The sequence below is a fragment of the Coffea arabica genome, chromosome 1e (genome assembly GCF_036785885.1).
Source record: "Coffea arabica cultivar ET-39 chromosome 1e, Coffea Arabica ET-39 HiFi, whole genome shotgun sequence".
Classification (NCBI taxonomy): domain Eukaryota; kingdom Viridiplantae; phylum Streptophyta; class Magnoliopsida; order Gentianales; family Rubiaceae; genus Coffea; species Coffea arabica.
Window position 1 is genome coordinate 10,819,705 of NC_092311.1, and position 72,089 is coordinate 10,891,793.

The 72,089-nt window shown below is 32.8% G+C and overlaps 1 long non-coding RNA gene and 1 pseudogene across 1 annotated transcript; both read right to left on the minus strand.

The window, feature by feature from the left end:
• Window positions 1–33,123: 33,123 nt before the first annotated feature.
• LOC113691624 (heat shock protein 83-like) lies at window positions 33,124–34,625 on the minus strand (annotated as a pseudogene).
• A 20,165-nt stretch (window positions 34,626–54,790) lies between these two features.
• LOC140008558 (uncharacterized) lies at window positions 54,791–63,997 on the minus strand. Its single transcript, XR_011816023.1, has 3 exons — window positions 62,298–63,997; window positions 55,697–55,755; window positions 54,791–54,969 (listed from the first exon to the last, which is right to left on the minus strand). It is a non-coding gene; the product is annotated as an uncharacterized lncRNA (long non-coding RNA).
• Window positions 63,998–72,089: the final 8,092 nt, after the last annotated feature.

Below are 72,089 nucleotides of genomic sequence, written 5' to 3' on the forward strand. Positions count from 1 at the left end.
GAAGGGGCCTTTGGTGGATGTGACTTTGGAGGATTGGGAGCTTTGGGTGGAATAATGGTCTTGGGGGCTGGGCCCTTTGGGTGGACCTTTGGAGGGTGGCAGGGAGGAAGGTGTTTTGGTGCTTTTGGATGATGGGGGTGATGTTTGTGATGGGGATGAGGGGGATGGCCGTGATGCTGGTGGTGGGGATGATATGGATGGGCAGGATGATGTTTAGGTTTGGGTTTGTGTTCGCGCTTGGGAGGTGTAGCCTTGGCAGGCGGATGGGCTTTGGGATTAGCAGTCAAGTGCAAATCCTCGTCATGCTCAGCTGCTGGGTCTACGTCCAGGGGGAAATCGTGGACATTGTGGCGCTGAGGGTGGAAATGACTTTGTGGGAATCGGTCTTCGTCAGAAGCTGAGAACGGAGCCAATTTAGAAAATCCAGGCTGAAAGGAAATTGCACTCAGAATAATAATCCATGAAGCTGCGAGGATGAAGCCATCGTGAAGTTTTCCCATGTTGTAGCTTCGATGTTCAAATTAGTTTTAGGCTTTACCCTGAAGACAAATTGACATTGAGATGGTTCTATTTATAGGTTCCCAACTGCAAAATACCTCACCATCTCAGTTACCTTTGCACTAAATTCTGTTGTCTTCTCTTTAATAGTTACATTTAATTGATGTAATTAATTTGCTGCTTTATTGTCTCGTCTCTGGCACTTCAGTCATAACATTTCCAAGTAAAAGTGCAACGTATTTAGCCTTTCACAAAAATAATAACAATAAAATAGGAAAAAAAAAAAGAAAGTCGAGGTATTGAACTGTTTTGATCAGCAGTACTGGTGAACCATTTTATTTGACTTCAATGTGAATCCTTATGAGCCTAAAATAATAACAAAAGTTTTTGGATGATTCTTTTTTTTTCGTGCCTTAACGCTACACCAGATCACTTGGACTATACTCTTGGAAAGTAGAAACATGGAAATTTTATTGGTTCTGTGACGATGAGGTTTTTCTTGTTTTCCTACCGTGCATTTTTATAAAACGTAATTCCAATTTCAATTTTATTTACTGTCATGCAGAACCAAACACAGACGTCAAAACTTGATGTAGCTTTTACTTCGTGTTTTGTTCAGCCATTCAGGACCAAATTGCTATCCGCAAATGGAATCATATCTTCTTCTCTTTTGCTGACTGAGAAAATATTTGAACGCGTTTTCAGATGCTTTTTGATTCTAATAGTTGTTCAAGATTTCAAATAATGCTAATCATTATTATATGGCAGTGTGTTGACCTTTTACATGTCAAACCTGTTATTTTCCAGTCAGCCTCAAATTTCTGGATTATTTTGTTTTCTAAAGTGATAGCATACTGGTCATCAACAAGTCAAAACCTGGAAAATCATTAATTTAATTTCTGTCTCCACTAATTAAGTGAAGAATACAACGAAAGAGATGAACTAGTGGCGGACCAAATGTTTTTTTTTTTCATCTTATATACAATAATTAAACATAGACAACCAATTCATGAGAATTGGGAGAGAGGAGAGTTGAACTCCACCTTCTAGGCTTGATAGAGTCGACGTAGTTCTTCTAAGTGATGCTAGAGTCAAATGGTTATGTGTCGAGTGATTAAGTTATTGGAAAATTCTACCGTTCCTTTTGGATATCATATCCGTGATTATAATCTAATAAACTCTTACCACATCATTCAATTATTTAAATTCTTAAAACCATCTAAGAGCTATCCGAAAAGGTACTACAGAACTCTCCTACATTACTACCATAATATAACTAAAATTGTTGGACATTACAAAAGTATATTATAATCCACTATTTTCATGCAAAATACATTACGTGACCATAATAATAAGCTAAAACATAAATCTTAGGAAATAGAAAAGTATGATGTAATTTGCTAATCAGTCCTATTGTGTAGACTTAATTGGCCAATGTTACTATTAACTGAGCTTTTTGTTTAATGACAGCACATGCCATTGAACCGGAGCAGTTGGAATTAGGTTCTCAATCTAATCGGCCCATACACCTTCATAATCAATGTTCATCAGGACATTCAAATCAGATTGCTTTTATACAACTTCATAACTCAACTACATTCACTCTCCATTTGAAAATTTCTCATCCCTGTTATACGTAATTCATAGCATTACTGTTATAGCCAGCAGATCACTCTACACTAGCATTGACTTTGATATCAAAACTAATGATCAAGCTGCGACGAACAATGAATTCTATTTTGTGGCCTTCGAATTTTAACATATCTCCTTTAATTAACAATAAATAGGAGTCACAAAGTGCTTTCTTCTTTTAGTAAAAGTAAAATTAGGCATAGAAATGACTTAAACTGAGAGAAGTTAATATATGTGATTTATGCATTTTTTAAATGGTAGATCATGTGCATTAACGAACTATATATGTATTGTTTGGATAGTGAATTTTTTTTCAAAAGATTTTCGATCGAGTGTCTCAGGAGCATTCACTAAAACAATAAATTTATTATGTGAATACACGCACTCACAATTTTCTTGAAAAAGGGTTTGGCTAATATGTGCCCCACAACACTTTCAATGTTCAATTAATTTCACTCTTATATAAAAGAAAAAATAAACATATGAAAGTGTCTCGAGGAACTCATTAACTGAACCCTTTTTCAAAATATTTTTATGTTGCATCATAAATATATTTGTTAATTATTTTTTTATTATTGTATTACCTTTTTATTTCCCATATGTTATATCAAAAAGGGTGCTACAGTCTCATTTTAAAAAATTTCAGATATAATGTCATATAACTCCCTTAAAGTTTTTACAATTTCACTAAGTACTCTTAAGGTTTTAAATATTGCACTTAACTTTCTTACGCATTTACAATGACAGTGCTAGCCATAATATTTTAATAAAACTCCCTTATTTGGTGTGCTTATACCAATGATATTCTCCATCTAATAAAATACCATAAAATGTAACCCTTTGATCTAACTATTAATAATATGTCTAATGAATTGTGCGAATTCTTAGATCTAATAAAGTTAACGGTAAAATAAAACGAAATGGTCCAAAATTCACATTTTTTGATAATTTAATAGGTAAAATATATTATTAATAATTAAATAGCCAAATCTTGACTATTGAAAAAAGCTTAGTAGCTAACCGAATAATTTGTTCTTCTAAAATTAACCCCTTGTATGAAAGTGGTGTAGTCAGTAAGGTACTAAAAGCTAGATACTATCCTAAGGATTCAATCTTCAAGTGTAAGGTACCAGATAATGCTTCATGGATCTGGAAGGGGTTGATGGGGGCGAGAAACCTGGTGGAAAAAGGAGTCAGAAGAAGGATAGGGAATGGAAAAAGTACGCAGATATGGGAGGATAGCTGGATACCAGATAATCAACAAGGGAAAGTAACTTCATGCAAGCCACAGGGATGCATCATACAAAAGGTTGAGGACTTGATAAACCAAGGAAGGTGGAACAGACAACTAATCTTCAGGTATTTCAGCAGCAAGGAGGCAGAAAGGATACTGAGCATTCCCATAAGCTTAGCTGAGAGAGAAGATAGTAACTTTTGGATCTATGGCTCGGATGGTAACTACTCAGTCAATTCAGCATATAGGCTGCTATTACAAGAAAGGAAGGATTATAGGAAGGCAGATAAGGAGGATGCTAGCACAAGCTGGAGTAAACAATGCCAAAGGAATTGGGGACATCTGTGGAAGGTGAAGATTTTCTGGCACTACCAGTTAGACAACTTATCACTAACAGGACCAAGCAAGGTGATCCAATGTGCAGATTATGTGGAGAGGAGAGTGAGACAATTGAACATGCACTGCTTAACTGCTTTTATGTCAAACAAGTGTGGAGGATTGCCCCAATCCAATGGGAAGGAATGATGGACCAACAGGGATGCTTCAGGAAATGGTGGACCAATGTTGCAGAAGCAAAATCAAGAAGTGAAGGAAATGAGCACCTATCCTTAACTGCTAATATTCTCTAGCAAATCTGGAAGAGTAGGAATGAGAAAGAATTCAATGGAAAACAACATCCCTCAATTAGGACAGTACAGAAAGCTCAGGAGGAATGGCTAGAATTCGTGGAAGCTACAACAAAGGCATCAAGAATGAGCACAGAAGAAACAGGTACTCAGGAGACATTTTCACAGCAAGAGGAAATGACTGAAGACACACTGAGCTTGAGACTTGCTACAGAAAAGATGCAAAACAGCCCCCAGATAGGAATAGGGATAACAATATCCCTGAACAACCAGGAACCTGCGAGAGGCTGGGCACTGCACGAGAGAAGCACAGGCCACCAGCTCATAGATGATATAGCAGCTGTCAAACGCTTGATGAGTAAAGCTACAATGCAGGAGTGGAGGAAGATTGTGATCCAGACAGATAGTAAGCAAGTTCTCAAGCTTATTCTGAACAGCAAAGCTCAGGACATGCGTTTGGCCACCTTGCTGGAGGATATCCATCATTTAAAGTCTTTGTTTCGTATGTGCTCCTTTTGTTTAGTTAGTAAAGATTTTAATCATCTTAGTGACAGGATCAGTGTTTATGCGTTAAGCATATTGCAAGACGAGGAACTCTGGTTTCCTGAGTGCCATGGTGCACTGATTGTGTAGTACCTTTTGAGCCTTTGCTCGACATTGTAAAGCTAAAGTTCATCTATAAAACCACTTATCATTTCGGACAAAAAAAAAAAATGAAAGTTGTGTGGTACTGTAGTACTAAACAGTAGAGAAGGGCACGTGGTAGGCAAAGTGGCAATTGCGAGGAAAAGCTGCAAAAACATGCAGTGAGATTAGCACTGAATTAAGAGCACAACGAACGCCAAGAATTTCAATTTGGGCGATCTCATCTCGTCTGACCACGCCAAAGAAAAAAAAAAAAAAAATCTTGGGAAACGCAAATCGCAGCCTGCCCTATCACCTCATCCCCCAAAACACCCGATCTCAGGAGATTTGATTTTGTGTTCGTGGGAGATATTAAAATGGCAGCCAAAGTCCAACGCCCCTTAAATTAAAAAGGAGATTTGTCTGTGGCTGTGGCCCCGCCTCAAGATTTCCTTGCCCTCCCCAAGCCTCTTCTTTCTTTATTACCCCTCCTGGCCTTCTGTCCTCCTCCTCCACAGATATATCTCACTATTTAATAAATAAATTCACCCACCGATTCTAACTTCACATATACAAGTCCACTTGCTCCACGCCGCAGTTCTTTTTATTTTCCACACCCAGGTTTGCCATCATGGAGATCAAGCCAGCATTAACAATCAAACCTTGATCTTATATTAAAAAAATTGTCTTCTGCACGGATTGCTGTTTATGATTTTCTAGTTTTTTAGATATGGAAATGGCACTAATTTATGTTATAATAATAAAAAAAATCTTCTTTGAGCTTTCAATTCTCAAATCAGATTTAGACATTGTTTAATAATCTAATTCAGCAATTAATATTTTAATATGTTCAGACGCGTTTGATAATAAAAAAATAAAATATGTAAATTAATTAAATGATATTGAATTTTCTATACAAAACTTGTTCAAAACAATAAATGATAAGTTATCCACTTAATGTGATATATACTTAAATATATCATATTTACTACTTAACAATTCAATCAATTAACAGACTCAAACTTCATATTTCAATTTTATCAAATGCACATTTAGTATGTATGTAGTACTAATGTATCTAATGATAATAATGACCAATAATAATAATAATAAATCTTCTTTGACCTTTTAAAAAAAGATTTACTTCAACCTTGCCTAACGTGGACAAGTTTTTATGAGATAATGGCATGAGATGGAAACACGGAGTCCTTAATTTTGAGAGAGGTTAAAAAAAATGTTCACTATTTTATGCTATCAATTTAATTCTGACTTATAAGATCTTTGCATAACGAAACTATCCATATTATTTTTTTATGTCTAATTTTAAAGTTTGGCTGGAATTTTCTCAAATTATGATAAACTTAGGATAGAAAAATGTAACGTATGAGATGAAAAAAAAGGAGGTACAATAGTTTTGACAACTTTTTGAGGAATAAAAATGTGACATAATTTATCACATTTTTTGCTGCTCATTCTTACTGAACAGTAGACTAGTATTGTTTCATGGTTGCACCAATTTAAGTCAATTTTCTCAGTTAAATAAATGGACGGAAGCAATTTCTTGTGAATCGTAGTAAAGCGAGCGTGTAGAAGAAGACCACTACAGATCCGTCAGCAGGACGACTTCTGATGAATCGTTCCCTAGTTGACTTGAACCTCGTGCTTGTGCAACACGTTTTTAATATTCTAAACACTCAAGATACGAGAAATCTGAGTTGGATTGAAACATCAAAATCTTTTCTTCATCCAAGCAAGCAATTTTCTTTATTTCTTTTTTCATTTCTTATCATGGTTCAAAAATTACTTAATCAGAGGGCTACTGGAGAAACGAAACTCAAAATTTATAATTTTTTTTAAAACATTACTTAATTAATGATATGTGAACATTCTAGGACTAACCAATATTATGTGCCTAATTTTCATTGGATTGAACAAAGCAGTTATTTATAATAAAGTGACAGCTCTAATAATTATTGTTGACATTATTCAAAAGGTTCACTTCCAACCAGACAAGAGAAAGCAAAAACGAAGCATGAAACCTTCTTTTTTTTTTTTTTTGTCTTTTGTGGTGAGCAAAGCGTGAAACTTCTCATCTCAAGAGTCAAAACACGTGTTTTCTTTTTTTTTTTCCCCCTCACTTTTACACCTTCCTTTCTTTATTTTCTTTATTTTTTTTTCATTTCTGTGAAGCGCTTATCATACTAATACGAGTATTAAAAGATAATTGATGAATTTTAGGTCCATTAACGACAACTATAAATCAATCAGTATTGAACTTGATATTTTTGGTTGTTAAAAGGAAACTTTCAATTGTAGACATAAAGTTGACATTTGCCAGGATACAGAAATGTGAGTTGCAAATGGCGCTCATGAGTACGAATTGCACCAATCCATGCAGATACGGTTCTTTTTTTTTTTTTTTTTCAGACAACAAACGGAAAAATTTTATTACTGAGATTGCTGGAAATCGTCCGGCACGATTTGCTTGACAAAATTTGGAGGAGCACTCCAAAGAGATTCATAAAGGTTGGCATTCTTTGCTCGGTTGGTTAAGATATGCGCAACCTTATTTGCCTCCCTTGGTATCCATTTGACATCAATACAAAGTTGACCGAGTAAGGCTAAGCATATATCCTCAAGAATCAGGTCTAAGTCAGACAGGATGTCTTCGTTATCAAGAATGAGTTTATTAATTGAAGCTGCATCTCCCTCCAAAATAAAGCTTGGGATCATTATATTTCTTGCCAAATAGACCGCTTCCCTAATAGCATGGGCTTCCGCTATTTCTGCACTCACCGAACCAACGAATTTCTTTGCAAGGCCAGCTATAAAAGAGCCTTCATGGTCTCGGACCACTACCCCAATGCCAAAGATTCTTTGAGCTGTGGATATGGCAGCATCAAAATTAATTTTAAAATGGGGGGGAAGGCGGGGCTGACCATCTCAATGGAGCAGTCTGGGGTGGAGTCATAACAGGACGTGTATTGGCCTCATGAAATTCGCTAAGACTGTGTGTATTGGAGCAGATACGGTTCTTAGCTGCTGCTGGCAATTCAATTCATATTGACGCTAGGGGTGAGCAAACGGTACAAATTCGGTAATTCGGTTAGCTGAATTCGGTTATTTAATTTATAGAAATCTAAACCGCTTTCAATTTCGAATTGACTATAACCGAATTCATTTCGCAACCGATTTCGAATTCGGAAATGGTAATGAATTCGGTATTCATTTATTAAAAAAAAAAAAAACTGATGCCCTGTTATCAACTTAAGGTTCTCCCTTTACGTATTTTGCCTCTGAAGAGAAGTTTAGCTTCTTGGGGTCTTCCAGCTGTGGGATGCCTTCCTCATTCGCGGACATTGGTGCCTAATGGTCATTTTTTTTGCCCCTCAGCAGTAAATAAAGACCAAAAATCACAATAACTCCACCCACTATGCTGAAAATGACGAATATTAGGAGTTTTTAGAATATAAAATTGGAAGCTCGATTGTCATTAAGATTGTCGTTATGCAGATAATGGTGCATTAGGATGCTTTGCAGTGTGCAAAAGATTTGATTGGTCTTTAACTTACCTGCCTAGGTACAACTTTTCTCCAAGAGCAAAGTAGGCCAGAATTGCCACCAATAATGTCGAAAGTGGATTAAACATTGTCACGAAAACCGGTCCTTTTTGTTCAGTGCACCACAGCTGAATCAAGGTCACCATACCAGAAATGACTACCCCAAATTTATTATGCTCCTCAATGATTTAAAAATTATTACTGATTTGATCCCCAAATTTATTCATAATTTAACACATTACTTATGTTCTAATCATTTTATGGTTTAATTGGCATTTATTTGATCACTTATACCTAGAATCCTTAGTCTATGATTTAAGGAAATTAATTTAAACTAGAATAAACCTTAGACTGTACAATGATAAGTGATAATTTATGAATTTATAATTGACAATGATTAATAATAAGTAATATTAGTTATAATGAATTTATAATTGACAATGATTAATAATAAGTAATATTAGTTACAAACTTACAAATTACAATGATTAGTGATAAATTATATTAGTTACAAACTTATAATTTATTTCAAATCAAAATAAAACTTATTTACTTACATACGTTATTGTGAAAGTTAATACACTAATACATTGATTTGCAATTCATATGCATTCACTTACACTGCTAGTCTGCTTAGTTGTCTTGTCTATACTTAAAGTCTTAAGATTAGTGAATAGATAATATGAATTTTTATGTTAAATATGTAATGTAAATTTAGAGCACACTAATACTTGCAAGTTACAGGTTACGCATTCAAATATTCAATAATTCAAACATGAATGATGTATCAAATTACCAATATCTAAATTCTAATTACTAATTATGTTTATTGTTTAATATTTAGTAGTATACATATATGTATTAATTATTATCTAATTCTAGTCATGTTACTCGTGTATAAAATAATAAATATTATTGTTATCTTATATTGTTATGTATTGCTATATATTTGTATTATTATAGTCATATAACAATTAACAAATACTAAAATAATATATTGTACATTATTATATATTATTATTATTATAAGTACATGATAATACCATATACTAACTATTATTAATAGCATTTACCTATATAATATAATAATATATTAGTAGTATATACTAATACTAAATAGCATTTATCTATATATTATATAATTTTATAAACTAATATGGTATTCGAATGCGGTAACGCGGTACCCTATTTCTTTTTTTTTTTTTTTCCGAAATGGTAGATGATTGTATTACTAGACAAAAGCTGTACAAGTGCGAGCAAAGGCTCGATTGAACTTTACAAGTAGCAATGCTACCACTAAGGAAACCAATGTTCCTCATCAAAAATAATGCCCAAGGCATGAATGCTAAGCTTGGAGCTTAGTTGAGTCTTATCCTTTTTAATTAAACAAAAGGAGCACAAAGGAAACAGCTCTCTCAAATGAACAATGTCATCCACAACAGTAGCTAATCTAATGTCACCAACGCTGTTTGTGCGAATTTGGCTGAGAAGTTGTGGGTTTTGCACTTGGAACTGCACTTCCCTGATGTATATACTAATACTAAATAGCATTTATCTATATATTATATAATTTTATAAACTAATATGGTATTCGAATGCGGTAACGCGGTACCCTATTTCATTTTACCGAATTTGAATGCAAAATCGGTTATTACCAAATTCATAATCTCATTATTTATTTCATACGATATTAGAATTCGGTGAATTCGATACGTACCGAATTTGTAACAAATTACCAAATACCCGATTTCAAATTACCAAATTGAATTTGAATTCGGTTATGAATTCGGTATGAACCGAATTTGCTCTCCCCTAATTGAAGCCAATGGAAATCGTTTAGAAATTATGGGTCCGTTTGTTTCGAAGTAGAATTGTTTTCCATGAGAAAATATTTTCAGTGAAAAACATTTTCCATGAAAACTTTGAATTTCTGATGTTTGGTTTAACTTTTAAGATATCATTTTGACAGAATATCTGCAAGTACTCTACGTTGTTTATCATTCTTCAAAGTATAAACTGATTCTTTCCAAACTAAAAAGTAAGATCCCACAAGAATATGCATCAAATTTAAGTCGATTTAAAGATTTAAATAATTATGGAGATTCAAACTAGTGAAGCAAAACTCAGTAATCTCTCTGCCACTCATCCCCTCCTCCTCACCAAATCTCCTCAGATATAATTCTATCCTATCTGCAAATGCTTGTGATGCGTAAGAGAGAAGTGGAATCTATAATTAACGAGGAGGTCTAGAGTGTGGAGTTGGTGGTGAGGGTGGCGATGGGGTTGCCGGGGGAGGGTACATTCTCAGTGATGGTACAAATAGGCAATTTGGGATATTAGATTCATAACTCATGATATATAAGTGGGGAGAATAATTTCAAAAGATCTATTGTGTAAGTTATTTTCCACCAGAGGATGTAAATCATTTTCTAAAAGAAAAGGTTTTCAGTGATCTAATTGCATTCAAACACTGGACATTTTGAAAAATATTTTTTGAAAAATATTTTACTCCAAAACAAACAGACCCTATATGTTGCTACTTCAAAGCCATAGATATAAAGTCAAGATACCAATAATCTCTTTGCTTTATTTGGCAAGCAATTTATTCTTTATTCGCCATCGAAATTGACAAGGACGATTCGCAAGCTTATAGCGTGATTGTTTTTTACCATCACAGGACTCTTCCATGACGAAGAAGTACAAGCATCAATCTAACAATCTTTAAAAGCTTTCCCACTTCCTTGGTGATCGACTTTTTTGAACGACCCAATGCTTAAAAAGTTAAAAAGTGCATTTCCTCATTTTTAATTACTTATTAACCTTTCTTTATCGCGAGGGACGACGTTGTTTGATGGTAATTGGTCTGGTTCATATCATATCTACTGAAATACCATATGAAAGTAAGAAAAAAAGACAAATATTGGAATAAAATACCTGTGAATTTTGGCGTTGGACAAGCAATCATCATACACCAAAGTCGTTTCCGAATACAGCAAATGCATCTTTGCTGTGGGCAAACAGACGTTAGTATTGAAAATTCCAGTAGGGCTTAAAACAGATACTGCGTTAACCCCTTGAGCACATTCTCTACTGACCTTAATAAAATGATAGGAGTAGTAGCTGTTCCATCGAGACAAATAAATATTACATAAATAAACAAAACAGATTCAATCAACAAAGCAATAAAGACAAACCTAGGAATACAATATGGAGACAGTTAGAAATAATAGGCATCAACACAAAGTTCTTTTCTACAATAGGAAATTCGTCTTTTGTCGTGGAATCTCATTGATCAAATTATTCTGCGCAGAAAAATTTTTTTTTTTTTGGTGCATGGGTAATACATTATCTTATTTAAGAAAAATTTAATCCATTATCCTGCTTATAATTCGATTTATGCCGCTTTCATAGAAAGTATAAGATCAGCCTATTTTGAACACGTGCATTTGTAAACTAAAATCTACATAGTAAATGCATAACAAATATTTTTTTACTTGTAATTGTGGAAATTAGCATACTCAAGTGGAGGTGAACTATGGGTAACTAAATGGCATTTGTTGAGATCTGAATGTTGTTAAAATTTACGTGGGGATGCAAATGGTGCTGTTGAAAATATAAAATTGTAGTTAAAAAATATGTTTGTAATATAAACTAAATATTTTCTGTAAAACAAAAAAAACTGACTACACCTTTTTCTTTTTCTTTTTTTGGGCAATAGACTACAGTGCTTTCCAATTTTCACACGCCTGGACTTCGTTTTTTTTGTCAGACTTTTTCAAGTTAGCAATTAAATCTAATTCCAAAGTTAACCTCAAAAACCGGCAACTCTTGAGGCAACCTTGGGGATTTAACTACCCAACCTTCAAACCTCTTACACGCCTGGACTTCGTGAACGTGTTTATAACGGTAGTGTTTCTTGTGTGTTTTCTACTTTTCTCACATCTTGATTTGACGGTCCAATTCTTGAGGTTGACCCCAGGTCAAACCCTTTTTTTTTTTTTTTTTTTTGTGTGTGTGCGGTCAAACCCAATTCACTATAGAACTTTCAGTACGAATAGAGGTGACAATTTGTCCCAAATCCAATGGGTTACCCATACCCATGGGGACTTTGGGCGTGATGGGTACTGAATTTTGATATTGGGTTTAAAATGGGACAAATTCCAATTGTACCCATTAATTGATGGGAAATTTTGGAAAATACTTGGGTACCCATTGGGCTCAAATAGCAAGGGCTCCGTTTGGATTGGCTATTTTTGGGGGGTGTTTTTGAAATATTTTATTATAACAGTGTATATGAAAAATTTTTACTATAAATTTTTTTTTGAAATATCTGATATACTAATATGGATGGGATGTTTTTTGAGTTATTGTATATTACTATAATATTGTATTTGAAAAACTTATTTTTTTGAAAAAATAGCCAATCCAAACGGAGCCTTAGATTCAAAAATTATCTTTAACAATTTTTATAGTCATACCAGTGAATATAATTTAGTAGTCTTTCTAGTCATTATCTACAAGAATTTCTAGCATTTGAGTCAGTTTAGATCTGTCATCTTTGGACAATGATGAGGATAAATATTCAACACCCTAAGTACCTTGGCCATCTTGATATATGTTGGAATATGGCTGTATATCTATCTTTTCCTTTATTTATTAATCCAATTTTTTGTGGGAATCCTGAGTATAAAGCACTTGCATTTTTATTTAATAAAACTAAAAGAAATTTAATAAATAAAAAATATTAAAATTATATTAAAAAATAAAAAATGAATTAAAGGAAAAAAATATGTAGAAAATAGATTTGGGTATTGGGCGGGATCAATCTAAACCCATGCCAAAGTGATCCCGCCCAAGTTAGTCCCAAAACACATATGGATAAAGTTGGGACCAAACCCATATGACTCGGTTCCATTTCAAACCCAAGCAAATCCCGCCCATCCCGCCCATTTTGCCACCTCTAAGTACGAATACCAACTCGTCATAAAACAATTAAAATCAAGGGATAATATTAGAAACCTCCCCTGAGGTTTCTTGAAATATCACTAAGCTCCCCCCACATTTTAGAAATCTCTCTTACCACCCCTCAAGTGATTGTGGGGTCAGAAGTCACTAGTTAACTTCATCAGTTGCCAATAATACCCTTGTTTCCGCTGTTACCTTATTTAGCTGATAAAAGGAAAAAAAATTTAAAGTAAAGAAATTAAAACAATTAAATATTTTACTCTTAAAGCTTTTTGTGGACATTTACTCTCAAACATTCAATTTATAATAAATATATAAATGTTTTTAAGTAAAATTCAAACAGTGTTATAGTAATTTCTTACGAAAAAAAACTAGTAAGTTATCTATTTAACATAAATTAAATATTTTTTAAAAAAGAAATATCCCATAAAGTACCAACTCTTTATGGCTTTTTTCTATTACATGAACCAAGTATCAGGTTTGTATGGGCATTTTATTCTGAATCATTTAATTTATGTTAAATACATAAATATTTGCAAATAAAATTCAAAAGCCATTACACAAATATTTTTACAGAAATAGCAGTAACCTCCCTTAAATATAAATGAAGTATTTGAAAGTAAAAAAAAATTGTCCATAACATACGAGTTCTTTACGAGTTTCTTCCATTATATGAATAAAGTACTAGCTATTTATGACCACTTTACTTTGAATCATTTAATTTATATTAAATACATAAATGTTTATAAGTGAAATTCAAAAAGTGTTTCACTAATATTATTATGAAAGGGAAACTAGTAGGTTTTGTATTTAACATAAATTAAATACGTGAAAGTAAAAAAAGAAATTACCCACTTTTTACTAGCTCTTTACAGGTTTCTTCTATTATATGAATAAAGTACTAGCTATTTATAGGCATTTTACTCTGAATCATATAATTTATGTTAAATACATAAATGTTTGTAAGTAAAATTTAAAAAGTGATATACTAATATTTTTACGAAAGGAAAACTAGTAGGTTTTGTATTTAACATAAATTAAATACGTGAAAGTAAAAAAGAAAAAAGAAATTGCCCATAACATATCAGCTCTTTATGGGTTTCCTCTATTACACGAACAAAGTAATAGCTATTTATGAGCATTTTGCTCTGAATCATTTAATTTATATTTAATATACAAATGGTTGTAAGTAAAATTCAAAAAGTATTACACTCATATTTTTACGAAAGGGAAACTGGTAGGTTTTGTATTTAACATAAATTAATTATATGAAAGTAATACTCGCATGTAATTTAATTATTTTAATTAGTTACTTAATTAAATGCATTCATTTCATAAACCCTAAAGGATGAGTTTAATTAGTTTAATTGTATGAGTGTCCTAATTAAAGGATGAACTAGCCATTTCTTTGCCCAGTTACCTTTCCATCTGCGTAGCTATTTCAAGCGGTAGTTTCACCTTTTAAAGGAGAAACTGGAAGCACTCAAAGTAGCCGTTGCATGTCCAACGGTCATGCAACAGTGCTCATGCCAGAAAAATACTCTCCAATTCACATGTTCCACCTACTGCAACTTTCTTATGTCATTGTATCAGTCAACCTAAGGGTATTAAGGGAACTAAAATACTCTCCCCCCTCAAAAATGCATTTTTTATTGTTACTTTTGCTTAGAGGGGCTGACATTGTTAAGAAAATGTCAATTCAAAGGGTGGTAAGAGAGATTTCCAAAATGTGGGGGGAGCTTAGTGATATTTCAAGAAACCTCAGGGGAGGTTTCTGATATTATCCCTAAAATCAAATTAGGCTCTTGGTGTTCTCCTCTTTCTTTAAGATCTTCATGGGATATTGACAAATTCTTCCAGAATCTGATATGAATAAGGTAGGGGATCAAATTTTCTTCCATCCTAAAATCTTTTTTTGAAACCAAGGGTTTAACCCTTGCCTTCCATCTTGCCACTTAATTGTACTTGCCATTTTTAAGTGGCTTTCTCCTACGAGTCCGTTGATTTCCCTTCCCCTTAGATTAGACTAGAATAGGTTATACAAATGTTATCGTTGCGACAAAAAAAACTAAAATCTTTTTTGAAATTTGTAGTTGGTGTAAGTATTTCCAAGGAATGAAACAAATCAATAGTTTGAAATAAGTGTATTCGCGGTGATAATATATTTTATATCCTGCCAATTTACTCTTTATGATTGAGAATTTGAATTGTATGACAAATCTCATTTAAAAAAAAATAACAACGGCTGATAAAAGTAAAAAGGAGTCACCTAACATTTTGGGAGGTAGTATAATGTTTCATGCATTGTTGTTGTAAATTTTTTTCTTCATTGGCACAATTGGAAGCATGCATATGTGCGGCAACCCAATTTTAAATTTGAATAAATATTATATATCTTGCATTTAGACTTATTAGTATAAAAAAATGATTACTCTTATAGTTCATAGAATATGATAGTAATAAATATGATACTTTAAATGACACTGAGAGCGTTGCAATTTAAATATAAAGCAACTCAATTATGAAATATATACATAGAGTTTTCTACAAAGCGTTAATTGAGGAATTACCGGTCATACATTAATTCTGAAAAGTTGGCTGCAAACGGGTTGAAAGATCGACACGTGGAAGGTGGAGGCATTATAGTTGTAGTGAAAGAAGTTCAATGTTCTTAAGGTACCGATTGGAGCATTTACGCATCAGGTGGTGTGGGCAATTGGTGGTGGGATACGATGATCCACACAATAAAAGATGATTGCATGAAAAAGTGGCTGCAAAAAAAAAAAAAAGAAAAAACTATTGATTTCACACTAATGGGGCATAATTAGGCACAGCTAGGCGGGTATGGGCACGACGATCCTTACTGATTGTGACCCATTTGGTACATTGTAATTAAATTGTAATTTACCGCCAAATGATTAACACTCTAATATACTAAGTAATGTTGGTTGCTGACTACTTATCCAGTCAAATTATGTCATCAATTAATCATCGGTGATTAAATGTCTAATTTGTAAATTAGATGACTAATATGCATATGAAATGACTAATATGCAAATTGATCAATACTCATTAATCAATCATTAATAGTTATTCGTAATTGCAATTGGCCCCTATAACTCAACCATTTTTGGAAAGACTATTACATATACGCAAGCATTGATGGTGGATATAGTCTTCTGCATCGCTAATTGAGCACTAGTGGTGGATATATTGTACAATGCTCCGTAACTAATAACTAGTCCCGTGCGACAATAGATTAGCTCAACACTAATATGTGAGAAATGAGTAATCGATGATCACTTCAACACTAATTGGGAATTGAACTAGTAGTTAGGCCATGGTGATAGAAGATAGATTCATGAACGAGTAAGACCACATGGTACGAGTTCATCAATAAATCATTAATAGTTGTTCCTAATTACAGTTGGTCCCTATAATTCAACAATTTCTTGAAAGATTATGTATTAACCCTTGAAAATCTATGAGAATCCACTACTCGATCAATAATTGTACACTAGTGGGAAAAAATTAGGTTAGTTTTATTAAAATCAATAGAAATTATTAGAAGTTTGAAGGTTTTTTTTATTGAAATGAGGAAAACAATTAAGATATTTTTATTAAAATCAATAGAAATTATTAGAAGTTTGAAGTTTTTTAAAATTAAAACTAAGCTTTTTTAAATGAGTAAAGATAAAGTTATTTGCACTAAAATCAATATAAGTTATTAGAAGATTGAAGTTAAAATTACGGGTAGCATCCTCCCCAGTATATGGGGTTAGCAAAAAAAAAATGGAAAATTGAAGTTAGTTTTTTTATTAAAGTGAGGGTAAAAATTAACTTAGTAGTATTAACACCAATACAAATTATTAACGTTTGAAGCTATTTTTTCATTAGAATTAATTTTTGTTTTTAAATAAGGAAAAATTTTAAGTTATTTTTATTAAAATCATTATAAATTATTAGACATTTGAAATATTTTTTTAAAATTGAGAATTGGATATAATCAAAAGTTAAAACGAACACTATTTTAAGTTATTTTTTATTCTACTATTTTTTTCCCTTTTACCGGCTACTACGTTTCTCATTCGCACCCATACAAATTGGGGTTCCTACAATCATAGTTTTGACTGTAAGGTACAATAAGTGAATAAGTGAATGAGATTGATTGTAGGACATGATTTTCAAGAAGTGCTGAAATTTGTTGAATTTTTGCATGTTTTTGTATTAATATCAACATTTATTATAATTAGTATCCATCTTTATTGTGTTGGCGTCTGCATGGCATCATATGATTTGGGCTGGTAATTGTAGAAACCCCTGATCCAATCACGATAGACAGTCAGTCATAAAATAACCTTTTAGAAGTGTCATTGCTGGTTTTTTCTGTTCGATTTGAAGGTGTCTTGGTCAAGACAATTGTTTCACCATTAATGTTGAATACGAATTTGATCTCGTAGTCTAATCAATTTGTCTAACATATTTCTGTAGGAAAAATGTCTGGAATGGGGAAAGGGAAAGAGTGATCAAAGCCTGACACTTAATATAGTGCTTGACAACCAATAACCATTTGAGCTGTTGGCCACCATCATAATTTTTAAGATTTGGTGGGATGAGAGATTAAGGATTCAATCCTTACCTCCCACAAATTGTCACTATATATGACTTATCACTTTAAATTATTTAAATCCATATGAGCGTGCAATACATCCATCTGATCCGATTGTGAGCGAATGGATAAACCTATGATTACCTTTTCCAAATTTTAATTTTTTTAACCTCAAACTTTAAACACATATCTTCCACATTATACATCCAAATTAAACATATAATATGTCGTTGAAAAGGTTATTTAATGTACTTTCAAATGAGATCTATATTGACTTATTTTTGGATGACATATTTTCTTTGGTTTCAAAGTGTATACATTTTCTTTTGTCAAAACTATAATTTTCTTTGACTATACATCAAAAGTATACATAGTTGAGGTTTCGAAGTGTATACATATTATACATTATTCATACTACATAGGGATAATTTCAAAAACTTCTCCTGGGGTTTCTTAGGATATCGTTTAGGTTTCTTGAGTTTTTTAAAATCTTACTTACACTTTATGTCAATTTGACAAGACTAAATATTTTTTTATCAAATATCATAAATTGACAACATTGCCCTTACTCTTATAACTATTTAACCTAAAAGTCAAAACAAAATAAAATTTTTAAATAAAAATGCATATAAAAAATAAATTGTTATCTAATAATGATCCATATTTCTTTATATTGAGATTATGATGGGATAGCAATGGATGTGGGTAAATTAAATCTAGTTAAAATCAACTATTTAGGAGGATTTTAGTGAGTAATTAGTACCTTAAAAAATTTCATGGACAGTTATAAGGAAATCAATAAATTTTTTTAGGAAATATGTTTTAATACATGATGTCGTTTAAGTTATGCTGAAAACTAAAATAATCTCTTCCTACGTGTGAATTTTTCGAAGTGTGAATTTTGTTTTTGTTCCAATACAACTAAAAGAAATAGTTTAAATCAAGAAATTTACACCTTAAATATTTAATCTTATTTTATTTTTTATTGTTGTTGTAAACTTCATAAGTAGGATAACATAACGGTAGTATTTTATCTTTCTTGCATTTCCTCTAAAGGGGCTAAAATGTTACAAATAATGTCAATCTAGGGGAGGTAAGCTACATTTTAAAAATCTCAGGAAAGGTGAGTGATAATATGATAAATCTTAGGGGAAGTTTCTAAAATTATCCCTTGTACATAATTAAGAAGCTGTGCTAATCAATAAAAAAATTAATTTACAAGCATGAGAAAAAGATGTCTATTTATGCAATTGCAAGCATGTTATTTGGACTGATTGATGTACTTTGTAGAGTTAGAATGTCAAATTGTAGAGTTAAATGTCAAAGTTGCATGTTTTCTTACTCACTATGCAATTTACATACTTTGTGAGTAAGAAAAGTAACAGTTATTCTCAAATTTTGTGGTAGAATGCATAAAAATATAACAAAAAAAAAAGTTAAACATTGTAAATCACTATCAAAATGAGTAAAAAATGAGTCTTATACGACGAAAGAAAAATGTCCAAATTTTATAATAGGACAATGGCCCTAACTTACTTTGGTTCTTTTTGGCTTGCGTATGAGTTTCAGAAATATGGTGGACATTTGCCATGTAGATAGTGTATCTAATACCCTATTACAAGAAAGGAACTTTTTGTGCTATGGAAACACCTCAAGAGGTTGGATAAACAATACTCCCTCCGTCCCAAATTTAAAGACGTTTCTTGGGATTGCAACTTTTTATGTACAGTGAACTATGATTGTCAACCGATGCTTTACTTCCAAATTTACCCTGCTGGAAGTACATTAGTCAACTGAAGTTTGTGTTTTTAAAGAGTCATAATTCTGTGGGTCCCACCTCAATCAAATGCATCTTTTCATACGTAAAGGACACGCATCAATAGTGGCCTTATAAACTGGGAGTTGTCCTGCATACTCTTCGAACTTCTCTAAATGGGAATAAATGGTGGGTCCTATTAAATTTCTTGGGACTTTTTTACATGTGCACAACAAGGGTAAGAATGGAACCCTGGAAGGGAAAAATTTTAGCATGACTCTAATTTTGGGACAATGAAAAAGGTGAAACATGACATTAACAATGAGACGGAGGGAGTATGAGTTAAGGACCGAATCCAATAAGGTCCCTCTTGAAAAGTCGAATGTCAAACTTGCCAACATAAAGAGTCTTTCCAACTTACTTTGAGTTTTCTCTAGGGCTAAATGTACACATTTAAAAAGATTTGGTATAATTTAGCATACAGTACTTTGATAAAAGAAGATTGACATATTTTTCCTCAAAAATGAATGTCAAACAACTTTAGAATAGCAGATATTAGAGTAAATCGAGGACTAATCTCCTAAGGCTCCTCTAAGACAGAGGAAAGTTTACATTACACAGTTGGACAATTTCACTCGCTTTTGGTTCCATCTTGGGTCATGGCTTACGAGTTTAAATAATATGGTGTACATTGTGGAAACACATTTATCTGTATATGGGTAAATGTATATTTCTAAAATATGAATTGTGATAGCCAAATGTACTCTTAGTTCCTAAAATTTTCATTTTAAGCTATATTTTAAATGATTGAAGTGGAAAGCAAAGATTACCATAAGCAGTTGAGAGTACATAACTAAATAAGTTCGTTTCTACCATTTTTTATTGGAAAAGTGGAGAGAATTATTTAAATAAGTTATTTAAAATAGAGACAATTATTTAATAAGTTCGTTTAAAGCCATAAATAGCTACTAGTTCCTTCTTTCTTTATCATGTACTGTAACATCCACCCGTAGAAACAAATCTTTCTTGGAGTCATTCGAATATTAAAATTTAGTTATGTAAAAATGAAAAAAAGATGTGAAGTTCTTAATAAAATAGATGAAAGCTATAAATAGCTGATAGTTTCTTCTTTCTTTATCTTATACAATAACTATGAAGAGTAGACAAGACAAAAGAAAGCTATAACGAGTTGTGGTTTCTTTGTAAGATAAATAAACACAAAACTATCAGTAGTTTATGACTTTCCTCTATTTTATCTAAAACCAACTATCTATTGGAAATGTTATTATAACTTGCAATTTCTTGATTTTGTGACGACCCCACCTCCCCCTAGGGCGTACCCTAGGGTTTAACGAGTCACCTGCCTAACTCTCGTCAGGACTCACTCACGTTTAACTCGAGAAAAGAACTTACAACCATAGAAAAGAAATAAAACAACGATTCCAAGCTTAACATATACATTGATGCTCAAATCCAGCTACAAGGCTTATACATGCCCAAATATATCAAGGTGTTTACAATCCAGGTGCAACCAACCCTAGTCGAGCACTAGCGCGAGTACAGTTTTAAAATTCAAAAAAAACTAGACTACGGTAGCCTGTACAAGTCTCACGCCTCGCTCGCATCCCCTGTAAGGAAAACAAAACTAAAGGAATGAGCTAAAAGCCTAGTGAAGTTCCATACACATAATCGAGCAATTAGATCCAGGACATTAATCATTTAATAGCAAATAATCTAGAAAACATTTAACATATAAAAGTAATAATAACCCACTCATTAAAAGGATACATGCTCACGAGGAGCCATTCATTCGCCAACCATTTTCCTTATTCCTCCAACATTAGAAAACATTTGCAAGTGAAAACTCCTCCAATGTTCTTGACATTCATTCATTCATTTCATTTCCCGCCACTAGTCAATTCACTGGCTAGTCTCCACCAATTTTCGTGGTCATATTCGAGTATACAAATATTATCCTAGGGTCACCAGTCGCCCGACTGAGTCCGCTTCTGGCTCGAGTCGACTGGCGACGAAGGGCAAGGGCCTAGTTCAGCCAAAAGACTTACATTCATGCACAAGTAGCATTTAATCATTTAATCATTGAAAATTTCACGTTCATTTAGGTCGAGTGCGATAAAGTACACACTCACCTAGCAAAAATTCATTTTAGCAATCATTGAAAACATTTAACATTTAATCAAACATTTACAACAATCCAAATAGTCATTTGAAGCATAACCTACAAAGAACACTCACCAATTTAAGCAAAATAACGTCAAAAGTTTCCTTCCAGATTATGTCTTTGATTACCAACAAACCCTAAGAATAACCAATCCCAAATTGAAGTGAGCAAAGGTAATTCAAAGTTTTCGAGAGAAAACTAACACTTTTCATCTTAGTTGATACCAAATCTTGGCCAAAACAACTCATATACTAATATTGAAATGCATTCGAGGATACATATGTAACTTAAGATCCAACTAACCCTAAACTCAAGTCTTACATCTCACTAATATTCATAAAAGCAAGTAATAGAAATTTGGACAGCATGCCCTTTATATTTTGCTATTTTCCAGCCATTTATGGCTTCATTTTTTTCCTCAACTCAGCCCAAATTCACACATAAGCAATCTTAACACAATAGCCCTTCAACTAAGGTCAATGTCATCCAAATACAAGGCAATTCTAGCAATGCAACCATAAAAATCAAAGTTGGAAACCAGTTTTGAAGACGAATAGCTAAGTAGCAGGTTTGACATCTTCCGGCGTTTTGGGGTAAATTTTATGGCGTTTCGAAGCTAAAACATAGGTCTATATTTCCTATGAAGACATCAACACCCATTTTGTGCATTTTCAGGGTCAAAATGTGCAATCTTAGAGAAAACAGAAAGCTGCCTGTGAAATAGGGCTTTTGGCAGTCAGGGGTATTTTAGTCATTTCACACATTACAGTGCTTCGATTGGGTTGAAATTTTACAGACAGATAGTTAACTCCATTCCCTACAATTTTCATGTTTTGACCTAGACCTGATTCGGCCTCTAACATGGACGAATATGTAGGTCAGAAACAGGGCAGATTCATCATTAATGCTGAAAATTTGATGTTTCAATGCTTAAAACTAACACTCATGCCTTTAATCATTACCCCAAGTCCCTATCCAAGCTCATAAACATCATATACTAGATAAAAAACCTTAATCACAACTGAAAATTACAAACCCTAGCTGAAAATTATAAGCTAATAAGCAAGACCATGAAATCTTCCATAAAATTCATCACTATCAAGCCATGTATTGCTTCAATTGCAAAATAAGAAAGAAAAAGAGAGGTTTCTAATATAATGCCTCAAAACGCCCAAAATAAGGACTTTCTTCCTCGCAAAAGTTGCACCAAACTCACCTCCAAGCTTCTCCAAAGATTAATCGGAGTGGATTCAAGTTTCACTTTACTTTTCTCAAGAATCAAGCAAGCTATCAAGATGGAATTTTTGGAAGTTTTTCTCTCTTTTCTTTCCCTAGAATTTCGGCCAAGGTGAAGGAAATGGAGAAGAAATGAAGCCAAGAGAAAGATAAGAAGATAGGAAATTAATTTGGTCAAAGTTGGTTGGATCCTTGACACTTGTCAAGCTAAGATTTCCCTTCTTTGTTTTTTTTCTTTTCTTTTCTTTCCTTTCCTTTGGTCAAAATGGTGGCTTCTTTATAGGATATTTTAGGGGTGATTAACTGAAATAAAAGCAAGGTAATTAAGGTAATAAAGTAGTGTTCAATTGGTGTACTCACTCGGTAGCAAACGGTGCACGTCGGTTCGAGCCGTTTTTTCTTAACTCACATGTGCTTGTGTTTTTACTTATGGTTCACTAGCTTATTATTATCACTTCTAATCACACACTTTTCCTTACCTAATACTCATTCTTATCCACCAAATTTAGTACACACAACTCACCAAGTGATCACACGGCCAAAATACGCGAAAACCCTAATTTACGCTAACTATAAAACTAAAGGTACAACCCTTGATTCTATGATTTATTGTAACTATTGAGGGAGTAAATGAGTAGTAAAGATATTATAAAATAATTTAATCAAAATAAACGGGTATTTTAAGAAAATAAGAAGAATTTTGCGAGTCCTCACAAATTTTTTTTGGGAACCATATGTCATAATCAGAGGTGATGAATGGTCAACAATACCCACACATTTTGTATCTATTTTTTAGCTGCTAAAAATAAAAAATTATAGAATGATGTTAGCTTGCAGTATAAAAATGATGGGTAAGAGATAGAGATTTGTGTCATTTCACAAACCTATACATAGCAAAAGTGCCAAATTTTCTAATAAGAGCATCAAAGGCATGAAATCCTTGATAACATAGAGGAAAGCCACAAATAGCTGTTAGTTTCTTCTTTCTTTATCTTATACAGTAACTACCAACTGTTTATAGTGTTTCTTTATAGGCTAATCTAATGGGTTTGAATTGATGCCCAAATCAAACCCTTTTATAACCCATGAATAAGTGGATTGAAAGGGCAAGACCTATTTATTGCCCATTTAGAATTTAAATCATCCATTTATTATCCATAAACTACCAGCTATTTATGCCTTTTGTATCTTATATGAAAAAAATACCAACCATTTATGGGCATGATTTTTGGTTCCAACCTAAAATGGAATTTTTTATTATTTAGTTTATGTTAAATACACAAATTACTTATTCCTAGGTTCTCAATGCAACACCTTCATATTTCACAGCAATTCCATGTAATAGATATAAATGGTCAATTTGCAACTAGAAAAAGTGAAAATTCAGGCTAACAAATGGATCATTTTGAAGTAAAAAACCATAATTGCTCATAATTTAGAGTCGCACGAAATCACATTCATACTCCTTAACCATAAGGTGAGTTTGATAAAGCTAAAGTGTAAAAACTGAAATCTGAAATATGAAATTTGATGTCTGAATCCATTAACTTATTGAATTGCTAAATACTAAATCTAATACATTTGAGTGTATATCACATTCAGTGATAGGTGAATAAGTTATCACTTAATTTTGGAGGCAAGTTTTACCTAGAAAATTCAGTGTCGCTTAATTAATTCAGATATTCTATTTCTTATTATCAAACATGTCTGAACATATTAAGATTTGAATATATTAAATTTAAGTGTTGAATTGGGTCATCAAACGGGGCCTTAGTCTCTACATGAGAAATAAATGCATGGTAAAGCCAACTGAATCCATGAACTAAATCATTTTCGACCAAAACTAAGTTCTTCAAATGGTAAAACAAAATGAACCAAAATAGGCTTCACTTTTTTTTACTGTTAGGATCGAAGACAACTTAAGAGTGGGGTGAATTATGTTATTTAAAAACTAAACAAGTTATGAGCCACTTTTTTGTTCAATATGAAATTTGCCCTTTTTTCTAGATGACCACTCAATGAAACAATTAGTAAGAGAACAATATCACTTGAGAGTAGAAAAAATAAGCAATTAAGGTTCACAAGATAGTAAATAGAAAGGGAAGAATAGCAAATTAATTTGACTACCAAGCTCCTCTTGACCTTGAATATCACTTTATAGAACAAGTTTCTTCAAGTTGATGAAATACAATCAATCTTTGTATACAAAAGAAGACCCACTTCCTCCTTACCCCAAGTTACACTCGGTCAAATTAGGAAGTTTTATTATCACTCAAAATAACCCTCACAAAACTATACTATTGAAGTATTTTTCTCACACAAAAAAAGTTTACATTAATCTTACACCATAAAGAGTACAAATCTTCCTTGTAGAGTGTTTTCTCATTTAAACTACTCTTAATCTTTTGTATTCTCAGTGTGCAAAAGTCCTTTTGAAGTGGTTGACCATATACTATTTCTATGAGACCAAAAAGTGCCCTATTAATGCTTCCAACGAATAGAAGGCAGTTGAAGAGTCAACTAGCCGTTGGGAGTATCGAACGTCCAACACTTCCGATACTTGTGTCCGACAACAGGCAGTGAGTTTGAAAAATCTCTTTCAATTCTTTCGGACGTCCGATATCTCTGATGCTTGCGTCCGAAAGCAGATGGTGAGTTAGAGGGAATATCTTAATTCTTTCGAACGCCCGGTGATGGAGTTCTTCATACGTCCGAAGTGCTGCATTGTTTATCGGACGTCCGGTGTTGTAATCGCGAATGTCCAACAGTTTTCAACTTCCTTTATCTCTTTCAATTGCTCTTGTTCTTTAAATCAGGTTTGTTTCATAGTTGAAAGTATTTTTTGAAGAGATATTAGTATCATTCAATTATTTTGTAAACATTAAAAGATAGGAACCAAATTCAACATTCTCCCCCTTTTTGATGATGACAAAATAATGGATGGAAAGAAAAAATTGAGTATAAGCTCCCCCTCACTCATTGCATCCAAAATTTTTAAGTACTAATTCATAATATCATAAGATCTCCCTCTCAGAATAACTCCCCCTTACACATAGTATCCATTTCTCCCCCTTTTTGTCATTATAGAATTAGAGAGTAAAATCCAGCAACCAAAATCCATAATATATATCCATAACAGAGAATCCAAAATACCATAAAAAAAGAGAAATAATACTAGAATTCAACAATCACCAACATACCAAAATTCAGCAATCATCAGCAAAAAACAGAGAATTAATACCAAAAGAAGTACCAAACAGAGAAATATCAATCAAAATATATTAGCCATTCAATTAGAAATCATCAATATTAACCAAGATCCATTAGTACAAAATACTTGAAACATCAAAAGAGAAAGTGCAAAAGATTAAGTAAATGCATCCTAATATGAAGTGCACATGTCATTAAAGTGCCTAAATCATGGTCTTAGATGATCCAGATCTTCTTCTTACAAGACGAAACTGAGTAGGATCCAATTTATTTTCAGTTTCTTCATCACCCGCCTTACTGTCTTCATTAATTGGAGCTTTGCCTTTGTCTGATGTTGAGGGATCATGAGGCATAGGCTGAGAGCTCGAGGCATGGATTTTAGCAGTGGGAGGAGTGGACTCAGTTTGTGGTTCTTTCTCTTGTGAAACAGGAGTTGACTCAGTGTGTGGCTCCTTTTGATGCACATGTTTATCCTCTTGTGGGACAGGAGGCACAAGCAGATTTCTCTTGTCCAAGAATATAGTTTATTGCTCAGGTGTCATGGTTATCATTAGACCATCTTCAAGGGAAAGGATATGTTGCTTAAGTTCCTCTAGTAGGCAAATGACTTTATGATTGGATGATGTGGGTTGAGTAGAGGATCTTTTAGGATGAATGGAAAAGGGTGAAATGACATGAGGCTATTTGGAAGGTCTAGGAGTGACTGAGGTCTCATGACAACTCTTGGTTCTAAACTCCAAAACAAATTCCTTATAACACTAGTGACCATCAAAAAATCTAATACTTTTTCTCTCAAAATAAACTTTTGTGAAAATGGATAATGAAGATTCTTTTGGAGAGACTCCAGTGAAAGGAATTTTGAAATGAGCAAAATTGGAGTTAAAAACTTTCCATAGGAGAGTTTCTTACAGCTATCAGTGCTCAGTTTGAGCAAAAATTTACACATGACAAAGCCAAAATCAATTCTGATTTTCTCAACAAAACAGTAAAACAGATAAAGCTCCATTTTGTTGGCGTCAGTCCTATGACCGTCAGTAGGAACAAACAGGTTTGAAATGATTGTGAAAATGATCAAATTTTGAGGACTGAGATCTTCCAATTTGGCCTCAACAGGTGTGTTAAAGTGATTTTGAAAGTAAGCCATCAGTTTTTCAATATGAAAATGGTGATGAGTAGTCGGATATTCTTCATAAGACAAAAAGTTTATAATTTTACTCCTACAACCATCTTCAGTTTTAGTTTTCAGTAGATTGACAACATCAAGAGTAAGAACAATGTTAATGCAATTAACACGAGAGACAATTTCAGTATGGGAACTACCCTTCTTAAGATTAGCAAAGAACTGATAAAGTATTTCAGGGTAATATGTGTTGGGCATAAACAGAATTTGAGACCATTTTTTGGAATTCAAAAAGTTTGAGAACTGGCTCTAGATCAAGCTTACGGAATTCAGAGGGAATGATGGTTCTTTGAGTGATGAAACCTTTCTGTGAAATCCATTCAAACTTGTCTCTGGCATCATCATCGATAAACCTGGACAGTGTTGTTGGCTGTTCCTCAGTTTGACCCGTACGTTTTCTTTTTTCACTGCGTTTCTCAGTCCCTCGAGGTGATTTTCTAGTGGAAGGCACCACAGTTTCTTCATCCCTGAATCTAGTTGTGCGTCCGATCCCAGAAGGTCCTCTCAATCGAACCATGATAAAATGTGGGATGATTTTCTTGGAGAATGCAGATGAGATGGACTAATAAGGCTATTTAGACTAGAATTAATGCTCGAATCTGTCAAAAGTGGGAGAATTTTTTAAGTTAGGGTTTCTGAAGAAATTTGGGATCACTTGAGTTTTTGACAGTTAGAAAGGAGTTTAAAAGATTATCAGTTCGCAAAGGGGTAGTGACGGTATTGGTGAAGTCAATTTCGTGGAATTTGTTCCGAGAATAGGTGAATTTGAATTTTGAAAATGAAGGAAGGAGAAGAGGTACGTCCAAGACAACAGTTATTTTTGAACTAAATGAAGAAGAAAGCTTCTTTATAACACGCCTCTTTTGAGTGTCAGACGGCCAAACGAAGAGAAACGTCCGACACTATTGTCCGATACAAATTTTTTCTGAAAAATGGTTTAGAACACTGTCGGATGTCTATTCATCTGGTATCGGACGTCCGATAAAGTTTGACCAAACAATTTTTTAGAGATTCTTTTCCAAAATGCCCAACTTTGTTCTCAAGAATATAAACTGATCCAGAGGTAAGGCTTTTGTAAGAATATCAGCAATTTGATCTTTTGAAGAGACATATTGTAAACAAATTTTACCCTTTTGGATAAGATCACGAATGAAATGATACTTTATGTCTATATGTTTTGTTCTAGAATGTTGAATGAGATTTTTTATCAAATTTATGGCATTTGTATTATCACAATACATAGGCACATAGTCATACACTAATCCAAAATCATTTAAATTACTTTTCATCCATAACAATTGAGTACAACATACACCGGCGACAATATATTCCGCTTCGACCGTAGACAAGGATATAACATTTTGTTTCTTACTAAATCATGACACCTAGCAATTACCAAGAAAGTGACATGTACCACTAGTACTTTTTCTATCTATCTTACATCCACCAAAATCAGCATCCGAAAAATCACATAAGCCAAATTAATGACATTTTGGATATCAAAGACCATAATTCAAGGTTCCTTTCAAATATTTAAAGATTCATTTCACAGCAATTAAGTGAGATTCCTTTGGATAAGATCGGAAATGAGCACACAAGCAAACAACAAATATAATATCAGGTCTACTTGTGGTTAAATAAAGTAAACTACCAATCATACCTCTATATTTCTTCTCATCAATTTTCATACCTTCTTCATCTTTGTCGAGTTTGGCAGATGTACACATAAGTGTTCCAACTTGTTTTGAATTCTCCATTCCAAATCTTTTGAGAAGTTCTTTTGTATACTTAGTTTGATTAATGAATGTACCTTCTTGGATTTGAACCACTTGGAGCCCAAGGAAGAATTTCAACTCACCCATCATGCTTATCTCAAACTCATTTTGCATAATAGAGAAAAAATCTTTGCACAAACACTCATTAGTAGCACCAAAAATAATATCATCCATATATATTTGTACAATTAGAAGATAATTTGAATTTTATTTAGTGAAAAGAGTGGTATCCATAATACCTCTTTTAAAACCATTCTCAACTAAAAAATAACTTAAACCCTTGTACCATACTCTTGGAGTTTGTTTTAATCCATACAAAACTTTTAAAAGTTTAAACACATGATTTTGATATGTCTCATTTTCAAAACTGGGAGGTTGGTCAACATAAACCTCTTGATCAATAAAACCATTTAAGAAAACACTTTTAACATCCATTTGAAACATGTAAATATCAAAAATATTCTAATTGATTCTAGTCTAGTTACGGGCGTAAATGTTTCATCAAAATCTATTTTTTCTTCTTGAGTATACCCCTTAGCCACAAGTCTAGCCTTATTTCTCATAACTTCATATTTGTCATTCATTTTATTTTTAAAGACCCACTTTGTACAATAATAGGATGATTTTTAGGCCTTTCAACTAGTGTCCAAATCTTGTTCCTTTCAAATTGACTTAGTTCCTCTTGCATGGCTAAAATTCAGTTTTCATCTTAAAAGAATCAACAACATTTTTAAGTTCAAAATGCGAGACTAAGGCAAAATTATTCATCAATTGTTTAGATGAGAAACAAGTTCTTATCTTTTCGGATGGATCACCAATAATAAGCTCTCTGGGACGATTTTGAATAAACTTTTTCAAGGTTTTGGAAGATCCCCAAATGTACCAACATCCTTGTCATTTTCTTCTAATACTTGATTCTCTTGAAAATTATCTTAACTTTGAATTTTCTTCTAATTGAGCATTGTCTTGATCATGAATCGTGAGTTTTTTGAATCATTCTTTAACACCTACATCATCATCCTCACAACAACTCTTGAAAATATTATCATTAGATTCATCAAATGTAACATGTATAGTTTCTTCTATAACAAGAGTCCTTCTATTATAGACCCTAAATTCTCTTTTGTTTTTACAATAACCCAAGAAAATACATTAATCGAATTTCTTATCAAAATTTTCAAGATGTTCCTTGATATTTAAGATAAAATATTTGTAACAAAAAATTTTGAAATATCCAACAATTGGCTTTGTACCAAAAAATAACTCATAAGAGCTTTTGTTCAAAATTGGTCTCAAGAGAACTCTATTCATTGTATAGCAAGCGTATTTACGGTTTCGGACTAAAAATATTTTGGTAAGTTGCATTCACTTAACATGGTTCTTGCGGTTTCTTGAAGAGTTTTATTTTTTCTTTCAACAACACCATTTTATTAAGGAGTTTTTACAATTGAAAATTCATGTGTAATTCCATTGTGATCACAAAATTTTGAAAAGCCACAAAATTTAAATTCTGAATCATTGTCACTTCTAATTTTGACAATTTTCAACCCAATCAGATTTTGAACTTTAACAAATAGGGAAACAAAAATTTTGAAAGTATCATTCTTGTGAGCAAGAAACATCACCCAAGTGTATCTAGAATAATCATCAACAATGACTAAATAATATCTCTTACCACCCAAACTAGCAATTTGTGTATGACCAAATAAATCAAGATGTAAAAAGACCAATGGTCTTGAAATAGAAACACATTTTTTGGGTTTAAACGAAACTTTGACTTGTTTTCCAAATGACAAGCATTACAAATTTTATCTTTTTTAAACTTAATTTTTGACAAATTTCTCACAATATCCTTTTTGAAAATTTCTTTTAACAAGTTCATGTTGAAATGACAAAGTATTCTATGTCATAACCAAAGATCTTCATTTGAAATTTTGAGACATTTAAGGTTAGAGGAATCAATATTTTCAAGAACTACAACATAGATATCATTAAATCTTTTTCCTTTGAAAATGATGTTAAATTTTGAATCAAGAACTAGACACTCATGCTTCTTGAATAAAACAAACAAATCTCTATCACACAGTTGACTAACACTAAGCATGTTGTAACTCAAATTGTCAACCAAAAGGACATTATGAACAAAAGTCTGACCATTCTTACCAACATCTCCAACTCCAACTGTTTTATCCTTCATATCATCTCCAAATGTCACCTTGTCACTTGATTTTGGCTTGAGCTTGACGAATTGTGATGGATCACCGGTCATGTGTCTTGAAAACTCTATCTCCTTATTTTGTAATTCAACCAACCTCTTTTCAAGTTCAACCACCCTTTTGTATTCAAGCATCTTTTATATTCAATAAAGAAGATTCAAGGTTTCTACCATACAAGCTTCCGTTGTCTACTCAATATTCTTGTAAGTCCATTTACATTAAATCTATTATTTTTCTATGCAATCATCAATAGAAAGCAGCCTGGGTAGAAGTGGTATCAGAGCCACATTACGACTGCATATTTAGACTTTGAATTTATTACTTTATTTGAATTACATTTCTATTTCAAATTGGCTAATTTATGCATTTATGTTTATTTATTAAATTTTACTGAAATCGTTGGTAAGACTTGATGCCTTGTAAGCCCGTTGGTAAGTCCAGGATAGGATGTTCCAGGCATAGTGCTCGGTTGTTCCAGGTTAAGTAAAAATTTTAAAAAAATAAAACATGGCTGCATTTCTTAGACAATTTAAAATAGGATCTAATTCAAAGCAAGCTAATATAGTACAAAGTCATGAATATCATATGCCTATAAATAATTCAGATTGGACTATTCCAGAAGAAAAAATAGAACATATTTATAGAATAGGCCCTTTAGATTTCAAAACAGCTTTATCAGTTAAAACACATGAAGAAACAATATCTATTCAAGAAGAATATCAATCAATTCCATTATTAAATCATAGTACAATTCAAAAATATTTAAGTAAAGGATATCGCTACATTCATATAGGTTTAATACAAATTGCTGTAAAACCTTTATTCCATCTAGGAGTAGATGCTCCAATATATTTAGCATTAAGAGACACAAGACTCAAACGATATAAAACTTCTTTACTCTCTATGATTCAAACAAATGTTTGTAATGGACCCATATATTTTAATTGTGCTCCAAATTTTTCAATAGACCTAACTGACCCACATATTTTGAATTCTGTCATATTAGATATTCATCTACAAGGAAATGAATTTGAAAAACACACAAAGAATTTTGCAATAATATATAGAATATATTATAGACCTTTATCATCACATTTAAATCCTAAATTTATAATGACTCCAACTCTTAAGGAAGAAACAACTTTATTACAAGTAGATGCAGATAGACCTACAACTTATACACCAAAAAGATTAAAATGGAATGAAATAACAATACCAAGTGAATTTGAAATAAAAAATCCACAAATAGCAAGAAATATAGAACAAACTATTGCAGAAGATATTATAGAAAAACCTGATGGAAATACTTTAATAAGATTCGCTTCATTAAGAGAAAGACCTAGTTCAAGTTATTCATGGTTACCAGCTAGACATTCTAATTATGAATCAACTGAGATAAATTTTCCTTTAGAAAGTACTTCAACTTTTAAATATAAAACTCCTGTTCCAGAAGTCATAAATCAAAATCAATCAGAATATTCCCCAACTCAGTCACAAATGAAAGGAGAAATAAATGTTATAAATAAACCATATAAAATAAATCATAAATACTTACAAGAAGATTTTGATGATGAAGAAAATACTGAAAAAAGAATTTGGTTTTTTCAATTAAAATCAGAATATAAAGAAAAATTAATAGGGATAATCGCCATTTTCGTCCCTAAACTTTTACACTAAAACCAATTTCATCCTTTATGATTTTTTTTAGCCAATTTAGTCCTTCGACTATTTTGAAGTCGCTAATGTAGGACTTTTGCAGCGGCGACACCACATTTTATATATTCCGTACAACTGGTGATGGGTATATCTGTCCTTTTAAATTAGATCAACCTTTGACCATAGTTCTCCATGCTAAGCCCCAATTTCAACATCCTATGGATCCTTGAACCAGACTGGTTTGGATCATCAAGGCTGAAACCAGAGGTCAATAAAGCAGTCTCATAAAGCAGCCGCACCAAGTCTCTAACTAATTTGTCATTCTTATCTTCCTCGGCTCTCTTCCTAAGCTCCTTAATGATTCCATTGTCGAGGTTGATCTCCATTGTTTTCTTGCTTGACATGTAAGCGCTGATACTGGTGTCCCTTAATGCTTGAGCCTTCATAATCCTCTCCATGTTTGCGGTTCAGCCATACTCCCCAGTGACCAAGCAGCAAGGAGAATCAACCATCCTGTCAGAAACCACCACTTTCTCAACTCTTTCTCCAAGAATATCCTTCATTACTTTACAAAGATTCTCAAATGACTTTTTCCTCTTCTCCCTTGTTGCTTTCTCTTCCTCAGACTCATCGAGCTTTAACCTTCCTTTGTTGCAGAAACAAGTTTTTTACCATCATACTCTTTCAACTGTGCAACAGCATATTCATCAATGGCATCGACCATGAAAAGCACCTCGTATCCTTTCCTTTTAAGCTTTTCCAAGAATGGAGAGTTCTCAACAGCTTTCTTGCTCTCGCCGGTTATATAATATATGTCCTTCTGCCCTTCCTTCATCCTTGTAACATATTCCTTCAAGCTAGTCAACTCATCCCCACTCTTTGTGGAGTAATACCTGAGAAGATCAACAAGCTTTGTCCTGTTTTGGCTGTCTTCATCAACACCCAATTTGATATTTTTGGAGAAGGCGTCATAGAACTTAGCATAATCCTCTTTGTTCTCTGCAATTTCAAAGAACATCTCAATGCACTTCTTGACAATATTCTTCCAGATGACCTTCAAGATTTTGTTCTGTTGGAGCGTCTCACGAGATATATTTAGTGGGAGATCATCCGAATCCACCGCGCCTTTAACGAATCCAAGGTATTCAGGAATGAGCTCCTCACAATTATCCATGATGAGCACCCTCCTGACATAAAGCTTGATGTTGTTCAACTTCTTCCGTGTGTCAAAGAGATCAAAGGGTGCCCTCCTTGGAACAAATAGAATAGCTTTGAACTCTAGCTGTCCTTCAACAGAGAAGTGTTTCATAGCAAGATGATCCTCCCAATCATTTGTCACCTCCTTTATCTTCTTCTTTTCCTTTTATCCTTGTCTTTCTCGTCATCTACTTCTTCAACTTCTCCTTCCTCATCCTTCTTGGTTTCCTCATCTTCATCATCTTGCTCTCTTTCTCAGTTGTCTTCTCAACTTCATCCTAGTGGTTCTCCGCTAACATCCCTCGTCACAGTGAAGGATCCACCTGCTTGAGATTCCCATACATATTGTTCATCATTATTGTGCTTGGTCGTCACAACAACCTTCTCAGCAACGAGGTAGGCAGAGTAGAAACCCACACCAAACTGCCCAATCATGCTAACATCAGCTCCAGCCTGCAATGCCTCCATAAGCTCCAGCCCGTTTGGATCAGGATTTTGTTTCTTGATTTGAGTGTGTGAGAGAGAGTTTGTGCAAGTTTCCAATAAATCCAGATGAAATTTTCAGTGAAATTCATCAGAGAAGAAGAACTATGGTCAAAGGTCATCTAAATTAAAGAATTTAATTTAAAAGGATAAATATACCCATCACCGATTGTATGGAATATGTAAAATATGGTGTCGCCGCCGCAAAAGTCCTACATTGGAGACTTCAAAATAGTCGAAGGACTAAATTGGCTAAAAAAAATCATCAAGGAGGAAATTGGTTTTAGTGTAAAAGTTTAGGGACGAAAATGGCGATTTTCCCAAATTAATATTAGAATGGAAAGATGAATTAGAAATAAGAAAATTTGATTTTCCTTTCTTTACTTGGCTATCATTCTATATTACAAAAATAGGAATAAATGATGTCTACCATACACCACAAATAAATGTTCAAACTAATTTATATAAAAAATGGAAGTTAAAAGACGATCAAATTATAACATCCATACATCCTCCATTACAAGAAGTAAAAATAAACATAGGTCAAGGAGACATAATAGCCTTACCTTTTAAAAAGGGTAGAGAAGTAAAATCAAGCACAAATAATAATACAATAAATTTAGAAGATATTAAAAAAGTATACCAACAAAATAATTATACAAATCAAATTCTTCATACAATTTCTCAACATATGGAAATATTAAATACAAAAATAGATACATTAAAGAAACCAGATTTAAAGTTCCCAAATGATATTTCAGCAACGCATTTTCAACCTAGAAGTTTGACCAAAGAAAAGGAACAAGATTTAGTACAAAATATTAATAATCAAAAAATAAATACTACAGATAATATATTAAATAAAATATCTCAAGCATTACAAAACTTAACAGAAGTAGAAGGAGAAAATCAATTAAATAGAATAAGAAGAAGAAGGATAAATGATAATACCAATAAAAATTGGAAAATGGTAAGTACAAAAAATTATTATCCAAGACCTAGCCTTCCAGATATTCAATATGAAGAAAGATCAAAATTTCGTACCACTAAATATGATGGAGATTCAATTTATGAATGGAATATAGATGGTAAAGCTGAATATGAAGTATTAAATAATTTGCAAGAAATGGGAATGGCTAGACTTGCTTATAAAATTAAAAATATTCAAGAGAGAAATATTGCAACATTATTAGTTTCAGGATTCACTGGACTTAAATGTGATGATAAAGGTCTATAATATATTCTATATATTATTGCAAAATTCTTTGTGTGTTTTTCAAATTCATTTCCTTGTAGATGAATATCTAATATGACAGAATTCAAAATATGTGGGTCAGTTAGGTCTATTGAAAAATTTGGAGCACAATTAAAATATATGGGTCCATTACAAACATTTGTTTGAATCATAGAGAGTAAAGAAGTTTTATATCGTTTGAGTCTTGTGTCTCTTAATGCTAAATTTATAATGACTCCAACTCTTAAGGAAGAAACAACTTTATTACAAGTAGATGCAGATAGACCTACAACTTATACACCAAAAAGATTAAAATGGAATGAAATAACAATACCAAGTGAATTTGAAATAAAAAATCCACAAATAGCAAGAAATATAGAACAAACTATTGCAGAAGATATTATAGAAAAACCTGATGGAAATACTTTAATAAGATTCGCTTCATTAAGAGAAAGACCTAGTTCAAGTTATTCATGGTTACCAGCTAGACATTCTAATTATGAATCAACTGAGATAAATTTTCCTTTAGAAAGTACTTCAACTTTTAAATATAAAACTCCTGTTCCAGAAGTCATAAATCAAAATCAATCAGAATATTCCCCAACTCAGTCACAAATGAAAGGAGAAATAAATGTTATAAATAAACCATATAAAATAAATCATAAATACTTACAAGAAGATTTTGATGATGAAGAAAATACTGAAAAAAGAATTTGGTTTTTCCAATTAAAATCAGAATATAAAGAAAAATTAATATTAGAATGGAAAGATGAATTAGAAATAAGAAAATTTGATTTTCCTTTCTTTACTTGGCTATCATTCTATATTACAAAAATAGGAATAAATGATGTCTACCATACACCACAAATAAATGTTCAAACTAATTTATATAAAAAATGGAAGTTAAAAGACGATCAAATTATAACATCCATACATCCTCCATTACAAGAAGTAAAAATAAACATAGGTCAAGGAGACATAATAGCCTCACCTTTTAAAAAGGGTAGAGAAGTAGAATCAAGCACAAATAATAATACAATAAATTTAGAAGATATTAAAAAAGTATACCAACAAAATAATTATACAAATCAAATTCTTCATACAATTTCTCAACATATGGAAATATTAAATACAAAAATAGATACATTAAAGAAACCAGATTTAAAGTTCCCAAATGATATTTCAGCACCGCATTTTCAACCTAGAAGTTTGACCAAAGAAAAGGAACAAGATTTAGTACAAAATATTAATAATCAAAAAATAAATACTACAGATAATATATTAAATAAAATATCTCAAGCATTACAAAACTTAACAGAAGTAAAACCTTCAACACCCAAAATAAATGCTTTAGATCAAATTATAAGAGATAATTCAACTGAGGAATTCGAAAATTCAAGTGAAGAATCAATAAATTCAGATCTAGAAGAAAATATAATATTACCTATAGAAACTCAATTTGAAGAAGAAGGAGAAAATCAATTAAATAGAATAAGAAGAAGAAGGATAAATGATAATACCAATAAAAATTGGAAAATGGTAAGTACAAAAAATTATTATCCAAGACCTATCCCTCCAGATATTCAATATGAAGAAAGATCAAAATTTCGTACCACTAAATATGATGGGGATTCAATTTATGAATGGAATATAGATGGTAAAGCTGAATATGAAGTATTAAATAATTTGCAAGAAATGGGAATGGCTAGACTTGCTTATAAAATTAAAAATATTCAAGAGAGAAATATTGCAACATTATTAGTTTCAGGATTCACTGGACAATTAAAAAATTGGTGGGATAATGCTCTAACATTACAAGATAAATTATCAATATTAGAACATAACCAAGAAATTGAAGATGACCAAGGAAATATTCAGATACAATCAGATGCTGCAGAATTCTTAATAGTAACAATAGTAATGTATTTCATAGGAAATCCAAAAGAAGAATTAAATTCTAATAAAACATTTTTAACAAATTTAAGATGTCCTACATTATCAGACTTTAGATGGTATAAAGATATGTTTTTAACAAATGTATTAAGAAGACCAGATTGTAATACTTCATTTTGGAAAGAAAGATTCATAACAGGATTACCAAGTTTATTTTCACAAAGAATAATGGATAGTTTACAAAAAGAAATGGGAACATATGTAATTTCATTTAAAAATATTACTTTCGGACAATTATTTGCTTTTGTGAAAAAAGAAGGATTAATGTTATGTTCAGAATTAAGATTACAAATAAAATATGGTTCTAAAACCAAGGAAGTAGGATCATTTTGTGATTCATTTGGAATCAAAAGAATTAAATCACCATCAGCATACAAAAAGAAAGTTAAAAAATATAATAAAAAATTAAAATATGAAAGACCTAAAGAAGATAAACCAGAAAGAAAGAGAAAGTTTATCAAAAGAAAAATTGTTTGTTACAAATGTGGAAAAATAGGTCATAAAGCAAACAAATGTAAATTAAAAGAAAAAATTACAAAGATATGTGCAGATGAAGAAGAAATTAAAAATAAATTAATAAACTTATTAATAAATGAAAAAGATCAAAGTTCAGAAGATGATTTTTATAATGACTTAACTAGTTCAGAAAGTGAAAAAGATTGTAATTGTTCTAATACTCCAAAATACATAAATGTTATAACTAAAAAAGAAGATAAAGAATTTTTATTAGATATAATAGAAAAAATAGAAGATCCAATAGCTAAAAAGGAATATTTAGAAAGATTAAAAAGTTTAATCATTCAAGAAGATAAAATGCCAAAAATAATAGAACCTTTTAGTATTTCGAAATTAATAGATAAATATCCAAATATAAATATAATGAAAAAAGAAACTACAAAAGATCTTCAATCAGAAATTAATAATCTAAAAATACAAGTAAAACAATTACAACAAGAAATTATAGAATTAAAAACAAAAGATTTAGAAATAGAAGCAAAAATAACTTTAATAAATAATCAGCCCTCAACTTCTAATTCTAAAACCGAAGAAATATCCATATCAAAAAAACCTTTGAAACCTTTGAAACCGAAGAAATATCATTTCAAAGAAACCTTTGTAGCTCTAATAGATAGTGGAGCTGATGCAAGTTGCATTAAAGAAGGAATAATTCCTACTAAATATTGTGAAAGGACAAAAGAAACATTGATGGCAGCAAATGGAGAAAATTTACAAGTAAAATATAAATTTACAAAAGGATCAATATGTAACAATGAATATTGTATTAAACATAATTTCATAATTGTAAAAAATATAAATCATGATATAATATTAGGAACACCTTTTTTTAATACAGATTTATCCATTCTTAGTAAATAATGAAGGAATTTCAATAAACATAATGGGAAAATTTATTACTTTTAAGTTCTTGACTCCAATAAAACAGAGAGAATTACAGACTTTACAAACATCTTCTATTTATAAAACAATAAATTCTATTACCAAAGTACAACAACATATAAGCTATATTAAAGAAGAAAAGTCTCATTTAAAAATTGAAGAACAATTAAAAGATATTAAAATACAAAAAAGAATATCAGAACTAGAAGAGTTATTACAAAAAGAAATTTGTGCAGATATTCCTAATGCTTTTTGGGATAGAAAACAACATATGATAGAATTACCTTATGAAAAAAGATTTTAATGAAAAGAATATTCCCACTAAAGCTAGACCAATACAAATGAATTCTGATTTATTAGAATTTTGTAAAAAAGAGATAAAATATTAATAGATAAAAAATTAATAACCCCCTCTAAATCACCATGGAGTTGTGCTGCATTTTATGTTATGAATCAAGCAGAAAAAGAACGAGGAGTTCCAAGATTAGTAATAAATTATAAACCATTAAATAAAGTATTGCAATGGATTAGATATCCAATTCCCAATAAAAAATATTTGATTAATAGACTATTTAAAGCAAAGATATTTTCAAAATTTGATTTAAAATCAGGATATTGGCAAATATTAATAAATCCAAAAGATAGATACAAAACAGCATTCACAACACCCTTTGGACATTATGAGTGGAATGTAATGCCATTTGGATTAAAAAATGCACCATCAGAATTTCAAAATATAATGAATGGCATTTTCAATCCTTACAGTTCATTTAGTGTAGTATATATTGATGATGTATTAATATTTTCTGAATCATTAGAACAGCATTTTAAACATTTAAATATATTTTTAAAAATAGTCAGGAAAAATGGATTAGTGGTTTCTGCACCAAAAATGAAATTATTCCAAACAAAAATAAGATTTTTAGGACATGACATATACCAAGGAACAATAAAACCAATCAATAGAGCTTTAGAATTCACTACTAAATTTCCAGATGAAATAAAAGATAAAAATCAGTTACAAAGATTTTTAGGATGCTTAAATTATATAGCAGATTTCTTTCCTAAATTAAGACAAGAATGCTCTATATTATTTAATAGATTAAAAAAAAATCCAAAACCATGGACAGAAGAACATACTCAAAAAATAAAATTTTTAAAAGAAAAAGTTAAATCCTTGCCGTGTTTATGTTTACCACATCCTAAAGCATTCATGATAGTTGAAACAGATGCATCAGAATTAGGATATGGCGGAATACTAAAACAAAAATTAGAAGAGTCAAAAGAAGGGTTAGTTAGATTTCATTCAGGAACCTGGTCTGATCCTCAAAAGAATTATTCAACAATTAAAAAAGAAATTTTATCAATAGTTTTATGTATATCAAAGTTTCAAGATGATTTATACAATAAAAATTTTTAATTAGAATAGATTGTAAATCTGCAAAAGAGATTTTACAAAAAGATGTTCAAAATATAGTTTCAAAACAAATATTTGCTAGATGACAAGCTATTTTATCTGTTTTTGATTTTGATATAGAATTCATTAAAGGAGAAAATAATTCTTTACCATATTTTCTTACTAGAGAATTTTTACAAGGACATGGATCGTGAATTGATGGCTCAAAGAACAGATCGAGAATATACCAATTATTTGAGAGCTCAGAGAGATTCTCCCAAACTTCAAAACAAAGAAAAAGCTATCCAATCCCGAGGATATCAATATTTTGTTCAAACTAGCCATGGTAGGCAAAGTATTCCAGCCTATCAAATTCCTAAACATGATACCATATATATTCAAAAAAGCCCTTATGCTACCATTACTCCACAAGAAAGAGCTTTTATTATTCAAAGAGAGATTCAGCGAAATACTATCCGAATTCGAGTCCTGAGAAGCGTTGAAAGAAATGAAGAATTTATTCAGTTCTACAAAGAACAAAATAAGCAATTATCTGACCAGCTTAAAGATATTGTTTATTAATATTGCAGGAATATGGATTCAAAAGCAGGGAATTCCAGGCCAAAGACTCCTCAAGATTATGAGATGAGTCTAACTCCTGTAACCCAAAATAGATTCCAAATATTGCAGGATTTCCCAGCCTTGACATATAGTCAAGCTGCCTGTTTTATTTTTTTAAAATTTTTACTTAACCTGGAACAACCGAGCACTATGCCTGGAACATCCTATCCTGGACTTACCAACGGGCTTACAAGGCATCAAGTCTTACCAACGATTTCAGTAAAATTTAATAAATAAACATAAATTCATAAATTAGCCAATTTGAAATAGAAATGTAATTCAAATAAAGTAATAAATTCAAAGTCTAAATATGCAGTTGTAATGTGGCTCTGATACCACTTCTACCCAGGCTGCTTTCTATTGATGATTGCATAGAAAAATAATAGATTTAATGTAAATGGACTTACAAGAATATTGAGTAGACAACGGAAGCTTGTATGGTAGAAACCTTGAATCTTCTTTATTGAATATAAAAGATGCTTGAATACAAAAGAGTGGTTGAACTTGAAAAGAGGTTGGTTGAATTACAAAATAAGGAGACAGAGTTTTCACTGATCTAGTCTCGTAGTATTCGCCGATACCTTTCTTCTGAATTTTGATTCTATTTATAGAGGCTCGGGACTTCTCATTTCATCTTCATTTGAATTTCATTTATCTTTTGGGTCGACACTTTATTTGTGGCCGACATCTTTTTCAAAAGTCATTTGGATCTTGTCCGCATGGTCCTCCGAAAGGATCGAAAGTAGATTCGGATGATTCTGCTGACTCGTCAATTTTGTTGGTTTCTTCTTTCATATCCTGCTTTTGCAAATAGTTCAAATATTCTTTGAGTAGTCTTGGATCTTGAATCATCTTTTTCATCAGAAAGTCATTTGAACTTGCCTCGGATACCATATCGGTCTCTTTTTCTTTTTCTTTCTTTATTGGAGTAGTTGTTGGGGTAGGTGCCATAGTGGTTGGAGTAGGTGGAGAAGTTGTTGTAGTAGGTACCGTAGTGGTTGGAGTAGTTAGCTGTTTGGTCCACTTGAGTTTGTCTCCTGTTGTTAGGAATCTGATGACGTTTACTTGATCTCCAAATTCCTGATTGAATCCTGTCCACCATTTAATTTTGAATTCTCTGACCAATGACATTGGAAGTGGTTTTTCTAATTCTTGATGAATCTTAAAACTCCAGCAAAAGATCCATGGAACTTTGAACTCCATATGAAATAAAATTGGCCTTGCATATTCTTCCCCCTTTGCTCTTTTTAGGTATGTCTGAAATCCCATGAGCACGTTTGGAGGTAGAATTCCTGGTAAAGAATTATTTTCTCCTTTAATGAATTCTATATCAAAATCAAAAACAGATAAAATAGCTTGCCATCTAGCAAATATTTGTTTTGAAACTATATTTTGAACATCTTTTTGTAAAATCTCTTTTGCAGATTTACAATCTATTCTAATTAAAAATTTTTTATTGTATAAATCATCTTGAAACTTTGATATACATAAAACTATTGATAAAATTTCTTTTTTAATTGTTGAATAATTCTTTTGAGGATCAGACCAGGTTCCTGAATGAAATCTAACTAACTCTTCTTTTGACTCTTCTAATTTTTGTTTTAGTATTCCGCCATATCCTAATTCTGATGCATCTGTTTCAACTATCATGAATGCTTTAGGATGTGGTAAACATAAACACGGCAAGGATTTAACTTTTTCTTTTAAAAATTTTATTTTTTGAGTATGTTCTTCTGTCCATGGTTTTGGATTTTTTTTTTAATCTATTAAATAATATAGAGCATTCTTGTCTTAATTTAGGAAAGAAATCTGCTATATAATTTAAGCATCCTAAAAATCTTTGTAACTGATTTTTATCTTTTATTTCATTTGGAAATTTAGTAGTGAATTCTAAAGCTCTATTGATTGGTTTTATTGTTCCTTGGTATATGTCATGTCCTAAAAATCTTATTTTTGTTTGGAATAATTTCATTTTTGGTGCAGAAACCACTAATCCATTTTTCCTGACTATTTTTAAAAATATATTTAAATGTTTAAAATGTTGTTCTAATGATTCAGAAAATATTAATACATCATCAATATATACTATACTAAATGAACTGTAAGGATTGAAAATGTCATTCATTATATTTTGAAATTCTGATGGTGCATTTTTTAATCCAAATGGCATTACATTCCACTCATAATGTCCAAAGGGTGTTGTGAATGCTGTTTTGTATCTATCTTTTGGATTTATTAATATTTGCCAATATCCTGATTTTAAATCAAATTTTGAAAATATCTTTGCTTTAAATAGTCTATTAATCAAATATTTTTTATTGGGAATTGGATATCTAATCCATTGCAATACTTTATTTAATGGTTTATAATTTATTACTAATCTTGGAACTCCTCGTTCTTTTTCTGCTTGATTCATAACATAAAATGCAGCACAACTCCATGGTGATTTAGAGGGGGTTATTAATTTTTTATCTATTAATATTTTTATCTCTTTTTTACAAAATTCTAATAAATCAGAATTCATTTGTATTGGTCTAGCTTTAGTGGGAATATTCTTTTCATTAAAATCTTTTTCATAAGGTAATTCTATCATATGTTGTTTTCTATCCCAAAAAACATTAGGAATATCTGCACAAATTTCTTTTTGTAATAACTCTTCTAGTTCTGATATTCTTTTTTGTATTTTAATATCTTTTAATTGTTCTTCAATTTTTAAATGAGACTTTTCTTCTTTAATATAGCTTATATGTTGTTGTACTTTGGTAATAGAATTTATTGTTTTATAAATAGAAGATGTTTGTAAAGTCTGTAATTCTCTCTGTTTTATTGGAGTCAAGAACTTAAAAGTAATAAATTTTCCCATTATGTTTATTGAAATTCCTTCATTATTTACTAAGAATGGATAAATCTGTATTAAAAAAAGGTGTTCCTAATATTATATCATGATTTATATTTTTTACAATTATGAAATTATGTTTAATACAATATTCATTGTTACATATTGATCCTTTTGTAAATTTATATTTTACTTGTAAATTTTCTCCATTTGCTGCCATCAATGTTTCTTTTGTCCTTTCACAATATTTAGTAGGAATTATTCCTTCTTTAATGCAACTTGCATCAGCTCCACTATCTATTAGAGCTACAAAGGTTTCTTTGAAATCTTCTACTGTAATTGTTACTAAAGCAAACCATTTTTGAAATGTCATTTTTTCTATAGTATTTAAATATTGATCATCGTCTACTGGTTTTTCTGATATGGATATTTCTTCTGTTTTAGAATTAGAAGTTGTGGGCTGATTATTTATTAAAGTTATTTTTGCTTCTATTTCTAAATCTTTTGTTTTTAATTCTATAATTTCTTGTTGTAATTGTTTTACTTGTATTTTTAGATTATTAATTTCTGATTGAAGATCTTTTGTAGTTTCTTTTTTCATTATATTTATATTTGGATATTTATCTATTAATTTCGAAATACTAAAAGGTTCTATTATTTTTGGCATTTTATCTTCTTGAATGATTAAACTTTTTAATCTTTCTAAATATTCCTTTTTAGCTATTGGATCTTCTATTTTTTCTATTATATCTAATAAAAATTCTTTATCTTCTTTTTTAGTTATAACATTTATGTATTTTGGAGTATTAGAACAATTACAATCTTTTTCACTTTCTGAACTAGTTAAGTCATTATAAAAATCATCTTCTGAACTTTGATCTTTTTCATTTATTAATAAGTTTATTAATTTATTTTTAATTTCTTCTTCATCTGCACATATCTCTGTAATTTTTTCTTTTAATTTACATTTGTTTGCTTTATGACCTATTTTTCCACATTTGTAACAAACAATTTTTCTTTTGATAAACTTTCTCTTTCTTTCTGGTTTATCTTCTTTAGGTCTTTCATATTTTAATTTTTTATTATATTTTTTAACTTTCTTTTTGTATGCTGATGGTGATTTAATTCTTTTGATTCCAAATGCATCACAAAATGATCCTACTTCCTTGGTTTTAGAACCATATTTTATTTGTAATCTTAATTCTGAACATAACATTAATCCTTCTTTTTTCACAAAAGCAAATAATTGTCCGAAAGTAATATTTTCAAATGAAATTACATCTGTTCCCATTTCTTTTTGTAAACTATCCATTATTCTTTGTGAAAATAAACTTGGTAATCCTGTTATGAATCTTTCTTTCCAAAATGAAGCATTACAATCTGGTCTTCTTAATACATTTGTTAAAAACATATCTTTATACCATCTAAAGTCTGATAATGTAGGACATCTTAAATTTGTTAAAAATGTTTTATTAGAATTTAATTCTTCTTTTGGATTTCCTATGAAATACATTACTATTGTTACTATTAAGAATTCTGCAGCATCTGATTGTATCTGAATATTTCCTTGGTCATCTTCAATTTCTTGGTTATGTTCTAATATTGATAATTTATCTTGTAATGTTAGAGCATTATCCCACCAATTTTTTAATTGTCCAGTGAATCCTGAAACTAATAATGTTGCAATATTTCTCTCTTGAATATTTTTAATTTTATAAGCAAGTCTAGCCATTCCCATTTCTTGCAAATTATTTAATACTTCATATTCAGCTTTACCATCTATATTCCATTCATAAATTGAATCCCCATCATATTTAGTGGTACGAAATTTTGATCTTTCTTCATATTGAATATCTGGAGGGCTAGGTCTTGGATAATAATTTTTTGTACTTACCATTTTCCAATTTTTATTGGTATTATCATTTATCCTTCTTCTTCTTATTCTATTTAATTGATTTTCTCCTTCTTCTTCAAATTGAGTTTCTATAGGTAATATTATATTTTCTTCTAGATCTGAATTTATTGATTCTTCACTTGAATTTTCGAATTCCTCAGTTGAATTATCTCTTATAATTTGATCTAAAGCATTTATTTTGGGTGTTGAAGGTTTTACTTCTGTTAAGTTTTGTAATGCTTGAGATATTTTATTTAATATATTATCTGTAGTATTTATTTTTTGATTATTAATATTTTGTACTAAATCTTGTTCCTTTTCTTTGGTCAAACTTCTAGGTTGAAAATGCGGTGCTGAAATATCATTTGGGAACTTTAAATCTGGTTTCTTTAATGTATCTATTTTTGTGTTTAATATTTCCATATGTTGAGAAATTGTATGAAGAATTTGATTTGTATAATTATTTTGTTGGTATACTTTTTTAATATCTTCTAAATTTATTGTATTATTATTTGTGCTTGATTCTACTTCTCTACCCTTTTTAAAAGGTGAGGCTATTATGTCTCCTTGACCTATGTTTATTTTTACTTCTTGTAATGGAGGATGTATGGATGTTATAATTTGATCGTCTTTTAACTTCCATTTTTTATATAAATTAGTTTGAACATTTATTTGTGGTGTATGGTAGACATCATTTATTCCTATTTTTGTAATATAGAATGATAGCCAAGTAAAGAAAGGAAAATCAAATTTTCTTATTTCTAATTCATCTTTCCATTCTAATATTAATTTTTCTTTATATTCTGATTTTAATTGGAAAAACCAAATTCTTTTTTCAGTATTTTCTTCATCATCAAAATCTTCTTGTAAGTATTTATGATTTATTTTATATGGTTTATTTATAACATTTATTTCTCCTTTCATTTGTGACTGAGTTGGGGAATATTCTGATTGATTTTGATTTATGACTTCTGGAACAGGAGTTTTATATTTAAAAGTTGAAGTACTTTCTAAAGGAAAATTTATCTCAGTTGATTCATAATTAGAATGTCTAGTTGGTAACCATGAATAACTTGAACTAGGTCTTTCTCTTAATGAAGCGAATCTTATTAAAGTATTTCCATCAGGTTTTTCTATAATATCTTCTGCAATAGTTTGTTCTATATTTCTTGCTATTTGTGGATTTTTTATTTCAAAACAGCTTTATCAGTTAAAACACATGAAGAAACAATATCTATTCAAGAAGAATATCAATCAATTCCATTATTAAATCATAGTACAATTCAAAAATATTTAAGTAAAGGATATCGCTACATTCATATAGGTTTAATACAAATTGTTGTAAAACCTTTATTCCATCTAGGAGTAGATGCTCCAATATATTTAGCATTAAGAGACACAAGACTCAAACGATATAAAACTTCTTTACTCTCTATGATTCAAACAAATGTTTGTAATGGACCCATATATTTTAATTGTGCTCCAAATTTTTCAATAGACCTAACTGACCCACATATTTTGAATTCTGTCATATTAGATATTCATCTACAAGGAAATGAATTTGAAAAACACACAAAGTCATGAATATTCATCTACAAGTTCATGTTGAAATGACAAAGTATTCTATGTCATAACCAAAGATCTTCATTTGAAATTTTGAGACATTTAAGGTTAGAGGAATCAATATTTTCAAGAACTACAACATAGATATCATTAAATCTTTTTCCTTTGAAAATGATGTTAAATTTTGAATCAAGAACTAGACACTCATGCTTCTTGAATAAAACAAACAAATCTCTATCACACAGTTGACTAACACTAAGCATGTTGTAACTCAAATTGTCAACCAAAAGGACATTATGAACAAAAGTCTGACCATTCTTACCAACATCTCCAACTCCAACTGTTTTATCCTTCATATCATCTCCAATTGTCACCTTGTCACTTGATTTTGGCTTGAGCTTGACGAATTGTGATGGATCACCGGTCATGTGTCTTGAACATCCACTATCTATGAACCATTTTGATTCCTTAATGACATTCACCAAGTTCACCTACACAAAAGTTCACAAGATAACATTTGGTACCCTTTAATTTTTGGGTACTTAAGAGTTAGTATCATGTCTAATTATCCACGTGCATTTCATGCATTTTCGCATGTTCTTCCTCACATAGCAATTACTTTTGACAACAAAAACTACACATAGTCAACGAGTTACTTGTATGGACAGGTTTAACAAATCTTACTTGCTTTCTCTTACAAATAGTAAATTCATTTACACTAAAATTTAACTTTTTTTCATGAATGCCAAGATAAGGATTTGAACTATTTTCTTGAAAACAGTTTTGCTTTTTGTATTTGAGCAATTCATTTAGATTATCCATTCTTTTTTTCAAATCACCTTGTTCCTTTTTGAACATTTCACAAAGTTTTATTTTTTATCAAACTCAATGTGTAGATCAATGTCACCCTTTTTGAAGTAGTCATTTTCAGTTTTCAATATTTTATTTTGTTGAAAAAAGTTTGCATTATTCTGAAGCAGAAAGCTAATTTTCTGTTTTAACTTCTTGTTTCTAGCATAGAATTCTTTCAAGTTATCATGCAGTTTCTTAATGAAGGATTCAATATCATCATCAAATTCATCATCACTAACAAGTTGAGAGTTGCAAGTAGTTACCTCATCATCACCAATGGCCATGAAAGCCATTTGGGCAGATTTCTCTTCCTCTTCAATGTCATCATCTGAGTTGCATTCATTCCATGTGATTTGAAAGTTGTTGAATTTTGGTTTTTGTTCAACTTTTCTTTCTTTCTTCTTCTTCATTAGGCACTTATTCATGTAGTGTCCAAATTGGCCGCACTCATAGCATTTGTCAGCTTGATTTTTATTGGCCTCTTACTCTCTTTTGTTTCTTGTATTGTTGAATTGATTTGAAAATGAATTGCTAGGTCCTCCTTTTCTAAATCTCCTTTTGTTGAGGATTCTCGTGAAACTTGTGATGAGAGTAAGATCATTGTCATCAACATCCATATCTTCTCCATCCAAGGAAGCCGAATCATCTTCATCTTGATATGCTTTTAGAGTAATGTTCCTTCTTACCTTTGCATCTTCTTTTTCTTGTACCTTAGTCTTAAGTTTCATCTCATAAAAAGTTAGAAAATTAATAAAAGATTCAATAGACATAAAATTCAAATATTTAACCTCTTCAATAGCAGTCACCTTACTCTCTCAATCTTTAGATAAAGCATTCAAGATTTTTCTATTTTTCTCTCCTAAGGAGTATTCCTTTTCCAAAACTTCTAAATCTTTAATGAGATCATTAAATCTACAATATATTTTGTCAATAGTTTCATGAGGTTCCATTTTAAACGATTCATATTTGGTAACTAAGATATATTTCTTTTGTTCTCTTACATTCTCACTTCCTTCATGAATTTCTCTCAATTTGTCCCAAATCTCTTTAGCAGACTTACAACCTTTGACCAGAGTGGATTCATTTGAGTCTAAAGTGCTATATAACACATTCATAGTTTTGGCATTTAAAGTGAGGTGAACTCTATTTTCAGCAGTCAGTTCAATTCTTGTTTTTGGTTTTGGTCTATGAGTAATTTCATCAATTATAGAGGCATCATATGGAGCTTCATTTACAATAAACCACAAATCAATATTAATCGATTGCAAGAAGATAATCATTCTTTTCTTTCAACTCACATAATTTGGCCCATTGAACATTGGAAGTCTAGTGACAAATTATCCTTTAAAAAATATGATATTATTAGTTGTCATATTTACTCCTAAGCCGCTTGGACTTAATCTCTAGGAGACTAAACTCTGATACCAATTGTTAGAATCGAAAACAACCTAAGAGGGGGGTGAATTAGGTTATTTAAAAACTAAACAAGTTATGAGATACTTTTTTGTTCAATATGAAATTTACTCTATTTTCTAGATGACCACTCAATGAAACAATTAGTAAGAGAACAATATCACTTGAGAGTAGAAAAGATAAGCAATTAAGGTTCACAAGATAGTAAGTAGAAAGGGAAGAATAGCAAACCAATTTGACTACCAAGCTCCTTTTGACCTTGAATATCACTTTATAGAACAAGTTTCTTCAAGTTGATGAAATACAACCAATCTTTGTATACAAAAGAAGACCCACTTCCTCCTTACCCCAAGTTACACTTGGTCAAGTTAGGAAGTTTTATTATCACTCAAGATAACCCTCACAAAACTACACTATTGAAGTATTTTTCTCACACAAGAAAAGTTTACACGAATCTTACACCATAAAGAGTACAAATCTTCCTTGTAGAATGTTTTCTCATTTAAACTACTCTTAATCTTTTGTATTCTCAGTGTGCAAAAGTCCTTTTAAAGTGGTTGACCATGTACTATTTATATGAGACCAAAAAGTGCCCCATTAATACTTCCAACGGATAGAAGGCAGTTGAAGAGTCAACTAGCCGTTAGGAGTATCGGACGTCCAGTACTTCCGATACTTGCGTCCGACAGCAGGTAGTGAGTTTGAAAAATCTCTTTCAATTCTTTCGAACGTCCGATATCTCTGATGCTTGCGTTCGAAAGTAGATTGTGAGTTTGAAAAATCTTTTTCAATTCTTTCGGACGTCCGGTATCTCTGATGCTTGCGTCCGAAAGCAGACAGTGAGTTAGAGGGAATATCTTAATTCTTTTGGACGTCCGGTGATGGAGTTCTTCATGTGTCCGAAGTGCTGCATTGCTTATCGGACGTCTGGTATTGTCTTCGCGAGCGTCCGACAGCTTTCAACTTCCTTTATCTCTTTCAATTGCTCTTGTTCTTTGAATCAGATTTGCTTTATAGATGAAAGTATTTCTTGAAAAGATATTTGTATCATCCAATTATTTTGTAAAAATCAAAAAATGGGGATCAAGATCAACATTCACCATCTACACCAACCCTGCAGAAATCCCAACAAAAAAAATTAGGCCACAAAAGTAATACCCTATTATAGGAAAATAACTTTTTGTGCTACAAAAGGTTTTGAAAACACCTCAAGAGATTTTATAAATAATATGAATAGAGAACCAAGTCCAATAAGGTCTCTCTCGGAAAGTTGAAGGTCAAATTTACCTTGGGTTGGGAGTTGTTCCAACTTACATTTAGTTTTCTCTTATATATAGATGTATACATTTAAGAAATTTTGTACAATGTGGAACACATATGGTACCTTTGTATAAGAAGAATGCAGGTTTATCCCAAAAAAATTTAATGTCAAATAACTTTAAGATAGTGGATATGTAGAATAGAATAGGGACTAGTCTCTTAAGGTTCCTCTATGAATACTATTGGACAATTTTCCTGACTTGTGCTTTCTTGCTTTTCGGGTCATGGCTTAAGAGTTTAAGAAACATGGTGTATATTTCCCTACAGAAAGTACACAAGAGTCTATTATAAGAAAATAACTTTTTTGTGTTACAAAAATACACAGTGTAACTAGAGAACTGATCTCATTAAGGCCCTCTCGAAAAGTCAAAGGTCAAGCATACCGAGATTGGGAGTCGCTATAGCTTACTTTTAATTTCCTCTTAGGCATAGATATTGATAGTCAAGCGATTTTGTATACTTTGACGCATATAGAGAATACATCAAACCCTTGGTGTAAGAAGAGTGGCTTTTTTCCTCTTAAAATGAACGTCAAAATATTTTCAAAGAGTACATATGATGAGCATGCATGATATTGATCTCCTAGGGTCCCTTTAAGAAACACAAATGTCCAAATTTGTAGTAGGATAATCGCCCTAACTTTGGTTCCTTCTCGAGTGGCGTATGAATTTCAGAAATATGATATGCATTTGCCATGCAGATGGTGTACCCAAGATTCTATTATAAGAAACGAACTTTTTGTTCTATGAAAGAGATTTGGAAATACTTCAAAAGATTGGATAAATAATATGAGTAAGGGACCGAGCCCAATAAGGCCCTCTCAAAAAGTCAAAAGTCAAACTTATCTACGTATAGAGTGATTCCAACTTAGGATGCATTTGATAAAATTGAAGTGTGAAAATTAAAGTTTGAAATTTGAAATCTAAAGTTTAAATCTATTAAGTTATTGAATTGTTAAGTATTAAATATAATACATTTGAGTGCATTTCACATTCAGTGATAAGTGAATAGTTTATCACTTAATTTTGGGAGCAAGTTTTACTTAGAAAATTTAGTGCCTCTTAATTAATTCAGATATTCAATTTTGGGTTATCAAATGATCTGAATATATTAAGATTTGAATCCATTAAATTTAAGTGCTAAATTGGATTATCAAACAGGGTCTTAGTTTTAGTTCTCTCATAGGGTTATATGTATACATTTAAAAAGATTTCATATAATTTAGCATACAGTACCTTGGTATAAGAAGATTGACATATTTTTTCCAGAAAATGAATGCCAAACAACTTTAAGATTGCAAATATGTAGAGTAGATGAGTGACTAATCTCTTAAACTTCCTCTAAGATAGAGGAAATTTTAAATTACATAGTTAGACAATCTTACTTACTTACTTTGGTTCCATCTTGTGTCATAAATTATAAGTTTAAACAATACAGTGTACATTACTATAGAAGGGATATGCTCAAGAACCTATTATAAGAGAATAACATTTTGTACCATAAAATATATTTGAAAACACTTTCATAGATTTAATATATAGTGTAAGTAGAGGACTAATCCCACTACGGCCCTTTAGAAAAGTCGAAAGCCAAACTTACCTAGATAGGGAGGACTAATCCCACTACGGCCCTTTAGAAAAGTCGAAAGCCAAACTTACCTAGATAGGGAGTTCTTATAACTTAATTTTAGTTTTTTCCTAGGCGTAGATGTACACATTTGATAGATATGGTATACTTTGGCACATATAAGGTGTACATCAAACCCTAGTGAAAGAAAAGTAACATTGTTTTCTCTTAAAAATGAATGTCGAAAGAATAGATATAAGGAGTAAGTAAGGGAGTAATTTTCTAAGATATTTCTAAGAAAGACAAATGTCCAAATTTTATAGTTTGACAATCAACATAACTTACTTTGGTTCTTTCTTAGGACATCGTGTACGAGTTTCGAAAATATGATGTCCATTTCCATGCAAATGGTGTACGGTCTACCCAATATATTTCCAGCATTGGGTATTGGGTACACCATATTTATGTACATTTTGTTTAGATGGTGCACCCAATAGTATATTGGATACTGGGTACACCATATCTCCAGAAATGTACACCATCTATACTGAAATGTATAGATGGTACAAAAGGTCCGGAAAAGTTCAGAAATGTACACCATATTTCTGGAAATGTATTGGATACCCATATGTACTAAAATATATACCATCTTTTCAGAACTCATACGCCTGTCCTAAGAAGGAACCAAAGTAAGTTATAGCGATTGTCAACCTATAACATTTAGACATTTGTCTTTCTTAGAAATATCTTTGGAAATTACTTCATTACTTACTCCGCATATCTACTCTTTTGAAGTCTTTTGGCATTCATTTTACAAGGAAAGAGTTCACTCCTTTTTCACCAAGGTTTTATGTACACCCTATGTGTGCAAAAGTATATCAAATCTACTATAATATTTGAAAATTTGTCTTTCTTAGAGGGACCTTGGGAGATTAGTCTCTCATATATTCCTCATATCTACTATTTCAAAATTTTTTGACATTCATTTTTAAGAGAAAAACAAGTCACTCTTCTTACACTAAAATTTGATGTACCCTCTATATTTATTAAAATATACCAAATCTCTTGACTGCGTATATTTACATCTAGAAGAAAACTAAAAGTAGGTACAATGACTCCCAATCTAGGTAAGTTTGATCTTTGGTTTTTTTAAGAGGGCCTTAATGGGATTAGTTCTCTATTTACACTATGTATCAAATCTCTTGAAATACTTTCAAATCTCTTTTGTAGCACAACATGTTATTTTCTTATAATAGACTCTCGTATACCTTCTACAGGGCAATGTGTGCCAACCAAGTCCAAACACTATTTGAAATTGTAAACTGCAAGAGGTTTCGTAAACATGTTATCATAAGTCTTCTTGGTATTGATTTTCTGAACAAGGACTTTCCCCTCAGCAATAGTATCTTGAATGAAGTGAAAGTTCAAATCAATGTGCTTTGTTCTTCCATGATACAACTGGTCTTTATCAAATTTATAGCACTTTGACTATCGTAGTAAATAACAGTAACACCTCGATGTAGACTGTCGCTAAACCAATCCTTCAATCATAAGGTTTCTTTAATTGTCTCGGTCACAGTCATATATTCTGTCTCCATGGTAGACACAGCCACAACAGGTTGTAATGTAGCTTTCTAACTAACCAAACAACTATCAATGCAAAATGCATAATTTGAAAGTGATCTTCTCCTGTCAAGATCCCCAACACAGTTAGAGTCCACAAAACCAATCAAAGTGTCACTGGTTTCCTCAAATTCCAAACAAGTGTTTGAAGTCCTTTGCATGTATCTAAGAATCCACTTCATATTTTGTCAATGTACTTTTTCAAGACAAGACATATATATGCTAGCAACACTACCTACTTGTAAGATATTTGGATTAGTACAAATCATTTCATGCATAATGCTGCTGATTATACTGAAATAAGGAATGTGTGGCAAATAATTTTCCTCTTCAATTGAGTATAGTGGTTGTGACGGCCCCACCTCCCCCTGGGCGTACTCTAGGGTTTAGCAGACCGCCTGCCCAACTCTCGCCAGGACTCACTCACTCGCATCAATTAAAATAAGGTGCAATCTCAATAATAAACGAAATAACGGTTCCCAAGTTTGGAACATACGAATACATTCATTTCTATCTCAACCATCCATACAGTCCCAAATACATTAAAAGATTTAAGTTCTCAGTACATTCAACCCTAATCGAGCAACTAGTGCGAGTACAATTACAAAATTCAAAACAACTAGACTACGCTATGTACACGTCTCACGCCTCGCTCGTACCCCTGTAAGGAAAACAAATGGCGTGGAATGAGCTAAAAGCCCAGTGAGGTTCCAAATAGCAAATTGACCATTATTTATAAGTACAAGTTTTCGATATAGCAAAGTAACGAGCATGAAGAGTTCATAAAAGTGAGCAATAACACTTCAAGTAGCAATCTCAAAATGAGCGAGTGTAAAAGTTTTCAGAATAAACAATAATCCAATAAGCAATAAGCATTCCAAAGTATAAGGATACGGAGGTCTCTCAGGAGCCAAATTCCCATTGCATCACCAGGAGCTTGATCACGTAATAGTTGACACTCCGTCAACTTTCAAGTAAGTAACCAATCTAGTAGAACACCACTTACACTACTCTCCGTCCACCATTCAAACCCCCTACTAGGCCCAAAATCCTCAATAAACACGGGTGGTAATACTCGAGTATACTGATTAGTCGAGGAGATATCACTCCACTCGACAATCAAGAGACCCAGGGTTCGTTACCCAATCGACCAAGCCTTTGCCGGCTCGACTTGAGTAACTTGCCGCAGGGTTTCTGGATTTCCAGGAAGTGCGCACATCATAAACAAGTATATCAAATTAATTTCAACAATAAACAAGTATATCAAATAAGGGCAAGTGCGATAAAGTACACTCTTGCCCGATCAAACCAATCATATATCATTTAATCATATTGATCAAGTATTGGAAACAAGTGTCCAGTTCAATCAGATATTTGGAAGCACTCACCAAAATGAAGTGCCCCTAGTAATCACGTCTGGGTTATACTCCGTGTTCGGAGTCCAAATCTGCGATAAAACTTTGTTTCAGAACTTTAAAAATTGACTAAGGTTCGAAATTTAGACGTTTCGTTCAATAAGAATCAAGAAATGGAAATTCACTTGTAGAATATTCGTGAAAGACTCGCTCGCTTTTCAAACTATATAACTTTGTAACATTTATACTTGGAAATGCCATTTGAGTCGAAAGTACAAGGAAAACGTATTTCTAGTAGTCATGGTTGTATTTCTCAAGGGTACAAGTTCGGCCAAATCCTTACTTATATACCTCGGAAAAAGAAGACGCAAATATCCTAGATAGTTCAAGTGGTAATCACTCTTAACCCTTACTCAAGTTGCAAGTATATTTCTCTAGTCCTCGAGCGTAAATTTGGGCAGCATGCCCTTTGTATTTACCTAATTTTTCGACCATTTACGGCTTCATTAGTTTCCTCAGCCAATCCCAAAGTCATACACAATATAAATTCATCACAATATCCGTTCAATAGGCTCAAGGTAATACAAGTACAAAAATCAAGCTAATGACATGTGCGGAAATGAAGTTTAATAAAAGACAGATTTGACGTGTTTTTGTGGAATGGACACATCCGAGGCTACGCTTATCGGATTGAGGTGAAACTTATACCGTTTCGAAGCTAAGACAGAGGGATACAATTTTGATGAAGACCACTCAGTCCAATTTCCAGTGTAACCCAGTCAAATTCCCAATTCACAGAACCAAATTCCAACTAATAGACCAGTTAACCGCACTACCTTTAAATGGCCATATCTCAAGCTACCAAAGTCCGTTTAAGGCGTTCTTGGAGGCGTTGAAAATCTAAGATAAATTACTAAAACTTTCATGTTTTAGAAAATGGCTAAATCAGCACGGATCATAGTGAATAGATACGGTCAATTGGATGAACTGTCCAAAACGGATCACTGGATGCATCCTAGGGCAGTGAGGGTATTTTGGTCTTTTCACTGGCTACGTTGCTCCGATTGGGCTGAAATTTTGTAGGAAACCATAAAATTTCATTATCTACAACTTTTATTTTTTGTATTAAGCCTATTTCGGCCTCTAACATGATGAAATAGAACTGGACAGAACTGAAGCTAAGATTTCCAGAAATCTGGAATTTTTGTTATTTCAAGCTATAATTCATATTTTCACCTTGAAACTACCACTACTATTACCTTTACAAGATCATATACCAGATATATGCATCATACAACACCTAACCCACAAGAAACCCTAACTCAAAGGTCATCCATCCAATCATCAAAACTCTTTGAAACAAGCATCACAAGCACTATACTAACATTAATACCCAACTTAATCATGATTAATGGAGAAGAAATGGTTGATCAGCCATCATACCTCAAGACAAGACCTTGCTAGGATGATCCTTCACCTTTCGTTGATATTCTTGGTTCTTTAGGCTTCCCAAGCTTCCAACTAGTGATTGATCGGTTTAGTTTTTTCTTGGTTGCACTCAAATGGTGGAATTCAAGATAGAAGATGGAAAACTCTCTTCACTCTCTTGCTCCTCTTGCTCTCGGCCAAAAATAGAAAGAAATGAGGGAAAATGAGCTCAATTAAGGGATAAGAAGGCAAGACAAGAGGTTGGTCAAGTAACCATAGGTGAGTGACACTTGTCACCACCAAAGCCATCCAAAATTTTTTTTCTTTCCTTGCATTTTTGGCCATAATTTTCGGCCACATGGCTGAGGATGGGGGGGGGGGGATATTTTGCAAAAATATCAAGGATATGTGGTAGTAAGAAAGTGGTGGTCAAGTGGTGGGTTCAATCGGTAGTGATCGATACCCGTCGGTTCGAGCCGTTTTTTCTTAAATCACGTATACTAGGGTTTTTACCTTCTAATCACTAACTTATTATTATCACTTCAAATCATATAATATTTCCTCATCCAAAAGTCACTCGTACCTACCAAATTTGATCCTCACTCCGTACCAAAAAATCACCCTACGGAAAAACGTGAAAACCCTAACTTGCTCCAACTTGAAAACGAAAAGTGAAAATCTTTACTTTCATGTTCATTTGCACTTATTGTGGGGTGATTGGGTGGTCGGGCTATTATAAAATCATAATTTCCAATTAAAAGGGCATTTTTAAGAAAACGTGAGGGATTTTACAATTCCATAAATTGAATTTAGGGTTTCGGTTGAAATATGAGAAATTTGAGAAAACGGTCAGTCACAAATGAAACTAGGGTTTTGATTAGACTTTATTTCTAGAATTTAGGGTTTCTAGTCTGTAAAACAAAACAATAAAATAAAGAAACTGTAATATTCTCTTTGAGGCTAAACAACAATAGTATCCTAAAAGTTGGGGTATCACAGTGGTTGAGTAGCAAATAGTCGAAAATGACTAGTAAGAGGAGAAGTCACAGGTTTAGCATCTTTCATGCCAAACCTCTCCACGACTTTTTCAAGAAAATTTTTTTGGGTCGAGAATTACTTTCAAGCTTTTGGATCTTTCTGATTTTCATGCCAAGAATTTTTTTAGCTGCTTCCAAATGTTTCATCTCAAATTTACTTAACTGGAACTTCAAAGTGTGAATTTCTGACAAATTCTTTGTAGTAGTAAGCATATCATCAACATAAAGAAACAAATAAATAAAAGAGTCATCATCTAACTTTCGAAAGTAGACACAACTATCATATATGCTTCTCGAATAACCACGACCTCACATAAAAAAATCAATATACCACTGTCTTGGAAACTGATTCAATCTATATAAGGATTTTTTTTCAATAAGCAATATGGTTTTCCTTTCCTTCAATTTCAAATCCTTGAGGTTGTTTCATATAAATTTATTTTTCATGTTCACCATGTAGGAAGTGGTCTTAACATCAAGGTGTTCCAACTTCAAATCGTATGTAGAAACTAAAGTAAGCACAATGCAAATAAACCTATGCTTAACAATAGGTAAAAATGCATCATTGACATCAAATACCTTATACTTGACTATAGTCCTTTGCAACCAACCGTGCTTTACACCTTGCATCTTCAACTCCTAGAATACCTTCTTTTGAAAACCTATTGGCATCTGACAATTTTCTTATCTGAAGGCGGCTTCCCAAAAATTCAAGTTTTATATTGGTGGAGAGACTCAATTTCATCATTCATCGCAATCAACCACTTAGCACTCATCACAAGAAATTGCTTCAGAATAGGTAGAAGGCTCACCAACTCCATTAGTTTCTTTTGCAACAGAAAAAACATATGCAACCAAATCTACATATCTTTATGGTGGTCAAACATCGCTTCTTCGTCTATCCTTGGCTATGAAATATTGCTTCTCTTCTCATATATTTTCAACAGTAGGCATAAGTGCATCTACTAGCACTTGTTGAATAGAAAAGCTGAACTAAAAAGGATCAGAACTGCCAATTTTAAACTCTACTTTCTTTTGTGTACTATCATCTGTACCACAAAAGTAGAAGAATCCTTCTTGGAAGATAGCATAGAGAATTGATCAAAAGCAACATCTTTATTGTTCATAAATTTTGGAGATTTGGGACAAAGGCACCACAATCTGTACCTTTTTACCCTAGAAGCATATCCAAGGAAAATACATCTTTTAGTCCGATACTCCAATTTTTCATCATTCACATGCATGTAAGTTGGACACCCTAAAACTTTTAAAGTAGAGTAATCAGTAGGAGTACCTGACCAAATTTTCTCAAAAGTTTTGAAATCAAGAGTGCCTAAAAGTCCTTTGTCAACTATGCATTAGAGATCATACACTCTACTCTCTCTAAAAGCGCTTTGTTCATATGATCGGTTACATCATTTTGTTGAGGAGTCATCCTGTTAGTGTGGTGCTGAAGAATTCTTTCATTCCTATAAAATTCATCAAATTTGCCTTCACAAAATTCCATGCCATTATCCATTCTAAACCGCTTAATCTGTTTACCTGTTTGTTTCTCAATCAAAACTTTCCACTATTTAAAAATTACGTAAATATCATTCTTACATTTAAGAAAATAAACCTATGCTTTTCTTCAATAATCATCAATAAAATTCAACCTATAACTAGCACCACCCTTAGACAGAACACAAGTTGAACCCTATAGATATGAATGAATGTAATTAATAGTACCTTTCATCTTGTAAATTGCTGATAAGCTAAAGTTTACTCTTTTCCACTTTCCAAAGACACAGTGTTCATAGGATTCCAATGGCCTACTACTCTGTCCACAAAGAAGACCGTTTTTGCTTAGTATGCCCAAACCTTTCTCGCTTATATGCCCTAAATGTATATGCCACAATTTGGTGATATTGAAATCAGATAAAGATGATGACAAGGCTGCAATTGAGCTTGTGATAATAGATCCCTATAAAATATACAAAGTACCTAACCTTCAACCTTTGATAACAAGAAGAGCACCTTTAAAAACCTTTATAATGCCATTTTTAACCGTGTATTTGCACCCAAGAACCTCAAAGGTGCCCAAAAAAAATGAGATTTTTTTTTCAAATTAGAAACATATCTAAAATTACTGAACATCCTTACAATACTATCATGCATTTTAATTTAGACTATATCCTTACCAACAACATCATAAACGGCATTATTACCCTTCAAAATAATTCCACCATTATTAAGTTAATAAGTAGAAAACAAATTTCTATTGGGATACATGTGATAAGAGCACTCTAAATCTAAAATTCATTTATTTTTAGATCTTGTCCTGTTATCAATCACAAAGAAAATATTTTCATCACTCTCATTAGTTATAACATGAGTTTCAGCGGTCTCAGTATTTTTCTCACTAGGTTTTCCCTTTTGCTTTAATTTATTTTTCAATTTAAAGTAATTTCCTTTAATGTGCCCCATTTTTTTACAATAATTTCACTTCAAATTTTAATGTCTGAATTTAAATCTAAATTTATACCTACTATTGTTAGATTCTATTTTATCAATTCTGGCTCTAGCAACCAAGCCTTCTATCTAACCCCCATTAATTGTTTTAGTGATATCCCATCTATCTGTTCATTAGATTTTAATACATATTTAATTTTTTAATACGAAATTGTTTCTTTTCCATAAATTATAGTATTGCGAAAATACTTAAAGAACTAAAGAAGGGAACACGAAAGTAATAGAGCCTGATCCTTGTCATCAATTTTCGAATCCAAAATTTCCAAATCCATAATAATAAAATCAAATTTATCAAGATGTTAGAATATAGATGTACATTTAGTCATCCGAAACATATATAGACTTTGCTTAAGATAAAGCTGATTCTCAACTTTTTCCTTCACATACAAAGCTTTAAACTTGTCTCACATGGCCTTAGTTAAATTCTTTGTGGTTACCTCCCATAAAATCTCACCAGAGAGACTTAAGATAATATTGGCCTAGCCTTTTTATCCATTTCAGCAAAATCCGTATCTTCACATTCTCTAACTTTTTCTCAACTCCATGTATCTCTAAATCAACTCCATCTTGTACCCAAATAGCCTCCATCTTGAGCTGTCACATCCTGAAGTTGTTATTCCTATTAAATTTCTTGATAATAGTCTTTGAAGAAGTTCCAACACCAATTTGTTAGATCTAGTTCTAAGAAATTGACGAAAAGGTTTTCAGGAACCCTAAAAGACAAATAGCAAAGTAGAAATAAATAAAATAGAGATACAAATTTACGTGGTTCGATCAATTGATCTACATCCATGGACGGAGGAAGAGCAAAATTTCACTATGAAAAAGAGAGTACAAAAGTCTTAGGAAAGTGTTCTTAGGTCCAAAAACACCAAATACTAAAATGCAAGAGAACAAAATATTTTACTACAAAAAAAGTTCAATGATCCAAAGGTCCAAATAGCCCACTAAAACTTTCTTTGTTTGTTGCACTTAATCTCACCAAAAACCAACTCTATTTGTAGCCAACTAAGGGAAAAATTCTCTTGTACAAAACCAATATGGGATAAATGTGAGAACCCAAGAAAATTATGCGCATGCCTTGCATTTATTTTATTTTATTTACTTTGATATTAGAAATATCACATATAATGAATAATTGGTTAAATTAAATGCCTAATTGAATTCCTATAAAATTTAGAATTTAGAAAAATTTTATGAATTAAATAAATATATGGCATGCATATCGTAAATTATGTCATTTGCAAATATTACTAGACACGTAACATATACTAGAAATTCAATAAGTATACGTCTAAAAAGTTTTTCTTAAAGCTAAATGTGTCGAAATTGACTAGATCAACGTAAGAAAAGTTTCCACGAAAATACAAATTAAGTTTGGAGTGAATGTATGAAATAATAAACTAAAGGACCAATTTAACCATTAACGGTTGGACAATTAACCATGTAACCAAGAGAGGAATTGAGCTTCTGGACAACCGAGGAACTTAGGCATTCAAATGCTTAATTACTAGAGCTTTATAAGCTGCTAAGTCCAAGCGGTGGCTGAAGGAAAATCAAGAGGAAACAGCCACTAAAACTACTAAGGCTAAGCGGTGGAGATGAGGAAACAAAAGAGGAGAAAACAATCTGCTAGTTTGGGGCGGTGAGTGACTCACATTTGGACAACTGCCGAAATGAACCTGCTACCAAAATTGTTGAGTAAGTAGTGACCGAATGAGGGAAACTTTGGAATCATCATCCACCGACTGAAGAAGCTTTGAGTGATCAGCCACCGAGAGGAGAAAATGATAACCGAACAGCTTTTTCATTTCTTCATCTTTTAACCGTCCAAAACTGAGAGCTAAGTGAGTGATAAGAAAAGAAAACGTGGAAGATACTTACCTTCTCCAACCATGAACACCAGCGAAGAAACAAGAGGAAACCAGGCAGCTCCTCACTTTTCTTCTTCCTTCTTCATTTCATTCCTTCTATCTGAAACCAACCGAGAAAGTGGAACTAGAGGTGAGAAGAGGAATCTGATTAACTCCATTAGCTACTAAACATAAACAAACAAACGAACGCGAGGAACGGGAGAGATAGCTGGTGCAATTTTAAGGAACCGAAACTTAACTTGGAGCCGTCTGCACCTGCTGAATTCTAGAGGAAAGGAGTTCTTGTCCTTAGTTTAGCTACCCGAGGGACATTAAGAGGAAAAGGAGAGAAAGACCAAAAGAAAGAAACAACAACAGCAACTAGGAACTCATTTCTGGCCTCCTTCAACCGTGAGAACCAGCCACAAAGAAAGAAGGAATGCAGTCTATCGAGCTAAGGATGGGAGAGTGAAACCAGAATTTTATTTTCCTAACTTAGGCCATAAGACCAGAGGTAAACTATTGTCTTCCTCTTCCATTTCTTCTACGTTTAGTTAGTAGTCTTTTAGACTGAGTTGGAACCAAGTAAAAGAAACTTTCTGGAAAACAAAGGTTGTCAAAGCTGGAAATGTTCGTTTGAAGCTGCTATGTGATATTGATGAGCTAATCTGCAATTTTCCAGCTGTGTCTTCTGCTGCATGTCTTACATACATTTTCTGGCCACATATCTTGACATGCACCCTATTTACACGGTCGAATAAGGCCTGTTAAGATGAAATCATGCCGAACTTTTAAAGCCATACCAAAACTAGAATCCCAAGACAGCAAATTTGGAGGAAGAAACGCTGCTACAACTTTGGTCTTGTTATTTGCAAACTTTGGTAGATTGTAACTGGAACTCATGTTTTAGGTCCTGTATAACATCTATAGGTTGATGCATGTGATACTTGAGAGGTTAAAAGCAAGAAAAGATAGACCTGTGAGCAATATCAAGGCTGGAAATGTTAACTGATAGGCCACGGTTCCGTGGGGAATTAGTGACAGCAACCGAAAGAGAAAGGAAGGGAACCGTGGCTGTCCTCTATAAACCTTAGCTCCTAAACCTGTGTAGTAAGTGTAACCTATCATCCAGACCTTAAACCTCAACAAAGACGAGCGAAACCAGTAGAAACTCAATTTCATACTAAAGTAGAAATGAGTGCAGGTTGGGTGGCCGAGGGAGTGAAGCAGAAGGTGCTTCTGACTGTATATTTTTTACCTTGAAAATGTGAGAACTGGGTGTCTATGTCTTCATAAGAAATGTAGGTCTATGTCTTAGCTTCGAAACTCCATAAAATTTGACTCAATCCGATAAGCATAACTTCAGTTATGATCAGAATACTAGAGGATGGCAAAGCTGCCTTTCTCGTTGCCTTTCCTTTTGTTCCCGAATGCACTTTGCTAAGATGCTAGATGTGAGAAACCAACTTTTAACCAGCATTTCTACTAATTTCCAACCTTGTAAGTTTTCATAAATGGTAGCTACGGTTGTTTTGGGATTTAATGGCTATATATAGTTCCACGAGTAGACTTAAATTAAAGCAAATGAGAGGAAAACTTATGACGCCCCTACCTCTCCCTAAGGCGAACCCTAGGGTATCAGTGGAACGCCTGCCCAACTCTCGTTTGGACTCATGCACTCGTTCAAGCTTAATATAGAGCCACAAAACAATCATCGACTTAAATAAAAAGTACTTCGAATATACAAGCCATAACTTCAAGGGTTAACGAATACGATTACAATCCGCCAACCAACAGTAACAAAAGTTACAATTTAAGAGTCACTAATATCATACAAAATATACTAGCTTCACCAAAACAGTAGTCTAGATCCTCCAATTCACTTCCAAAACCTGTTAAGAAAAACAACTTAAAGGGGTGAGTGAACGCTCAGTGAGGCCAAGAAAACAAACAAGCAAGCAAGAAACACCAATCGATCAAATAACATGATTAAAAGCAACTTTAAACAAGACATTTCATTTAAGTGCACAAATAGAAATTTAACACACAAGGAGGATACAGGAGCTCTTAGGAGCTATTTCCACATCTCGATCAAGTTGAGCCATCAGGGGTTGACCCTCCATCAACCCAAGTAGTAACACGACCGTAGTGCTCTACTTACTTCCTCCACCCACCTAACACCCACTCGGATCCGGAACCAAACATATATAAAGTGGCGATACTATTCGAGTATGCCTAGCGAGATCTCTCTAATAGATCAAGCTACAATATTTTTCAAAGTTCACCAAGCTCCTCGACTAAGCCCTTGCTGGCTCGGATTACAAGGTTAGCCAATGGGTTGGGGCGTGCCTCCACGTGTATTTAGTCAACGAGACAACGCTCCAATCGACTTTAAGTCGATCATAGCACTGAGTCGGGTGAGCGGTATCTCCTACCCGAATAAGGAGTGATACTTTTAGCCGCTCAGTTCTCACGACTTAGAACATGTTCATGTACAAGTGTAAGTCATATATATTCATGTAACAAGTATCATGTAATCAGGATAGAGAGAGAGAGAGAGAGAAGACGAGGGCGATAAAGTACACTCTCGCCTCGGCAAGTTCACGTATCATGTATATAGAGCTGTTAATCGAGCCGAGTCGAGCCGAGTATTTGGCTGTCGAGCTCGACTCGAGTTTAATTCGAGTCGAGCTAATTCGAGCCGAGCTCGACTCAAGCTCGTTAGGAAAACGAGCTTTAAAATGTGTTCGAACTCGACTCGTTAAATGTACATGTGGCTCGAGCTCGAGCTCGTGTAAATTAACCTTAATAAAAACTTATAATTTTTAATTTTTATAATTTGATTTCTAAAATGACAAATATGCCCTTCATTAACGAGCTCTAACGAGCTACACGAGTATCAAACGAGCCGAGCTTACTCGGCTCGTTATGTGACACCCCCACTTCTCCCTAAGGCGAATCAAACGGTATCCGCGGAACGCCTGCCCAGCCCTCGCCAGGACTCAAGCAATTCCATTCAAGCTTATTATCGATCTACACAACACAAGTAAATAACTTAAATATAGTAAATGCGGAAGCGTTCAAGCTTAACAACAGTCATCCATTAACCAACCCGCACGTCAGGTGCTCAAAGTACATCATGAATCCCAAATATACATCATGCCCCAAAAGTTACATTTCAAATCCAAAAGTACAACCCAAAAACCAAGGCATAGCCAAAATGTAATAGAAACCCTAAACAAAATCACATCAGGAGGGTTTCTCCAATACATCTTCGAGTTCAATCCTGTTAAGGAAAACAAATCTACAGGGTGAGCAAAACGCTCGTGAGGCCAAGAACACACATGCAAGCACGTAGTCCAGATAACAGTCCCAAATAACAGTCTAAGAGATAATTACAAGTAATTAATAAAGCCAGTGAAAGTAAGCAGGAACAATTCAAGGATATAGTAGCTCTCAGGAGCTAAGTTCCACTTGCTTTGCCAGTTCATTCGTATATCTTCCCGCGATGACTCTCCGTCAACCGGGTTGATATTTCCAAACAGTAGATTACCACTTATTTCTCACCCGTCCACCCTACACCGCTTCGGGCCCGCACGACATTTATAAGGATATACTCCACGAGTATGTCAAGCAAGATCTCTCAAATAGATCAAACTTATCATGTGATTCTCATGGCTCACCAAGGTACCCGACCAAACCCATGCCGGCTCGAGTTCCAAGGTCAACCTATGAGTTTGGGCGTCCCCCATGTATCATGTAAGTGTCGAGGAGATTCACTCCAATGACGTATGCAGCCATAGCATACCATGTCATGTAATAAAGCATTCGACAGGTTTAAGCATGTATTTCAGGTCATGTAAACCAGGCAAAACATGTTAAGCATGAGTCATTTGTTTCAAATGAGAACGAGTGTGATAAAGTACACACTCGACTCCATTTTTCAAAACCAAGTAGGCTAAGCATGTAATCAGGTAAGCCAAGCATGAATCAAGTCCATAGAGTTCAAGTAGCCATACACTTAACACTCACCGAGCAAATCAAGAAGAAATATTTTCTGGAAGTTCAAGTGTTCACTGTAGGATCCTCTTGAAGGTCCTCGAGTGCACCTGAGCAAAATATAATGTATTATCATTCTCGTGCCCTAATTATCAAGGAAGATTGTATGTTAGTACAATCTAAGGAAATTTCATGAAAACGAACATCAATTACTCGTAAATCGAGGTTCAATTAGAGCTTCTTAAAGTACAAGAGCGATCGAGTTTTCATTTTGGAAAATCAAGTATAAAACGTTCAAGTAATATCGAAGGAATAAGGAGTGCTTGAAAACTCCCTTCCTTTGGAATCCGGAAAATTTTCAGTTTTGATATGTATTTTGAAAAATCGTATCTCACATTCTACATGTCAAAAATTGGAAAACTTGGTACCGTTGGAAACCTCTTTGAAAGTACTAAAAGTTCTTAGAAGACACTTTTCCATGATTCTAAATGGAAGATATTCAAAAATGGGCTCAAAGTTACTGTTTCAGAGTACTTAAGGTTGTGTTGGGGTTGGTTTTTCGCTAACTTTGAAAATTCGGAAAAATTCACACGTTGCGAGCTAGCCTCTAAAATCTATAACTAAATTAGAGTTGCAAGTAATGTTTTTAACAGAAAAAGTGGATCAAGAATCGGAGTTTCGAGCACCGAGATACGGTAGCTCAAAGTTAGGGAAAAATTCAAAACTGGTGAACAAATTTCCAGATTTGAGCTTCCAACTTTGGGACTTTAGTTAGGTATCGAAATGGACTTGGATTGGTACAAAATTTGGCAGTATAATACTCCTATATAAAAAGTATTCCTCTACCAAATTTCATGGAAAAATACCTTCGGGAAGGTAGTCACTCAAACAACCAAAGTTTCGAAAATCCTGAGACAAAACTGCCTTGAGCCTTTTGTTTTCCATTCCAAACATTTGGTCAAGGAAAAATTCCTCAAACATGGCTCATTAGTGTAGGCAAAGCCTAAGGAACATTCATGGCACATTTCATAAGTGTTTAGCACCAAAATATTCAGTTAGCAAGTCTACACCAAGCCTTGCATCAAATCTGTCCAAAAGTTAGGGTTTTCAAGAGCAGGGCAGGTTCCGTATTTTGATCATAAATTGCTCAAATTAATTCGGAATTGGGCATGGTTTATGGCATTGAAAAATAAATTCATAGAGCTAAAATTTCACAGAAGAAATCATTTTGAAATTTGGCACACAACTAGCTCGAATTCGAGCCACAAGTTGCAGCCTCAGCATTTCGTTCCAGGAAAACAGAGAAACAGAACAGCCGACTTTAAATGGTTAGTTCGGCTCACATACATGGAACCAGAATGTGAATTTTATACCGTCGGAAAGGTGGGAATGTCTAGTTTCAAATGCCACTAACGGCACTAGATTTTGACGTCGGAGTACAAAGTTATGGCCGAAACACGAAAACTGGTCAGAGCATTACGGGAACAGTTCCAGATTTACTAGCTTTGTGAAATCGATTCATTTGACCCACCAAACCTCAATATTTTTCAATGAAATTTTTTACACCATCTATACAACATATAAAAATCATATATAAGCCATTAAATCCCCAAAATTCTGCAGAAATAGGTACGTTCAAAGCAGGGGCAGAATTGGAACTTTTTACTCCATGCACCCCTTGAAGTTTCTACTAATAATACACCATTAATCTACCATTTTGAGCACTAAACCAACATTAAATCCATCATCAAGCATGAGATCAGTCCCCAAGACAAAGGTGGGAGTTCATAGAGCCCACCCATTTCATTTTACACCATAAACAAGCTAACCAAAGGCATGCTAGAGCTTAATCATGCTATATGACTTCCAAAAGACAAGATTCTATGAGTTGATCACTACTTACTTTGGTTGATGAACCAAACAGAATTTTTGGCCCTTTCTCAGCCAAAGAAAACAGTGCAAAGCTCCTTGTTTTTGTAGCTAGATGCACTCTCCAAGTTTTAAGCTAAGTGGTCTTCAATTTTGGTGTGAAATGGTTGAGATTTGGTGCATGAAATAGAGTAGAATTTGATGAAGCAAGTTTGGTTCTTGCTCTTGGGAGAGCCGGCTGTCTTAGGAAGGAAGAGAGAGAAAATTTTGATCTAAATGAGGCTTCCAAAGGAAGCTTTAATGTGTGGCTAGAATTGGTGCAAAAGTCAACTCTCTCTCGCGCGCTTACGCGCGCGTTTCGTGCTCAATTCCTCTTGCATTTGTTTCACTAGTGCACTAAACCTCTAATGCACTTATATTCATATAAATATTATTCACCCTTAATTGTCCCAAAATAATGGTCTAAAGTCCCTCAATTAATCACGCGCGTGAAAACACGTATTTTCAATTTAGGCGCGATAGAGTGAAACCTTAGAGAAATTCTTATAACGATCGTACCACTAACTATCACTTGAGTATTTAATTGTTAAAATACCTAATTTAGATCCATTGTATAAGTCTTTAATATTCCAAGCCTATTGTACTCTCAATTGGGTAAAATTTTCAAGCACTATTCACTGTTCTCACTAAACGCGCTCCCGGAAATTAATTTTTGAAACGAGTCACTTTAAAAATATAATGAAGCTATATTTCCACGTAATTAGGTTCAATAGGTCTAGAAAATAATACTCGGAATAAATGAATAAGTAAATAATTAAATAAGCTCAAAATAGGGTTTTAATAGGAGTTTTACGAGTCCTCACATGAGTCGAGTATTAACTCCTCAAATCTCCAATAAATTTGTATCCATGCGTCTTTTGGAAAACTATCCACGCGTGAGTAGTATATGCTCCCTTAGAACTTATTCACCTTTAATTCCCGATTAACTTTTCTTAATCTGCTATTGTCCGTTCTTAATTTCCCCAGGATAATCATACTCTCGAATATAATATCACCTTAAAACACTCGTGTTCATTATTTCTTACCTAAACAATCCTCCGAAAATTGAAGTTGTTAACGGGACGTTTTAAAAGCATAAAGAAGACATTATTCCATACGAATGGATTTAAAATGGTCGTAATAAATTATTTGGGGAAAACAGGTGGATAAATACTTAATTAAACCATTAATATTCGATAAAAATAAGAAATTTTTCAGGTCCTCACACGTTAACTAAACGAGCATGTTTTGAGCTCAAGCTCGACTCGTTAACCAAAATTAATGAGCCGAGCTCGAGCCTTAACGAGTCGAGCTCTAACGAGCTTTCGAGCTACTCGATTGACTTAACAGCTCTACATGTATAACACTTGTACAAATAACATTTAAATCACATTAGCATTTAACATGCACTTGACACTCACCACAAGTCAAGGGCAAAACAAGAGTGAAGCGAGTAGTCAGACAAGCTCTTCAGCGTCCTCGTGACCACCTGAGACATGTACAATCATAATTATCTAGGTACTCGACCAAGGTTAAGAAAAAAAATATTTTCTCGCTACCCACTCTCAAGGTCACAAGTTCGAGTCAAGTTAAAGAAGGTTTTCTAGCTAAAATATTGGAATAATGCTCAAAGAAAGCTCGGAGGTCGTTTGATTCAAGTCGTGGTAAGTAAATCTCATTGCAAGAGAAAGTACCATTTTCACCTTTGGCACGAAAATCGACGAAAAGGGGTAAATGGTTTTCATCTCCCAAAACTTCAAATCTCATGACCCAAAAGTTAAAATATAAAGAACGTTCACATTTTCAAACTAATGGAGTCCAAACTCGTCCAAAACTCCACTCATTTTCAAAGTAAATGTCAAGGCTAAGGTTCCAAGGTTCAAGTATAAAACTAGTGAAATTCACCAAGAATTCATGAAAATCGAGGCCATAAGAATAGGGGTTGAAGTCCCTAATTCAAGTATGAAGAGAGGTGCTATGAATCAAGGGAGTTATATGACCAAGAAAATGCATCAAGAGAGGTTTAACCTTCGAAAACCAAGATTTGAAATGAGAGATTAAAATTCCAAAGGAACCGTGTATTCAACCACGAAATTGCACCTAAAACAGTCCAACAATCGCAAATGAAGGTGAAAAGTTCTTAAAAGGAGTATTTGTTTGAAAATAGAAATTTCCAGGTTAGAGCGGCTCTACTTGGAAAAATCGTATCTCGAGTTCCGTAAGTCCAAAAATTGAAAATTTATACCGTTGAAAACTAGACTTGGAGTACTAAAATTTTCTAGAAGACACTTTTCTCAGACTCCAATTCGAAATCATTCAAATTTTAGATCAAAGTCACTGTTCTAGACAGGACAGAGCAAAACAGGCTTGCAAATTTAGTAAAGTTTGGAAATTCGGCAAAATTCCTAAAAATGGAACTAGCCATTGAAATTTATATCACTAATAGAGTTCTAAATCTAGTTTCAAATGCAACCAACAGAACTCAATTTGGACCTTTCTACATCAAGATACAATAGTTCTAAGAAAATTGAATTTTGGAACCTGTTTTACGAAATTCCAGTTCTGACATACTTGACAGAGCTTCAAAATCTGATTATTTCTAGAGCTACACAACTCTAAATTTAGTGTGGTTTGTGGCGTTGAAAACTAGATTCAAAATTCTACAATTTCCTAGAGGAACTGTCTTAAAATTCAATTTGCAAGATAGGCAAAATTGAGCTACAAACTGCAGCTAAGACTATTTCTCGGATGAATGCAGTGAAAAATTTCAGTCATTTTTGCCAGTTCAATACGACTCCTAGGAAATGAATTAGGAGGCGCATTTTATACCAACAGAAAGCTCTCGGAGTCTAGTTTCGGATGCCACAAACAGCACTCGATTTCACTCCTAGACAGAAAGTTATGACAAAAAACGTGAACACTGGTTGGGGTCACCTGATCAGAAAAATTCCAGATTTCTTCCTCACTTTCACTCCACTTTAACACAACCAAAAGGAAAGCTTTTTGGGAGATATTTCATACACATAACCACCAACATGTATCAAGTATTATTGCACCAAAATAACATCAAAAATTCAAAATTAACATGAAGGTTTCAACAAGACAAAAATCAGACAGCATGCACTTTCATTCCTCTAGCTTTCTTTCCAACTTTTCCAACTCAAACTACACCATATCTCATCAAAGCAAGTAACAAACAAGCAAATAAACACACAAAATCCTCAAGGCCTCTACCTATCAAGCCACCTCATGTCCACTACCTAATGTCAAGGTTCTTGTGAACCCATCAACAACCCAACAACTAAACTAACTAAACTAACTTACTACTAAGATTTGAGAGGAAAAGTGGAGGGTTTCTTGGAGGATTACCTTGCTGCCAAATGAAGACTAAACACTAGGATTAGAGCTCTTAAATCACCAAGTTTCTTCCTTGATCAAGTCCTCTTCCAAGCTTGTGTGAAGACCCAAGACAAGAAGCAAATTTGGAGGGCTTTTGTGGAGCAAAAATGGAAGACAAAAGCTGAAATTTTTGAGGGGAAATGGGAAGGGGAAAGTCGGTCAAGCAAGAGGAAGAAGGAAGGGGTTTTGATTGGTAGGTGGTGAGTTGATTGAATGACAAGAGGAATGATATAAAAGTGGTCTTAGTGCTCAAAAGTCAACAACCGATTAGTGTGCGATTAGTGCTCCTAA